A 59968-nucleotide genomic window follows, 5' to 3' on the forward strand; every position below is an offset into this window, starting at 1 on the left:
AAAAAAACACATCATTACGTTCTTTTTGTTCAATAAGGCCATAGGGAAGAAGAAATTTATAAGTCAAGCAAGAAATCGAAGAGAAGAGTTAATTGTCAAGGTTCTATGAGGTTCGAGAGTTTATCATCAACAGTTGAAGACCGAAGAAGACGTTATTTCTACTGAGCATTGTGAGAGAGTCGAAGAAAGATGCATTTTGGTTACTTTGTTAGTCTGCTTTCAATCTGGCACAAGATCTTTCTAGCACTGGTTTAACTCATCACACGTAATTATTCCAGCTGTGTAGCAGATGTCCCTCTCATCTTTATCTCTCTCCTAATCTTATCCAGCTGTAAAGCAGCGGACGCATCTTACAATGTTTATTTAGCTGTGTAGCGGATATCTCTTTATCTAGCAGTCGTGCGGATGTGTCTCCCCTTTTCTTCAGTCAGCTTTAGAGTTGACACCTTTAATTTCTCTGGCATTCTAGTTACTTGGAGATAGGTTGAGAATATATATGTCCTCATAGCTCTTTGGATACTTGTGACCAATTAGAAGTCATGGTTTTTGTGGGTACACCTCTGTTAAACCCACCCGAGATTAACTCGGTTTTATTTTTTTGTTTTGCTCGAGGACTAGTAAATAATAAGTTTGGGGGTATTTGATAGACGCATTTTTGTGTCTAATTTGTCCTCAATGTCCGTATTGTTGGAACTCTATTTTTGTACTAATATTGTGTTTTTATGTATTTTTAGGCAATAAACATTTTTGGAAAATTCGGCTCGAAAAGTTGATTTTGGCACCCGGAGGACAAGTGTTATTCGGACTCTCGCTTTTGGATAAGGGGTAACCTAATTACTAAGGGGCACCCCCAGGTCACCCCCAAGGCGTCTGCTATTCGCACCCCAGTTCATGATAGGGGGCATATCATCTTCAACATTCAAATTCGTTTTTTTTGGCGGGAAATTAAATTCTCAACTGGCAGAAGTTTGATCACAAAAATGAAGGGGTTACGGGTCGATTTAATGGCTGATTTTTGGTAGGAAGTTGTGATATGTCCTATCAAACATGTTGGGGGCTTTTGGTTCGATCGAAATTGGCTAGAATCGTCTAGGAAATTCATGAGGTTGGAACAGGGCAGTTCATGTCTGTCACGGGTTTGAGAGAATTTTTGGAGGAATTCGAACGTGTTATGATGATGCATGGAGGACTCTAACACACTTTTGGACCGTGTAGAAGACAATTAAGGTGAGTTTCCATGAAATTAACAGCTGCAGATACGTAATCGAAATAAAAAAGGAAAAAATATATATATTATGAACTGTCCGAGTAATGGAAGATTTTTGGGAGTTATTGCAAAGGATTTCGTCTACCTGTTGAGTATAAAAAGACTTCTGGGGTAGAGTAGAAGGGGTTGTCAAGTCATTGGGAGAGAGTTAGAGCCGAGAGAATCAAAAGAAGAGGCCGACAGGCGAAGAAGTTCTGCTGTTGCTCAGCCAAGAACACGAAGAACATTAGATGGTAAGAGAAAGTCGTTGAAAAGTGTCGCTTAATTGCGACAATTTCCAATTCCTTTATCGCGACTTAGGAATAGTGCTTACAGCACTTCAGTTGTGCCGTTCTTTCTGGACGTTTCCTGCGTGTCGCAACGGACGGTCTTAAATCGATTTTCCTATTATTTCATCATTTGTAATCAACTATTGAGCATTAATAAAATCTTTTGAGATGTATTACACCATGATGAGCTAAACCCAATCCCAGGGGTGATGGAGGAAGCCATTCACACAATATTTATGTGGTAATTGTTATTTATTTAATTTTTGCAATATTTTTATATGATTAATTGCATTGAAAAAAAATGATTTAAATGGTTTTTATTAATCAATTGTATTTTCTCTTGATAATGCATGCTTAGTTTTATACTCTTGATGCATTATGCTTGCGACTAACATTTGATATTTTGGAAATCTGCTTTTGGGAATTATTAAGAATCAAATCAATTGTTTAATTTGCATAATTAAAAATTAAATAACATTACATAAATATTGTTGAATGGTGGAATCTTCACCTCTATTTTTCTCCATAAAATTTATATCACTTGTTAATTGAATTTTCTACATTTCTAAATTATTTAAATTTAAAAAAAAATTTATTCCCTTCACAAGTTCGAAAAGAACCCCCTTTTACTACTATCTACAACAACATTTGAAAATACATCAGGCCTGCCTAGAGGTTAAAAGAGAACGATCCAACCAGGGATTGACGAGTCGATTATCAGATGAGACGACTAGGGACTTTCCACGATCACGGCGGTGCCTCCCGTAAAACTCGGTCTTACACCCGGAAGATTCCCTTTTCATCAGGAGACTTGAAAAATGGTTGGCATGCCTTGTCGTGAAGATGTGGCTGGCATGGTTTTCCATTGGCATAGTGGTGCGGCTGGCATGGTTGGCATGCCTTGGCGCGGTAGCATGAGAATTAGGGTTTGGCATAGATGATGTCGGTCAATGTGTAGGATTCTGCCGTGGAACATGACACATAAAAAAAAGGTACCCTGGTAATTCTTACATAGGCATGATGATCGATTCAATAAATGTGCTAATGGTCATAGTGACATCATGTCAGTTGTACGATTTTACGATTTTAACCCTAAGCTAAAAACCACCATTAACATTAAGTCCCATGCTTAGCTCGGAATATGAGCATTGTTGCGAGGTAAGCATAAGATGGTGACGGGCAAGGACAAAAATCGAAACGACAAATCGTGGAAAGATGTTCAGGAAAGTCCGACTAACCTTTTTCGATAGGTAAGGAGAGTCCACGATCCTCGTGTTTGGCGGCCTTGCGTGTATTCTATTCGTGGTGTAGACCGTGAAGTGGTGAGATGAAGATCGTCGGCTTAGTCTGGCTATGCATCACCTTGGATGGGCTAGGGAACATCATGACGCTAGCTTGGAGAGTTGTCGGTGTTGGTGCGGCAAGTCATGGCGCAGACGGCTTGGCATGGTGGGGCCAAGGCAATGACACAGTTTGGTGAGGCAAAGCATGCGTACGGCTTGGCATGTGGGGCCAAGGCATGGCGCGGTCCTGGCGAGGCAAGAATGGAGGACGACTTGGCGTGGTGGGGCCAAGGAAATGACGCAAATGGTCTTGGCATGGTGATTGGTCTTCGCGGGCCCGATTGCCTCTTTTCCTTACTTGACTCAAATAGGAAGTCCTTTCCTTATTCAAACCCCCAAGTATCACGCTTATAAAAGGAGAGACGACCTCTCCTTTTACTTCACACCTATATTATTTTTTTATTCTGGCCATGTGGTAACAGTAAAGCGGACGAGCGAATCCCAGGTATGTCTTCCAACACTTCCTATTTAACTTGATTTTCTTGTTGTTTTTTTTTTGTGTTAGTGCAAACCCTAGCTGTAGGCGTACCTTTTCATGAACTTGTAGAAATGTTGTCCTTATGTTTTGTTATGAATACTATCCGTAGGTATGCTTTGCACGAACTTGTAGTAACATTTAGGCGTGAATACCGTAGTGATGTTGGCCGCCTCAATTACCGTGCAAAGTAGGCATGCATGAGCTGGTAATTGTCCTTCCCTTCCCGCGAAAACCTAGCTTCTAGGGTTTACTCCTTTTTCCTGGTGTGACCGTGTGTATGGTTCACGTGGTGGGGCGCGCCTCCTCGGCCGTGCGCAAATTTCCCGCTGCAGGGTACGGTCTTGGCATGAGGAGGTGATGCATGGTCTGTCAGTCCCAAATTGGCTTGCGTCCAGGATGGATCTCCTGTTTCTGATAAAATAATTTCCATGCACTTTCCGTAATAATTTCTCTTCGTATTGTTCCATTGTAGTTATTTCGAAGGTGGAAGTAGCGTGAGAGAATTTTCGTTAGGATGTCATTTGAAAAAAGTTCTATCGTACCGAAAGATGTTGGCAATTCCAAGCCAAACATAGATGATGAGTTCTTTACAACATCCGCCACGATTAGGAGAAATCATCCCAAGTATGTGTCGATTCTTATGACTGGTCCGGAAAGTGAAGGAGAGGGCCGGTCGGTTCGGCCAGGAGGTGTAATAAGGTTTTGTCTTCATAGGAAAAGAGTATCGTGCTTATCCTATTGACTTTAAAATATCTGTGAATCCGTTGTGTCCCTTTGAGAAAAGGATGAGATTCGTGATGAGCCAGGAATGTGTAAAATCTAGTTTGACTAAGGCGCAGATCATTGATGCTGTCGCGGCTTCCGCAGTGCTTCAAATTAGGAAAGATATTTCAGGCTTGGTTGCTTTTATTTCCAGATGGTGTCCAGACACTCATACGACCATATGCAGGTGGGGTGAAATGACTATCTCCTTAGAGAGTGTGGCCGCATGTTTACATCCTTCCCCATGCGGCTACCAAAACGAAGGCGTGCGACGATCAATGACCACCCTTCCATCCTAGATGCAAATCCTAGCCGTCTAAGGTCGCCAAACAACGCATGGTAACCTTTGGCCCAAAACCCTAGTTTTGGCCACGCCAAACCGCACCAAGGCATGTCATGCCACATGTGCCAATGACTTGCCAATCACCTTACCGCGCCATACCATGCCGGCCTTCCCTATGCGGCTACCAAAATGAAGGCCTGCAACAATCAACAGCCACTTTTTCATCTAAGATGCAAATCTTAGCCATCCAAGGTTACCAGCTAACGCATGGCAACCTTTGGCCCTAGTTTGGTCGCGCCTAAAAAAAGCCAAAACCCTAACTTTTGGCCGCGCCTAAACTGGGACACATTAAAGCCATATTGATCATACTTTCATGCCACTGGCTACCAAATGAAAGGTTGCAATAATCAACGGCTACCTTCCTCTTAAGATGCAAAATCTCGACCGTTGAAGGTCACCACCGATCCGGCAAGTCTCCCAAGCTCGACTTTCCAGACAACAACAACATGCTACATGTTTTCCACGAAAACACTCGAGACATCAACACATGTCACAAACTGGGAGATGCTCATTGGGTATTGGTTTGGCACAGCGTGCGGTGTACATTACGCTCGTTATAAGAAAGTGTCATAAGGATGAGGCGGTTAGTAAATACAGGGAGTAATGGTGAAACGCTTTTTTTTGTGGAACATCAATTTCAAGCGTTACCGGTTACCACATCCTCCCATTTACTCACCCGTTTTCCATTTCTTAATGAGACCAGAATACGTTTCACTTCGACTTGTATGAATAGGCATTACCTATTTCCACCGAATAAAAACTTGTGGTCAGGAGCATACAATACTCAGAAAACGTTGGCTAGCTTTCCCATCTGTTAGCTTCCTACTTTCTGATACAAGTCACAAAACAACTAATCTTCCAGAATCAACTATTCTAGTCTCAACACTCTCTTCGCTTCCCTCCCCAAAACCAACCCTTGTCCTCCTCATTGTGACCGAAGCAAGTCTGGAACGGCCATTTCTTGGTGTAGGCCGGATTTGTACAGATTGATCTCTTGAATCTAAAGTACTCCCTTGCAGTACATTGTTTAGGGTTTAGACTCGTTTCTCACCCACACGCCCGAAATTACTGAAATCTGTAGAAACCGTTTTCACCCTCAAACACATGTAAATGGGAATTAACGTTTGTGTTAATTTACTTTAATTATAATAAAACAATAATAATGCGGAATATAAAAGTAAATGACATAGCAAGTTTTTGTTAACAAGGAAACCGCAAATGCAGAAAAACCCCGGGACCTAGTCCAGAATTGAATACTCTCAAGATTAAGCCGCTACACAAAATTACACTAACTTCGTATAGTTGAGACCAAGTAACTAATCCTATAGTTAGCCTAGTTCCTTCTGTATTCCCACGCCTCCAACTTATAAATAAGTCACGTACTTGGAACAATTCCTTAGGTTCGTATTTCAAACAGTAAAGGAACAACAAATCTGTTTGGTATCAACTCTATTCAACCAAGTGATATGAGTCGGACAAAGTCTCTTCCATTTATCTCAACATAAACTCCTTCGTCGGGTCCTTAGATCTATCTTATATTGAATCACCCAAAGGTAATCGTTTAAAATTAAGCCAACAACACCTTTAATCCGAAGAATACTGTTGATGCTGATTTACTCAACTAATCAATCCAATCTACCACAAGGATAAACCGATTATTAATTGGATCCTCTTTTACCAAAACAAGTATTGTGCACACCAAAGATTATAAAAACCAAGTCAGATCTTCAATATCTTCTTTGTCTTCAAATATTCTTAAATCTTCAATAAAAACCTGCACACAATCACTTGAATCTCTTGTGATCAATGACGCACAGAACGGAGTCTGTTAAAAATGGATTATCACAAGATCGTCTTTAGAATTAACAACAGTCTAAAGATCCCTGTCGAAACTCTGAACTAGTTTGAGTGAATCTTATATCAGAAGAGAAGATTCTCAAGAATAAACAAACTAGGTGCAATCAGATTTCAACCACCGTTAGTCAATCAAATCAATTGAAAACAAAAAATGAACTGCAATTATCTAGTTTACCACCAACGGTACACGCTAGAGCTTCTCAATCCCAAAGAAGACTTTAAACTGAGCGGCCGTAAGAGATTTCACCTAATTAGGTTACTCTCCTCTCCGAATAGGTGGTACACCAGTAACAACAACAAAAGAGTAAATCTGTTGTTACGAAGGATTAGTTTGCTAGAAACGAAAACTTCGAGTATTTATAGACAAGGAAGTTTGGACACCAAGGAATTTCCAAAACCGAAAATATTCTCAAGATATTCATTAAAGTACAGATTCGGTTTTCATAATTCCTGGAAATGCTCTGTCCAAAAATAATGATCGAAATCTCTCGGAAAATCTAATTAGTGAATGCACATTACTAATTCTGTAATTTCCCTAAAAAATGAAATTAATAACCTTAATTAAAAGATTCTTAACTTACTTATGTTTCGATCCTGGGATTCTCTTCCCTTAGCCGTTAAGGAATATCTTTGAACAATTAAAGAAATAAACATTCACAGCACTTGTTCAAAGTTTGTCGACATCTTAACTTTGTAAGTTCTCTTTCACACTTACAACCTTGAAACCGATTTTCCACACTTCCAAACAAGTTTAGAATTGGTTCATCTAACTTTCAAGAACTATGTAATTGATCAAACCAACATTCAGTCACAATCATGGGTTTACGGTTCTACCAAAACAAGTTTCGGTTCTACCTCCATGTGAATACTGTGCATAGTCATACTAGCTTTCCAAAAATTCGGTTGACTAGGTACTAGGATCGGTTCCCCACATATATATGGTATCTAACTTATATGTGTTGCACATGTCCATAGGATCGGTTCCCCTTTGCCTAAAAACGTGTTGCACATGTCCATAGGATCGGTTCCCCTTTCTGCTATAAACCTTGATGCACCCCATACAAGGATCGGTTCCCTTTGATGTACTGCAACCCTTACAAGGATCGGTTCCCCTTTCCTTTTAATTGGCCAGACATACAAAATCCGATCATACCACAGGTGATTACTTAAGATCGGTTTTACTAATAAAAGTTATACCAATACATAAGTCAGGCCTTTGTGAATAGTTCTACCAAGAACACAACAAATTGTGAGCGGTTATACTCTATCACACATATTGGTTGTTCATAAGATATGCAATGAATAACAAAACCAATAACACCTGGCAATTTCCTTTTTGGTCCACAAACAAGTTTATGAACTTACTTCCTTAGAACACATGTAAACATTGTTCCCTAGGATGAAATCCTCACCTCATACCCATACATAATCACAACAGCATTCAAATGATTATGGAGATGTCTTATCTACAAAGTTTAATGGTTAAGCAATAAACCTCGTATTGTATTCCTTAATACTATGTCTATCTAGAGTTCAAATATGCTTCGTAGTGATGTTTTCAATATGCACGACTTGAAAGATACGTTAGGGAATGAAATAGTTCAAGTAAAATATCACTAACCTCAAGTGGAAGGATGATTGTTGTCGTTGTAGCTCCTTGCTTCTTCACATCTTCAAGACTTCGCAATACTTGTAATGTCTCATATCGTAACACTTTCAAGCTAACCTATACGAAGTTGACTCTAGTACATAATCAAGCGACTCTTAACATGAGTTTTGATTCACTAAAATATGACAATCAAAATTGAAAAACCAAGGCTTGGTGGGTTCAACCGAGCAATGATCTAAAAGTCTCCCCCTTTGTCAATTTTAGTGACAAAACTCTTACATCATATGGATAAACAAATTACAAGAATTCATTACAATCCGCTTGATTCCCGATTCAACAGCACAGTAAAACTGCTTACATTCAATCCTTGAAAATGCCGATGTTGACATTATAATAACAAAGCTAATAATCCCCCTAAGGAAGATAGGTAGATATTCAATCCGCACGTCTTTGTTATACCAATTTATATGACATGTTACTCCCCCTTAGTCTGTGCTTTCACTCTTTCGTTAGATAAAACATTCAAGTACCAATGTTCTTTTCCCTAGCGATGCCAATCAATATAAAATCAATGGCATCATCACATGTTTACTCCATATGTTTTCCCCCTTTTTGTCACAAAAATGACAAAGAAACGAAAAAATAAAGGACAACACGAAAAGAATCTTACAAATATCATAATAGACTTGCAAACCTGTAGAGTTAGGCACGAGGGTTCCACACATCACGTTCTGATAACCAATATCAAAACCGAAACTACAAGTAGTCTTATTTTGATATGTTACCAAGGAAACAATTGTCTGAAACAATTTTTCCAATTTAGTTTAGCAAACCAAAAACAACTAAGCACATTAGTCCCTTTGCTAAACTGATTGTTCAAAAACAACAACTTAATTCGATAAGACCAAAATAAAGATAAACTCCATTTTTCACATCAGGTTCTAATTATCCATAAACTTAGACCGTTCAATTTTAAACAAGACAAGTACTAGGTTAGTTAACTAGCATTCCTTGTTTAGGCATTCGATTAGACTTGAATAACCGAAACCTCACTTTGATAAGACAAACTAAGATCAGAATTAACTTAGTTTCTTATCCGGAATCGAATTGGACTGAACAACTCATCCCGTACAAAAATTATTTCGTTAATCTATAAATAATTCATACAAACCAAAATAAATCAACTTGCATAATTATTCACCTCAACCGGAAGCAATTGAAACAACATAGACATTAAAAGCACCGCAATTGCACCGTATTTTGTAATCCTAAACAATTAATACCATACAAAATCAAGATAACAATAGTTTTTCTTAACCGAAACCAATTGAATCACGCACACATCAATTGTACCGAAATTTTGTAAGCCTAAACAATTGATATCGCACAATAAAGCAAGATAACAATAGTTTTTCTTAACCGGAACCAATTGAAACACACATCCACACACATATCATGGAATAAATATCAATTGAACCGAAATATTATTAAGCAAAAGCAACAAATATATATAATATAAACTCAGATTTTCTTAAACAGGGAAACATTTAACTAACAAGATTGTTACCTCAAATTTCGCATCCACTTCTCCAATATGATAGCATCTTCGTCCAGGGAGAATCGATAACGAAATATCACCACGTTGTCATCCTTATGCATATACAAAATAATAACAACACACCTCACCTTTATCAGATAAAGATTGAAAATAGGTTTTAGCAATTGCAAGCAAAAGTTGAAAACCGTCGAAACACATATGCTTTTATGCTAAACCAAAACCGATTCAACATATTGTGACTTTTTCACATATTGTTTCTACCAGAACCCCTCATGATCCTTTGATAAAGCCTAACTACTAGGGATAGAACTTAATCCCGCTAAATCAAAAAGTCACCCAAACCATAAGGGTTCACAATATATGAGATCGAATATCAAGGTAGTAAAACCGAGATCAAACATCCCATAAACCAATTTGCAATACACCATAAATATTCAACATGAAATCAAGTATTGGAATTACCTCTATCTTGTAGGGAATTAAATTGTGAAACTGACGCAAAAAGAATGAGGTCATTTCGAGTTCGGACGAAGAAGTTATGGGCAAAACAGTTTTTCACTTCTTCCTTATAGTTAAAACCGTGCTGCACATGTGCATAAGATCTCTCTCCCCCAATAACAAAACTTGTTGCACATGTGCATAGGATCTCTTCCCCCAATATCAAAATTTTCTGCACATGTGCATAGGATCTCTTCCCCCAGTAACAAAACTTACTTCACTTGTGCACGGGATCTCTTCCCCTTTTGCACCTATCACTAGGATTGGTACCCCCAAGTGTTACTTGTGACGGATCACAACAGTAAACTGTTTTTGACATAACTTTTGCATATGATGTCCGAATTCAGTGATTTTTGGCTCGTTTTAATGGTAAAAATAAGAGCTACATATATATGATCAATAGATAAACATCATAAACTCACAATTACTGTTTCTATCAAAACCTCAAATATAGAAAGAGAAAGTATGAGTATAGAAGAAAATAAATCTCCTGAAGATGTTAATTAGTCATATAATAACCGAGAGATCATGTGCTCAGTTTTTCATGTGCTTCCTCACCTTAAAAAAAATTGAGCACCAAGGTGAGCATGCAAATTCCAACACAACTAGGTTGTGTCGAGTTGATCCTTGTCTTGTACGTCACGAGTGACTAAGACCGAATCATCATTCTTGACCTCTTTCTTGGTTTGTTTTCTCTTATTCCATCTCTTGTTTTTCTTCTTTGACTTGTGATGAAGAGTGTCATTATCACAATCTTTACTAGTACAAGAGATTTCAGACATAATGTCTTTCTTTAGTCTTTCAAGAAGACTCTTGTAATTATTGTCACCAACAATTAGCAGCTGAGAGTCATTCTTGTGACTAACTTTTGGTCCCTTCTTGGCTATGAAGGATTTTGGGACCCATTTAGAGTTGGGTTTCGCATGAGCATCTTTCTCCTTCATAATACCACTAGAATCATTGTCCTTTTGAATATTTTGCGAAACACCCTTTCTACAATTTGGAACATCAGATCTTGTCTTTGCATTTTTTACAAAGTTTTCTCTCTTTGTATATTCGGGTCTTTTATGAGATGACCTTGTCGAGTGATATGCAAAATTTTAACTATCGTTATAATAATTCTTTTGCCTAAACTTAGGACAATACCGATCTGAGTTCTTAAGAGGAGAAAACTTATCCAATTCGTTTGATACAATGGAAAGGCGCATCTCGCATCTTACGAACTTTTCATCCCCATTGCAAGTGTCCTTTATTACCATAATAACAACAATGCTTAGTATAAATATACGAAGTATGGGTTTTAGTGTTACCTTTTTGTGGGTCCTCTTGCATTGGAGCTCGACGAGTGTTCTTCTTCTTCTTCTTAGCATAAGTGCTCTCTTTGATTACTGCTGGTTGAACACTATTCTTAGGCTTGACGAACTTTTCTTCTTTACAAGAGATAGGAGCATCTTTATCATCAGTGGAAGCCTCTGATTGAGAAGAATTTGTAGTTTTAACAAATTTTACCTCTTTGCTAATATTTGAAGCATTTATTCCCTTATAGCCCAATCCTTGTGTATCACGATGATTTCTACTTGCTTCTAACATTGAGGTTAACTTATTTGAGCTTTCATTGGATTTTTTCAGTTCCAAATTTTCTTCTTCCAACATCTTGATTTTATCAAGAGCACTGGCTAGATCAGCTTCAAGGCATTTTTCTCGTGAGAGATATACACCTTCTTTCTCTTCAAAACTCTTTTGTTGAGAGTTAATCCTTGCATTAGATTCAACAAGTTTCTCTTACAACAAATGAATTTTTTCAAGAGAAGCATCACGCTCCTCTTTTAACAGTTCTGCTTGAGAGAGACTATCATTTTCTTTTTCTTCAAGGCTCTGAATTTGTTGAGAAGTATCTTCCTCAATTTTTCGTATTCTAGACGATGCCTTTCATATTCAGTAGTCTTTAATTGTAAAGTAACCTGAAGTTCCTTTATTTGCTCATTAGACACACTTAAGAGAATTTCGTTAGACAACAATTTCTCACGAAACTTTTCCAACATAAAGTCTATGACCTCTGATTCTGAAGATGGTTTAAAAACCTCTTGCGATACGTTAACTAAGTCTTTCAATAATTTTCTCTTTCGCTTAATCTTACTTTGACTCGTTTCTTATAGGTTGGATCGCACCAAACACAGATTGTTAGATCTTTTCGTGTTTGCCCGCTCTGATACCAATTTAAAAGGCGAGGGAACCCAAATATACCTCAAAAGCTAAAAAATTTCCTACCTATAAGTCCTTTCTCCGAAAGTGATTGTCTATGGACTGAGTCGAGACAATACAACTAATCGGTTTACACTTCATGTGATCGTCTATGGATACGAGATCGAGACAATACAATAACGAAGTATGTTTACTTGATACAAAGGTTCGGACTTAACCAAACACAATAGGATTGCTTATCAAGTAAATATGAATTAACGTTTGTGTAATTTACTTTAATTATAATAAAACAATAATGCGGAATATAAAAGTAAATGACACAACAAGATTTTGTTAACGAGGAAACCGCAAATGCAGAAAAACCCCGGGACCTAGTCCAGAATTGAATACTCTCAAGATTAAGCCGCTACACAAAATTACACTAACTTCGTATAGTTGAGACCAAGTAACTAACCCTATAGTTCACCTAGTTCCTTCTGTATTCCCACGCCTCCAACTTATAAATAAGTCACGTACTTGGAACAATTCCTTTGGTTCGTATTTCAAGCATTAAAGGAATAAAAATCTGTTTGGTATCAACTTCATTCAACCAGGTGATATGAGTCGGACAAAGGCTCTTCCGTTTATCTCAACATAAACTCCTTCGTCAGGTCCTTAGATCTATATTATATTCAATCACCCAAAGGTAATCGTTTAAGATTAAGCCAACAACACCTTTAATCCGAAGAATCGTGTTGATGTCGATCTACTAAATTAATCAATCCAATCTACCACAAGGATAAACCGATTATTAATTGGATCCTCTTTTACCGAAACAAGTATTGTGCACACCAAAGATTATAAAACCCAAGTCAGATCTTCAATATCTTATTTGTCTTCAAATCTTCTTAAATCTTCAATAAAAACCTGCACACAATCACTTGAATCTCTTGTGATCAATCACGCACAGAACGGAGTATGTTAACAATGGATTATCACAAGATCGTCTTTAGAACTAACAACAGTATAAAGATCCCTGTCGAAACTCTGAACTAGTTTGAGTGAATCTTATATCAGAAAAGAAAATTCTCAAGAATAAACAAACTAGGTGCAATAATATTTCAACCACCGTTAATCAATCAAATCAATCGAAAACAAAAGATAAACCACAATTATTTAGTTTCCCACCAACGGTACACGCTAGAGCTTCTCAATCCCAAAGAAGACTTTAAACTGAGCGGTCATAAGAGATTTTGCCTAATTAGGTTACTCTCCTCTCCGAATAGGTGGTACACCAGTAACAACAACAAAAGAGTAAATCTGTTGTTACGAAGGATTAGTTTGCTAGAAACGAAAACTTCGAGTATTTATAGACAAGGAAGTTTGGACACCAAGGAATTTCCAAAACCGAAAATATTCTCAAGATATTCATTAAAGCACAGATTCAGTTTTCATAATTCCTGGAAATGCTCTGTCCAAAAATAATGATCGAAATCTCTCGGAAAATCTAATTAGTGAATGCACATTACTAATTCTGTAATTTCCCTAAAAAATGAAATTAATAACCTTAATTAAAAGATTCTTAACTTACTTATGTTTCGATCCTGGGATTCTCTTCCCTTAGCCGTTAAGGAATATCTTTGAAAAATTAAAGAAATAAACATTCACAGCACGTGTTCAAAGTTTGTCGACATCTTAACTTTGTAAGTTCTCTTTCACACTTACAACCTTGAAACCGATTTCCGCACTTCCAAACAAGTTTAGAATTGGTTTATATGACTTTCAATAACTATGTGATTGATCAAACCAACATTCAATCACAATCATGGGTTTACGGTTCTACCAAAACAAGTTTCGGTTCTACCTCCATGTGAGTACTGTGCATAGTCACACTAGCTTTCCAAAAATTCGGTTGACTAGGTACTAGGATCGGTTCCCCACATATATATGGTATCTAACTTATATGTGTTGCACATGTCCATAGGATCGGTTCCCCTTTGCCTAAAAACGTGTTGCACATGTCCATAGGACCGGTTCCCTTTTCTGCTATAAACCTTGCTGCTCCCCATACAAGGATCGGTTCCCTTTGATGTACTGCACCCCTTACAAGTATCGGTTCCCCTTTCCTTTTAATTGGGTAGACATACAAAATCCGATCATACCACAGGTGATTACTTAAGATCGGTTTTACTAATAAAAGTTATACCAATACATAAGTCAGGCCTTTGTGAATAGGTCTACCAAGAACACAACAAGTTGTGAGCGGTTATACTCTATCACACATATTGATTGTTCATGAGATATGCAATGAATAACAAAACCAATAACACCTGGCAATTTCCTTTTCGGTCCACAAACTAGTTTATGAACTTACTTCCTTAGAACACATGTAAACATTGTTCCCTAGGATGAAATCCTCACCTCATACCCATAAATAATCACAATAGCATTCAAATGATTATGGCAATGTCCACTACACCGTTTTTTGGTATTAGCAACGGCTGGATGCTGTTGCAAAGTGACTTGCAACAGCAGCCAGCCGTTACGAAACGTGGCCTTGCATTTTCTTTGCAACAGCTCCGATTTTATTGCGAAAAAATTTCGCAACAGTTTTCGGTTCAGCCAACTGTTTTCTCTTGCGATTTTGCAACTGTTTAGATGTTGCAAATAGATTTAGCAACATCATGCAGCTGTACTACATTTTCGTCGCAACAGCTCTCTAGCAGTTGCGAAATTTAGAACCAAAAGAACTTAGAACGACTAATCTTAGCCGGACCGGGTTTTGTTGGTCTGGTTCAAAATTTTGCAACAGCTGATAGCCGTTTCTAAATTTTGTAACAGAATAATAAAGTCTAGTCAACCGTCTGTTGACCTAGTCAAGAGTTCCCTGCAACATTTTCAGGCCAAAATTTGACTGAAAACAAAAATTATATGCCCCTGAAGGATCAAAAATGGAATACCAAAGGAAAATATACATATACAAGATATGAATATATAGTCTTCCTGATATCAAACATCATATCTATATGGACAATTCAATTCTTCTAGATACCTATGTTCTCATAAGCTTTCACATATCGAAATTAAACAGCATAAGTTCAATTCTCGTAGATACCTACGTTTTAGAGTATTTTCATCATTTCTAAATTAAACATTGCAAGCTAGTATTCCTTACTTGTTCTCATTGACATCATCCGGCTTCACCCTCTGAAACACACTTCAGCAATCTTATGGAAAACATTAAAGAGTTAGCATGGAACTGCACATTAGTCTTTTTACTAGAATGAGATGACCAAGAAATGGCTATAGCATGTAGGACATAGATAATCCATAAGCTCTTATAAAACGAACGGATCATACACGTTGAAATACTATATTGGCAGATTAAATAGAGTTTAGCACCGTGGTAATGGCTCAATGAAAGCGGCTACAAAATGTTTAGCACTGTGGCTAATGCTTGACCATTGGCTTGATCGAAAATCAGGTTTGTTCCGTAAGATCTGTAAACCATGGGTGGTGAAAGTATTATTTCAGAAAATTGCAGTCACTAATAACATTATTACAGTCACCAATAAGTAGATAGTGAGCATGAATCTGTCTAGAGAAAATAGGAAACTATTTAAGTTCAACTATCAAGAGACTGACCTTTTCCTTAGAATCTTGGAATAATGCACGAACATGGCGAGTAAAACATCCTTGTAAACAAACCAAAAATATAGAACTGCCAACTAAAAAAATGTGCACACTTAATAGAAAAAACGGATCGAGTGACCTGCATAATAACCAAAGTGTTTCTCTTTGATGAAGCAACAAAAATGTTGTTTTTCCCTTGTACATCAACAGCTTGAGGAGTATAAGGAATAGTTGAACCTGTGAACCTTCCATTCCACTGCATCCTCATAATGCTTTGACTAGAAGGTTTACCTTTTACCAATATTCGGAAACCTGAGCTAACCAAATTGATAACATCAGATTTCCCGTCATTCTGTATCGCGCAGGGGAATGCAACAACGCACCTTTCACACCAAGGTTCTGCATTCCTCGTAATACTTTGATCAAGTACAAGTCTTACCATACCCTCTGAAGATTAAGACAACTTACAAGGTAAACAAAAGCGAGACTGAAAACTAAGAGATGCAATATCTTAGCTGGCGAAACATACCACAAAATACTTTGTTGAGCTTTTATATCCCTCACAAATACCATCCACCTTCATACTATCAAATAAGTAACCCCTGGTATCTACAATAGTCACGAACGATGATCAGATCTAATTTTACATATAGAAAGTAACCATTCCAATTGATTCAAATAAAAAATTAAATACCTGGTATGGTTGCTTCAGCACATCGAATATGGTTGCTTTAAGGATTATATGGGCAGTGCCGTAGAGCTACCTGTTTCCATAAGCAATACTTCCAAAGAAACTTAGTGGTCTAGACCAAGTAAACCTTTGAATCAGAAAATTAGATAACACAAATTAGGTTTAGAAGAGAATTGATTTCACCTTCTCACAAAACCAAAACTATGCTTACTCAACTAAAATTTCAACAAAAACTGAAAAATACTAGTATCAATCATCCACTTCACTACCGAGTCTCGGTATTGCAGTGATCTCGGATTTAACCTAGGTCAGGAATTAAGATTCCTAGGTCAGGAAATAAGAAAAGAGAGAATAAATAGTTCACGGGGAAGTAATGTAACCTAAGGTTTTGTTTTCATGAAAGGAATAGAAAACATACCGATTATTTCTAGAGAAATATCAAATCGATTTTCTCTGCAGCTTCTCAAATTCGGAGATGAATAACAATGGAGGTTTATTTGACTTTGTGGAGCTTTTACAAAGAGAACCAGATAACTGAAAAACCCATCTTCAACTGCAACATCAGCTACAACATCTATAGGACCACCACAGCTTCCATAACCCATTCAAGCAATCACCAACAACAACACAGACAACACCAGTTTTAGCAGCATCCACTCTGAACCCATCTTCACTTATGAAATCATCTCGAACCCATTAGATCCACCAGTAACACCACCACTTATCCCTGTAAAACACTCAAACATACCCATATCTCAGTACCACCAGTTAGTTCCTCTGCACCCATCTTAGAAAGTCGAAAAAAGCAACCCCTAAGCTCATTGCACATAAGGTTTGTAGTAGTAGGATGGCGCTCTAGAACATGCTGCACACCCAAATTTATGCAAAGAAATATTATTTAGACTTAGTACCCGTAAGCATCTCCAGAAAGGGTCATTGGTGTCACCTATGATGATTGGTAGCAGCTGAGATTTGATAGGATCGTCTATCAAATCAATAAAAACTTTAAGAGAGAAACATCCTTGCTCTGTAGTAGCAAGCTTATTTCGTATAGATGCCCCATGTACTGTCAGAGGTAACAAAATTTTAAGTAAGACACAACCCTGAATCCCAAACATGAATTTCATGAAAAGTAAAATAATGAAACATTAACAAACAAAACTTCAATGTGAATTACCCAGGTTTCCTCTACACATTCAAACTGAATTCTTACCAGCACAATTAACTCATTGCCATTTCAGTGCAGCTGACCAACACTATCAAGCCCTTACTCTCAGCTGTTGATGCAAAGACAATTCATTATCAATTCCAAACTCAATTCCTGTTCCATCTCCAATATGAACCAATCCCTTGAATTCAATCACAATCACAAACTTAAATACAACTACAGCTCCATTAAAAATTCATGTAAACTCAGAACTGATTATATATAACTTTACTCAGTTAACCCCATTAACCTGAACCAACCCCCCAATCCCCTTGAAAATTCAATTTATGAAAAAAACGTAATTCATTAATCTTTAAATTTTCAAGAGGAAAAAAAAAATCCCTAACATTATCTCGCTAAAAACGATAAACCCCAAATCTAACCTTGCAAACTAACACATCCTTGAATTTATCAAACCAGAAATCTGAACAATGAACAAAACAAAATAACTTATCATTTGATTTTTAAGAGAGGACAAAATACCTAGAAATTGTAGCAGTGGATTAGGGTTTTCGATCTGGAAGATGAATCGGTGTTTTAGAGAGTGAGATGCAATCGATGAAATTTAGTTTCAATACGAAAAGAATACCCAAATCTCGAACCATGTCAAAACGCAAGGGATTTTTCTTTTTTACAAACCCTAACTTTGAAATTGCAACTGGTTTCCAGAGAAAGATTGGAGAGAAATGGCATGTGTTGACATTTTTCGCAAACTTCGCTCATGATGGTGGTATTTTTATGATTATAGAACTGAGACTGATTTATTTTTTTCTGAAGCAGAGAGGCAAAAGGAGTGAAGGGAGGGAGAAGAGAAAGAGGATGGAGAACAGAGATGGAGGCGGAGAATAACGAGTTCACTCTCTCTTAGGGGATAAAGGATAGGGTTGAATCAAGAACCGTTCATTTTCTAGAGCAAATCTTAACCATCAAAAATAGTGTTCCCATCCACTCAAACTCATCGCACATGTGCAATTTAGGTGTTAGTTTGCACACAAGCGGAAAACACATGTGGTTTGATCAGCCGTTGCGATTTGCAACAGCTTTAAATATTTCGCAATTGCTTGCCCCAGTTGCCAATTTCGCAGCTGCAAAAAGCCGTTGCTATTTTTCGAGCCGTTGCATATTTTGTTTCGCAACGCCTCTGGAGCAGTTGCAAATTTTTGTTTCTAATCGGGAAAAATGGTGTAGTGGTCTTATCTACAAAGTTTAATGGTTAAGTAATAAACCTCGTATTGTATTCCTTAATACTATGTCTATCTAGAGGTCAAATATGCTTCGCAGTTATGTTTTCAATATGCAGGACTTCAAAGATACATTAGGGAATGAAACAGTTCAAGTCAAATATCACTAACCTCAAGTGGAAGGATGATTGTTGTCGTTGTAGCTCCTTGCTTCTTCACATCTTCAAGACTTCGCAATACTTGTAATGTCTCATATCCTAATACATTCAAGCTAACCTATACAAAGTTGACTCTAGTACGTAATCAAGCGACTCTTAACATGAGTTTTGATTTACTAAAATATGACAACCAAACTTTACATACCAACGCTTGGTGGGTTCAACCGAGCAATTGTCTAACAAGGTTTAATCATACGCTTAAAATGCTTGTTCAGCTCCTAACCCGTTACCGAATTGCGGTGACAACTATGTTCACTACCGTCTTATTCTTCTGGTATTATTATGAAGCATTTTTGAATCTTACAACGATGTCCTGGTTTGTATTACTCATTGCACTTGTAGCATATACCCTTAGAGCATCTTTGGTTCAGTTAAATTTGAGTAAGATCTAGATGAGTGGTACATAAGTAGTTCTTGGTGAAAAAATTGAAGGTGTGATGAAACTAGGATATTGTAATAAAGTGGAAGCAGGTTTAGGTGTAGTGGGTTTGATAAAAAAAACGGGTGTTCGATTTAAGAATAAATGAGGAGGTTGTTGGATTTATATAGATATAGGTTTTGATGGTGTTTGTTCATATGTTAGGGCATTATCTTGTAGTCTTACTAAGAAAAATACTAGAGAAAGAGTAGTGGGTTTACGCACATATACAGAACTACACAGTTCATCATTCAAGCCAGTAATGAAACTTAGAATGAAATACTCCTCAGTTAGATGATAAAATCTACTGAGCATCAAAGCTTTTAGTTGTTCAAAATGTTCAAAATATTTCTCCGTCGTAGTGATTTGAGATAGTGTTTTGAAACATCCCACATAATTATCATTAGCAAGATTTTCAAAACAATTGCATATAGATTCAATAAAATCTGACCAAGAAATAGATAATTACCAGTGTAATATTCCAAATACCATAAGCCTGCTTTAACATCCAGGTGCGCAGAAGAAAAATCTATCTTTTGTTGTTCATCAAGATTATGGATCTGAAAGTATGCATCACATTTCTGAATCTAGCTACGACTATTTTCGCTGTCAAATCTAGAAAAATCTAGTTTTGTAGGTTTAACATGGGTGTTTTAAGAACCACCGGAATAAGAGGTTGAGTATGAAGATAATGTTTGAGTTAAATAAGGAGGTGTATAAATAGAAGGTGGTTGTGGGTTTGGTGTAGATTTAGATAATATCTCGATAAGCTTATCAACTTGGATCTATTTTCTTCTTATATAGAAACAAGTTTCGTCAAGAGAAAACCACGTGCATTCTCATCGACAGTATGAGGAACAACATCACATGAGTAATTTCTAGAGAGATTTTTGATTAACTGATATTGTAGCATTAACATCTTTAATGGAAGGACCTCTTTTCATGACAAAATATGCACAAGAACTAATGGATGATACCAAATGTCATGGACAACAGTACTTGATGTAGTGAAGAAGATTATAAGAACTTTATATTCCAAGAGTACATCCAGATTCATTTTTTCAGTGATAGACCCTAATCTCAATGCCACCCTACAGTAGGAGCATCCACGCTCTTTATATTAACAACTATTTATCAAATAAACTTAAAAAATAATTGTATTAATTCAAAATTAACTAATTTAACTACTTTTTAGTGCTCACCCACTTACTCTGCTCATGTCTACCTTTGGGTACATGAAAAAAATAATCATGGCCATATATTAACGAGATACAAACGAATACAACTTGAAATCAAACCGATAATTACATGGTCTTACTTAAACTACTGATTAATGTGACTCACTAATATTACTAATAATTCTACAGCTGTTGATTCTTAAGAAAAGTAAAAGGAAGAAGAAGAATAAGAAGAAGAAGGTGATGGTTTCTAATGATGATGGAAATTGTGATTTACTGCTCGTGGTGATTGGTGTAAGAAGGGCGGAGTGGAGAAGAGAAATTCAATTTTTTAGGGTTAAGATAAAAAACTTAGTCATATATAGGATAAATGGATGACTAGAATCTAATTAAATCTAAGGCTCATATTAAGTCGGTTTCGGTGCTTTGTCGGTCCAGTCGATTTCATTTGCAACCCTAACAATTCCTCATTTGTGTTGGTATTAATTGTAACTTCAATGAAATTAGCCGGAACTGGTTACGATTATTTTTTGAATCCAAAAAGTTTTAAGGATTTTTTTGAGCTTTGCTAAACAGAAAAGTCACATACAAAGGTATGGTTGAGTGCATCTTGTGCAACCATGAGGGAGATATGATCCCAGAAGAATAAAAAAATATTTGAGAATTTAAGGCCTTGTAAAAGAAAGTTTCATGTTAGAATTATTCACTTGGTTTATGAAATTTCATGTTTTATTTAGTTGTCGTCGAGCTTCTTTTGGGTCCCGGATGTTGTTGGGTAGGGAACCATTGCTAGAGATCAATTATATCAGATTTTGAGAGTGATTTCTGATGAGGCGGATACTACAATAACTATATAACTAAAGTTTTGCTTGTTATTAATGTTATTGAGTGACGATTTTGATATAAGCAGGATAATCATTTGTTTCGATCAAAAAAGTGTGATTAGTGACTTTAACAGAGTGAATGCGGAATGGTGTTTTTATGTTAGATAAGAAATTGTTATTCGAAGAATTGAAGATATTGTGTTCCCATTGCTACAAATAAATTAATATTTATGCAAATACGAAACACAGTATATGTTTATATGCCGATGGCGGGGAACTCAAAAAAAAATTTCTAGAAAGGGGATTTTATTGACAAATAATATTACATTGTAGAGTTAAAGAAGTGAGAGAAATTTCTCAATTATTCTTCCGTGGTTCTAGACCTTCTACAAAATTTAGCTGCTTTATCAGCCATATAAGTGGAATTCCTATTCAAGAATTCAAATTTGACAAAATTAAAACTAGACGGGGAACTCCATCTTGGAAGACATGTTCTTTTTAGTATTATACAAATGCATGATATTTCATATTCTAGATTCATCGTGTAGTTTGTCGTTTTTTTAGTTGTAACGCATGATAATTTTTTGGAATGTGATAACCAGAAATCAATCTCAAAAATTAGAAATTTTTTTTTTTTTTGCTTTTTAACTTCTAACAGTCAATTTCAAATTATCCTAATAGCCTAACTTCTGACTTTATCGCTTCTAGAAATTAACAATAAACTTCCGAAAGTGCATCCGTTATGATTTTTTTTGGCTTCTAGAAATTGAAAAACAAACTCCCAAAGTGCATCACAGTGGGTCCAACCGCGGTCGGGCCAGATTTTGCCATCTCTACTTGACGAGACCTAGTCGTTTTTCTCACAACACACGTAACCCCTCCATCCTTTTCCTCTTCTTCTCGCTGCAATTTCATCATTACTTCCAAACGTAGTTAATATCTTTCTCACATTGACATCGAGACCTTTTTTCAGGGTTTCCTTTTAGATCTGCACCCCAATTCAGTAAGCTTTGTTGTTCCAAAAATTCAATACAAATTTTTTCTATTCGATTTGGTCTTCAATCTAGTTAATTAGGGCAATCAAAAGAGATTATCACTAATGGATGTAAAGCTATGGAATGACAAGAGAGAACGAGAGATGTATGATAATTTTGCTGATCTATATGCAATTATTAAAGCAACAGAAAAGCTTGAAAAAGCTTATGTACGTGATTTAATCACATCATCGGTGTATGAACCTGAGTGTTTAAAGTTGATTGCTCAATTCAAAACCCTAACTTCATCTCTTGTTGGAGCACTTCCTAGTATTGAGCGTTTTGCTGAAATCTATAAAATGGATTGTCCTGCTGCTCTTAATCGTTTAGTTTCTTCTGGGATTCCTGCCACATATGAGCATCGAGCTTCTGCTGCTGCATCTACTACTGGTTCAGCTGCAATTGTAGCGGAATGTGTGCAACATTTCATTACAGCTATGGATACTTTAAAACTCAACATGGTTGCTGTTGATCAGGTATTTCCTTTTAAGACCGCTTTTTAACCTTTTATTAGTTCAACTTTCTGGAAATAGGTGCAACAATTTACATCATATTTGTTCCACCACAAAAGCATCCACAGTTTTCCACTGTAAATTGATTCATAATGGACCAGTTATACCAAACTTTAGAGGTATTGCCAGTTTCAGAAGAAAACTGATTTGATTATGTAACCCTTTTTTGGCATCATAAGAACATCTAGAATTCATAGTCATGCCAAACTAGCTCTTTCCAATACAATGAAAAACTCGAAGTTTCAGCAATACCAAGTACCAAACAGCACTCCAAGTAATATCTCACAACAGTAAATTGACTTCGGGCAACCTTTACATCCTGTCGTCATGTTTTCAGAACATGTGGAAATTTCGTTAGGCCTAGATGTGGCTGTTGTATTCCTGTGATGGTCTATATATGTATTTATTTCCATTCAACGAGGAAGAGAAAATGAAGTAATGTAAAAGGCATTTAAACTTGTTACTATCGAGTGTGGATGCTCTAAGGGGAATAGACTACATTCACCTAACACTCCCTTTTAGTTAGTGCATCCTAAATGTTCCAACTACCAACCAACAACTGCTTTTCACTTTTCATAGTACTACTGCAGAGTTTTGAAAGAGATTTTGATTCCATAAACCGTGTTCATTTTTTGTTTGTTTTTGGAACTTATACCATAACATGCGGTAGCATAATTAGACCTGTTAGAGTATAGGAGACATAATCCACTATGTAAGTCATAAGTATCTTGGGTCTAACTTGGTTAGCTGCATTCTTCAAACAGCTACATCCAATACTATATGACCTATCAGGGTCTCTAAACAAGCTCGGTATACTGCCACCTGATTTTGAGGGGAAAGTGAAAATGAAGGAGTGGATTTCAAGATTGGCAAACATGGGTGCTTCTGACGAACTGACTGAACAGCAATCTAGACAACTTCATTTTGACCTTGAATCATCCTACAACTTATTCATGGCTGCTCTACCCAATTCTGGCGCCTGATTCATTACTGTAAGATCCTGATTTTGTTCCCTTTTTCTTTTTTTCCATCATCATAAATATTCTTCCCTTTGATTTGATCATCTAAAAATATAAGCTTGTACGTTGGAGAAAAACCAGAGTTATTCAATACTTTTAATTTTTCTTTGAAAACCACTTGTATTTTACTAGAAAAAAAACTTGGTTATTTTTTGTAAAGATACAGATATATGAATTCCTCAATACCTAGCATCTTCTGACATATGAAGAACTTTGAGTTTTGCAATAAAGGAATAGTAGAAAAACGTGCTGTTTATTAAGCTTTCTGCTGACATTCGTATCTCCTTGATTCTGTAGTAAATGTTCTATTTGGAACCTGGCCTTATCCATGATCCTTGTAATATCATTTGTTTTGCAAAATTGAGTAGTCTGGGAGCAGGTTCCTATTTTTTCTGTCTGCAGTTTATGTGAAAACCCTGTAATTAGTAAATTCGACTACAAAGTTATTCGTCAAAAAGTTTTGGAGCTAAATATCCAGATTAGATAGCATTTGATTTTCTGTGTTTGAATTGTGATCAGTGAGAAACTCTTTATGGTCTGAGCAAATAATCCGGGCAGGAAAAGGAAAAGGTTTATGAAAAAGAAGAAGAAATGGAAAGAGGGAAAAGGAATCTCATTTTGACCTTATGTTCTTTTAGAGGTGAAGATTGGTGATAAATGTCATTTTGAGCTTAAGTTCCATTAGAAGTAGACAGTTCAATCAAAGCATTTTAATGCGGTGTGAATAGGATCTATCCATGTTGATGTAGACTGTGATCTTGATCAAACCCTGTTGGTGTACATGTGAGATGGAACATAATATTTGTTCAAAGCATGGGTCTAATAGATATTAGAATTGGTATGAGAAGAACGAAGATGAGGATCACAACAAGAAGAATAGATAGCACTTTCTTGAGCTCTTTTGATACTCTCGTGCTCCCTTGAAGTTGTTCAGTCCCTCTTCTAACAAATGAACTAGTACGTGTAACAACACTATGTTGTTGAGTTTTTGCCATTGAGTTTCTACCTATGAAGCCCTGTCTAGGAACACTTGATGTAGCTCAGTCAGATTCTTCTCAATTTCCTTTATAGCATCATGTCCCTTGAATTTATGAAATATATATCCGACCTCTCCCTTGGTCTTAAGTTGCTTTTCTGTAAGAAGTTGTAGCATTCTCCACTTGAAACCAAGTTGGCGATCAACTTCATCTAGTTCCTCTCCTGTTATTGTAAACATACCTTCTCCACCGTCTCTTTATATACGGGATTTATCTTCCCTCCAAAAGTCTGGTCCTGAACCATGAAGGTTGGTCATAATTTAGCTTAGCTTATTTGCAGAATAAGCTGTCCCATGGTAACATAAATGATCCCATACAAGTTGGGTTTGGCCCATGAAAGAGGCAAAATGTCCTCTTAGCTTTTACGCCGAATACTTTCTTTTCTTCTTTATAACCAACTCCTTAAAGAGTCCTTGCCTTAAAGGACATTCAATTTCACACCCTTTAGTAGAAGAAATTTCTGGACTAAGCCACCAAGGCAATGCAGATGCAACCATGGAATTGCAAAATAACAAGCAGTCGGACTTGTGTACATGGGATTGATTATTATTATTCCTTTTTGGATATCCAAACTTGAGTCGCCCTAAGTTGTAAGCTACAAACCTCTATCAACAACCTCATGATTCCTACACATTTAGGCTGCAAAGAATTGGTTCCTTTGATGCCTTTTATAGGCCACTCGTGAAAGTTGTGTGTAGGTTCATGAATCGTGTGTCTTCACTTTGTCTATAGACATTGGTTAAAAGTAAAAAAAAAAAAAAAAACGAAGACGAATCAAATCAAAAGAGAAGAAGAAGGATTTGCACATTAAAATGGGATTATCCAAAAGCAAAGGTGTCTTTATAGGCCTGTTATGTCTTGTAACTGAATAATACTAATTAAATGTCTAGGGATCCTTTCAGTCCGGCTTCCATGACCTACAAAGAGCACACAATCCATATATTTAGTTCTAGAGATCGACTGACATTTAGAAATCAATGCATGCTTCCGCCGTTGAACAGGCGTGGACCTCATTATATCAATCCATAAATTTGTGTGATCCAAGTATCCTTTTGAGAGGCGTATATGTCTTGGTATTCCAATTCAAAGACCTTTGATGTGGTATTTGTGGGGTTTGCTTGTTTGCATTTTGGGTGTCAAGCCACTCCTTTTTGTTTATTTTTTCCTTCTTACACGTATATCAGCTAAAGTACAGGACAAAGGCATGTCTTTCTTCGAGCATTTATTCATTTATATTTGTTGACCGAAACCGAAAACTATATAAAACTATTTCTTCTCCTTTTGTTTAGGGATGGGGATTCTAAGTTTGTGTGGCTGCACTAATTGTGCTTTCTGTATGGGCACGTGGGGAGCGTAATTATTAATGCACATGCACCAAGAGTACATCAGTTGTTTTCTAAAAGCTCCGGAAACTTTTGATAAACTTACTGGCCGGTCAAGATGAATGAATTATCTCCTTAATTTTGGTTTGTTTGACTTCTGAACTAAATAATAGCAAGAAATGAGGTTAAAATCTGGAGGAACATTCTGTGAATATTGGCAGGCACACCACTATCTTTAGTCAGACAAAAGGAAGAGGCTAATAAATGCCTCTAAGAACAAGTTAAGGACCCATTAATGGAATCATAGCAAACCCAACTTAATACTAATAATTCAATCTCGCTTGTACCTCAATCCTCAGCCAAATAAGGAGAAAAACAGAACAAGAAGAAGTTCCAAAAACCTTAAGTTGGATATCGCTTGCCGGTTGTTATTTTGTTGGCTTATCCAACAAATGTACTCTCTTTTCATCTTTAATGTCGTGTCCCACGTTACCACTGTACATTCTGTCTTTTTATCAGCTAAATGTCTTATTTACCCTTCCTCCTTTCCCTCTTTATTTCTTTGAAGAAAATATTTGAAAAAGAACTGCGTTATATGAAAAAAAGACAGAAATGGAGCGGATATATGAAAATGACGTTTAAACAGGTAGTACAATTTAAAATTTAAGTAACGACTAGTGATGGAATAAATTTTCAAACCTTAACGGATGTTTTTTTAATCAATAAAGTTTTGAAGCAGCACTAGTCTTCTTACCTAACTTCAGCCTTCACCACCTTAAGTCAAAAGAGCCAAACCGAAAGTCAAATAAGAAACGAATTAAGGGTCCTTAATAACGGGAAACGAAAAGTGAAAAAAGTTTCGATTTTTACCTCAATGCCTCGTGTGTCTGTCTTGGTGCCAAGATTTACTTAAAATGATAAAACTTGACTCTTTGTTTTTTCTGTTTTCTGGAAAATGGAAAACCAAATAAGATTGAATTTAATGTAACAAAAAAGAAATGACTTTTATTTGGACATTACGTGACTCCAAACTTTAGTTCCAGAATGAATTGCGTGACTTCAATCACGTTTACTTGTTTCTTCCGTTCTTTTCTACTTGCTTCCCAGTCAGTGGCCACCATCACTTCCATAGATCTAGACTTTGGAGCACATAGACGCTTTGATTTTGCTCATGAAAACCTTGATTTTTGAAGTTTAAGTCTTTCTAAATAAGGTTCGTACACTTTTTTATCTGTTGTAGGAATGTCGTTTATTGTTCAATTTGTTCAACAACCACTACAGTTATCAACGTGCGCTGAGTATGATTGTTTTAGAGAGTTATTTTGTAAAAGGGTCGTAAGTTTATGGCCTAATAGGGGTCTAGGTCGTAAAACATGTCGTCGATGTATTCCGGTTGTAGACTAAAGTTGACCATCCAACTTAATTACTAAAATGCCCTTATGAAAATACTCATATGACATTATATCCTAAGCTAAGTTAAATTGTTAACGTTTTTCTTCTTTTTAATACCAAAGGTGATTTATATTATTAAGAGAAAAGATTATTTTTGCTTATTCCTATGGATACATTCTGCTACCCAAGCAGGGAAATTAGAAGACATTTCTAGAATTTGATTATCTAAGATACCATGTTTTGCTAATGCATGAGCCACATGGTTTACATCTCTTTACATAAAAGTACATTTCCAACTACTAAAAGACGATAAAATCTTTAAAACATCCATGACTACATTTTTGGTTGTCCATTTTATTGCTTCAAAATTGCCATTAACAGTATTTATGACATTTTGACAGTCTCCCTGGAGGTGCAAAGCGGCTATACCTTTATCTTTGGCCCATAAAACAGCATCTAGGAGAGCTTTAGCTTCAGCCTGTTCAGGATCTAGTGCTCTATTCTTGCTACATCTAATCCCATCTGTTGTCGCTGCAATTTCTTTTAATATTAGTGCACTTCCCATAATATGTGTTGCTTCCTCGTATGATGCATTAAAGTTAAGCTTTGTAAAAGGTTGGATAGGTGTTTCCCAGTGTAGATTAATAGGAGCATGATTATTAGTAACAGATACAGAATTTGCATTTCTTATCCTGTGCCACTCAGCATAGTCATATTTTATTAGATTGACCATATTTTGAGAGTTAGGTTGGATATTCTCAAACAATTTTTTGCATCTACACTTCCATACCCGCCACATTACAATTCCAAACCATTCTACAATACTTACTATGTATCTTCCTTTGTTATTAACCTGAAACGTGCTACACGACCAATCATTAAACTGAACATTTCCCATATCACTGGTAACATTATTTATCACGACATTCCTAACACTATGGGAAAAGGAACAATCAATAAAAATATGTTGCATACTTTCACCATGATTATTACAAAGAGGGCAAAAAATTATTATTATGAAACCTGACTAAATTTTCACCAACAAGGAGACAATTATGTAAACATTTCCAAAGAAAAAACAGAATATTACCAGGAAGGTTGGTTTTCCATATTGAGTTCCAAGAGATTGGTACAGTATAAACAAAACCTGTCTTTTGATTCATATCATTTAAAATAGCTTTATAAGCAGATTTGACAGTGAAAGAACCACTAGAATTAGGTTGCCACCTGAGGCAATCTTGCCAATCAAAAGGGATTCTAATGTCTTGAATTTTAATAATAGTATTAGCATCAAACAAGGCATTAAGAATCTGCAAATTGCAATGTTTAGTTTCAGAATCAATCAATTGGGATACATGAATCACATTAGAGGAAAAAAATGCGAACTTACAGTGGAAGTTATTGATGGAATCTATTTATCCTTCCAGATATTGATAGAGTTTCCATCACCAACTTTCCAGCATGCATATTTCTTAACTATTTCAAGACCCCTACAAATGTCATTCCAAATCCAGGAACCGTTGGCAGTTAAACTATCATTCAAAGGATCAAAATTATGAAAGTATTTCCCATCTAAAATTTGCACTCATAAAGCATCTCTAGAGTGTAACATTTTCCATGCCAATTTAGCTAATAAAGCCAGATTCATTATGTCATTTTGTTTGATGTTTAAACCTCCTAAGAATCTAGGTTGAGCAATAGTTTTCCACTTTTTGAAATAACCACCTCTTTTTCCTTTTTGTTTGTTCCGCCGAAACCTCATTTGGATAGCATCCATTTTATCAGTCAGAGTTTTGGGAATAGGAAAAACAGACATATGATGTGAATCTAAACTTCCTAACACAGATTGAGTCAAAATAGTTTTACCTGAAAGCTTAAGAAATTTAGGTTTCCAAGCAGCAAGCCTATCACCATATCTTTCAAGAAGGGGAGAAAATGACTGCACTTTTTTTTTGCAGAATAAGAGGAACTCCAAGATAATTGTCATTCAGGGCAAGTTTCTTGATATTCAGAATATTAGATACCTCATTCCTAATATTATTAGGAACACCACTACTAAAAGCAATACCAAATTTGTGTAATTGATAGACTGACCTGAAAAACAACTTAATTGTTCAACGATACTAACCAGATTTCTTGCTTCTTTAGCATTGGCTTTATCAAAAATGAGACAATCATCTGCAAAGAAAATGTGAGAAACTGCAGGACAACGTTCATTGAGTTTTATACCATGAATAAGATTATCATTTTCAGCAGAGAGTAAAGCTCTAGAAAAAACTTCCATACATCAAATGAAAAGGTAAGGGGACAAGAGGTCCCCTTGTCTTAGACCTCTTTGAGGAGTAAACAACTCACCTGGAGATCCATTCAAAAGGATGGACGTAGAAAACCGTACTCATACATTGAACTATCATAGTACAAAATTCATTACAAAAACCCAGCTTCTTAAGGGTGTTAAGGAGTAAAGGCCATTCAACCCTGTCAAATGGTTTTGACATATCCAACTTGATGGACATCCACACTTTCTTAGCTTTGATCTTTTTCATATAATCCACAAATTCATGAGCAATCACTATATTATCAGTAATGCATCCACCAGTATCAAAAGCAGTTTGATAAGGAGTAATAGTTTTCTCTAAGATGACTTTGATTCTAGAGTCCAAGAGCTTAGAAATAACTTTATAAGAAGTATTACATAAGCTTATTGGTCTAAAGTCAACCAGATTCTTAGGATAACTATTCTTAGGAATCAAGGAGATAAAGTTATGATTCATTTGTTTTAAAATATGCTTTGCATGGAAAAAAGATTGTACCATTTTAACTAAATCATTTCCAACTTTGTCCCACATGGTTTGGTAAAAAACTGGTGGGAAACCATCTGGACCAGGGGTGGTCCAAGGTTTCATAGCGAAAACAGTTTGCTTTATCATAACTAGGAAACACAACTAAACTAACATTATCCTCATGGACATTTCATCTGAACATCTAAAGTCAACTAACGGTCTTTGGTTAGTCTTCGACCCTAATGCATCAACGACATGTTCTACGACCCAGACCCTAATTTGAGTATAAAGTTGTGACCCTTTTACAAAATACCTCTTTTTTATGTTGCACTTGTGTGCTCAAGATCCCTTGAGTTCAAATCTTTGAATTATACATATATCAATTGTTTGTGTACCTGTGAATTATGTGATAATTGCACCAGGGACAGATCGAGGATCCTCTATTGGGTAGGACTACTGTATATAATAATGTCCGCTCACGGCGAATTTTTTAAAGAGCCGTAATCTATTTGAAGTGTACAGATTATATGTAGAAAATATTGCATAAGGGAGTTTAAGAGAATAATCGAAGATTCTCATTTAAATATAAATTAAAAAAAAGTAGATTTTGTTATACTGCTAATTAGTCCAAATACAGAACCGTATATACCAGTGACTTATACATGCATGGAGTGCACATGAACTCGTAAATCATGGGACGAATCATACATTCAGTAAATGTATATGTATTTATTAGTCATAAGAGGAATTATTCATACAAATATATTGCGCTATATATACATGTTAATTATGCATAAATTGTATATATGTTCACTCATAAATCATATATAGGTAGACTTTTTATATGTCAATGCCTGAGTTTTTGGCGAATCGTACTTCTATTTTATGAAGTATTTGTAAATCCATGAATATATATGATATCCTATTTTTATTTTTATTTTTTGTATACTACAAACAACAAAAACAAAACTTAGTTGAGCTGCTTTGAGAAAAATTCACAATCCTACAAATTGAGAATGTCCAAAGAGAGATTTTGCCTTTATATAAGAGAAAATTCAAGGCTAAAGAGGTAGGGAATACCCTGAAACCCTTATTCATGTTTTTTTGTTTACATTATTATTATTACTAATACTATACTCCTTATTTTTTATTTTCAAATTATTTTTTCAAGAAGTATCCCGACTTAGACTTCCAATCAGGAAACTACTTCCCCTCTTTTTTATTGGACTCAAAATTTTGTATTAATTTTACATCAACATGTTGGATTTTTAAGGGAATGAATTTTTCCCTTGTTGACCATGACCTTACAACTAAAGTATCTAGAAAAGAGGAGAATTATCCCTAACATTAAACTAGCAATAATTGATTCTTGCAAAATATGTTTTACGGTTAGTTAGTCCACAAATTAAAAAAATATCATTATAATAAAAAAGGTACGATGTATTAACATTGTAACAATGATATTATTTTACAATTTCAACACTAATTTGTTTGTGGAGATCAAATGAAAACATATTTAGATGCTAGTTTTTTCTGGTATATTGTTTTTTCATCGACATTGCACTTCAATAAAAAATGATTGCAATTCGCAATAGGGTTATATATCTCACAAGGGAATGTGATACAAGGATAAAGGGCACTATGCATAATCATACTCGTGATGTGCAGGTTATAAAAAATTTTGAGATCAGTGGTATTCAGGATAAAAGTACCGATAAAGGGGTGTTTTTCTCAATATAAGTCAAGTTTTGATTTGTTGTGAAGGGTCTCCCGAAGAAAATTATGGATGTGATGGTTTTGATTTTATTGGTAGATGTGGTACTGTTAATTTTTTCGTGTTACCTATGGTGGTTTGGGCGTGGCCACTAATTACTTGGATGGGTAATGGATTTTATTATTGCAGGCAAATGAGCTATCAAACAAAATTTTCATGATGTTTATTTTAATCTTGCTTCAAAATCAATCGTAAATACTATTAATTCTGACAGAATTCCTTGATATGTTAAGTCTCGTTTATTAAGGATGAAGAGGAGATCAATATTATTTCCTATAAGCATTGTTCGAGGGAGATTAATTTCTCAGCTGACAAGCCTGCCAAAAAGGGAAGTAATCTCAAGAGATGAGAAATCGTGAATTGAGATGAATGAATCAAACAGATCCGTTCATCCAGGGGAAGGCCGAGGCTCGGCTATGGTTGAGATAACCATCGTCTCAAGTTGAGCCGATTGGCCTTATCTGAGCCGATAGCTGCTAAATCATCCAGTGGATCTAATTTTATTCCTTAAAAATTCAACTATCATCAACTTTAAAATCACACATTCTACACCCTATATCTCTTATAATTTCACTTTCACCTTAAACTTTCAATCCCTAAATCAGAAGATTTTTTTCTCCAAAAAATGACCAGTTAATCACAAATATAAAATACTTCCACATAAAATATTTCATCAACAAAAGTTCAAGGTACAAAGTATAGTCTGGATGAAGATAAAGATATTTGCATAACTTATGCATCATTTACCCTTTACTCTGTCAGTGGTGCCTAACAACAACACAGTACTCTTTGGGGGAATATTCATGCACTTTTTAGTCGGTAAGCTGGGAATATTAAAAAACGTGTTGTTGTTGGGTTTTTATCTTGTTCTAATACAATCGGAAAAGACATGAACCTATGTGTAGCTTTGGTGATGCAAACGAATTGGAAAATAATAAGCAACGATAGTGAAGTCAATGTGGTAAGTTGCATTTTAAGTGGTTTAATTGTTTTGTAAAACATGTTATGTTTGTTGTATTAAATAATTTACAAAAAATTCAAACTGCAACAACAAAAATCTAATGAGAAATCGCAAAGAAAATGCTCTTCGAGTTTCAAGCACGAAGCATGTTTCTACATCCTCATACAGCTGAACTGATATAACCCTGACCTGGTGAATGGATATCAAGTATCAAAAGAACCACCTAGTGAATGTAATACTCTGATTTCATCAGTGGTTCGCCGAGTGGAATATAGGTAATGGTTTGTCCTTTGCTAACACCGAGTCATTTTCAGTATAATTGGCTCCAGAGTTGGCAGAAAACTCTGCAGTTAAGCGTACTCGTGCGGGAGTAATCCAGGGATGGGTGACCTCCTGAGAAGATGTTGTTGGATGGCCACAAGGAAGCCCCATTGAAAACCCCACACTGCCGGATATAACCTCAATGGCTAAGTGGGGACAATATCGGTGGAGGTTTGGGTCATTACAAATGATATCATAGCCGAGGGTGGGAACGTATGATGTACGGGGCTGGTCCAGGTGCTTGTCTCATGAAGGGGAAGGGAACATTGGAGATCTGGGCTTGTAAATATATTCCGGAGCCGAGGAGGGCTCCAATTCAAGGCGGTGCTATTGTAATACCCCGATTTCGGCAGTGGTTCACTGAACGGAATATAGGTAATGGTTTGTCCATTCATAACATCGACGCCTGATGGGTACACTAGATTAAGTTGTGGGAAAAAATTCTCAGATAGGTGACCTCTCGGGAAGCTGCTACTAGATGACCGAAGAGACGTTAAAAACTATACACCGTCGGATAATCGTGGTGGCTAAGTGGGGACGGTATCAATAGAGGATCGGGTCATTACAATGGCTGCAAATGTTTCTCACCAACATGGGTCGCCTTATTCCTCACCAGAAGCAAACTGAAACCCTCATCCCAACACTGACGGATCCCACATGGTAATTCTCATCCTAATGTTAGTGGAAATGGAGAAAGTTATGATGGGCCATGTGTTAAAAGAGCAAAAAAAAAACAGAAAGGCGGCTCAAGATGTCGCACAATCATCAACTTCATAATTCATCCTTCAAGAATTTTTTGAAAACAATAAAAAAATGATATTATTAAAATAGTATAGCCTAAGAAACTAGTAGCAGAAATGAGGAAAGGTTGTCAGGCAGTTGAACAATTTTTTTTTGATGCGCACATGAGAGGAATACTAGGATTGGACACGCCAAGGATGAATGATGTACAATTACGAGTCTGGAAAAATGAATTTGAAGAAATTCAAGCACAGAAGGCACGACAACTCCCAACAACAGTTGACATTGATTTTGATGAAGAGGACTTAGATAAGAATGAAACTAATGCCATTGCATTTTTATCATTTTAGTTTTATATTCAATCTAATCCTTAGTTCTAAATTCAATGTAATCTCTAGTTTCAGTTTCAATGTTTCATTTAAATTACATAATTCAAATTATCAAAATTACATAACCAAATTACATTAATATAACTAAAATAGTTTAAATTTAAATGATAATTATAAAGTAAAAACAAACTAAATTTTGCGATGTTCTTTTTCTCCCGATTTTAGCCCAATTATGCGTATCGAGATCCTCCCTTGGTCTGGAATATAAACCTCTTTTTTGAATTTTATCTTCTACCATTCCATACTTTCTTGCAGGCACACCACCAAAAGGTTGAACTTCTTTCCTCAAATATTTATCTGCATAAATTGTCCAACTGGATCCCGCCGAGTCTCCTCAATTACCATATATGCAAAATGATGCAGGTGAAACATATCCATGATCATTTCTATTTTAAAAAAAAAAATGATATGGTCCACAAATTATATGAAACTTCCTCTTTAAAATTCTAAATGCTCGTTCTACATCCTTCATACACCCCATATGATTCTTGTTAAAAATACCTTATGTTACGGTTCCACTCGTTTTCGGGTATCTGAGAGTAAGCTTAAACTAAAGTTGACCATAATGGATAAATTCCACCCGCAGAAGAAAAAAAACCTATGTTATAGTTGTTGCCGTTGACAGTGACTTTGTAGCTGGAGCATTTCCATACCTCGGTTCTTCAAACAAATACGATTAATGAAAAATATTGATATCGTTATTTGAACCCCGGAATTCAAAAAACAAAATCATGTTGTATCCAACAATCATAATAAGCCGTCACTTCCAGAACAACAATTGGTTTTTAATACTTATACTGACCTTGCTAAGCATAAGGACTTCCATGTCACAGTGCATGCCATCAAGGCTTCCTAACATTCTGGGAAAGCCTTTCTTCGCATTTTCAACTAGTAGTCGGTCGACATCATCATGCATTGGTTGTCGTAAAAAATATGGACCAAAAGGGTTGGTTACGGTTTTCCAAAACATACTAAGATTTTCGTATGCTGTTGTTATTGTCATAGGAATGTACTCATCACAGGAATCCGCTGGGATAACATAACCTAGAATCCTTAGGTATATACTAAACTTTTATTTTGGACTATGTCCTCGTACATTTCGTGCATCAAATTGATAGCTGAATTTAGGGTTTACCTGACAAATCTCTTCAAGCCTAATAACCAAGTGTTGCAGCATATGTAAGTGACGTTAAAAATCTTCATCAGACATTCTTTTGATAAAATAATCACGCATCATATGTTGATGTCCTTCTTCTCGAAATATCCACGTATATCTTATTATCAATACTTATTTTGGTTCTGAAGCTTGCAGTACTTGTCTTGTGTATAATTATATCACGACGTTGGTCACCTTTTTCTTATCGTCTGAATATCCATCCATTTGATCCAACTGATGCGTCCACGCATATTATTGTTGGAGAAAGATTCGCACAACTATATACATAAGAAAAAAATATGATTGAAACGACTGAAAATAAGTAATATATTGAATAAATTGGATGAATTTTTGGGAATATAAATAGAAGTTGTGTGTGTTAATTGGTGGATGTGAGGAGATTTATTTGGTAGGATGTGAAAAGGAGAGGGTACCAAGTTCACCACCAAATTTTTTCGTTCGGCAACCTATATGGACAAAACCTAATACAATAGCAAGTAGACCAACTTAACGATCCTTGACAATATGTATACAGAGTTCTCTATCTCTTCTCAATCAGAAAGTCTAAACCAAGAAGTTCGTGAACCTAATTGTTAAAAAAAGTACTTGGACGATCCCAAAAAATCAATATCCAAGATCAATCTAGTCGTATCCATATAATCCAATCAGAATTCTGCCAAGTATGAAACTTGTTATCTATCTTTCAAGATACGAATTCTACAAGAACGAGTCTCATAATCGTTCATAATTAATATGGACGTATCTACTAAGATTGAATACGACTACTTGTGTAAATCCAATTATAAAGACAAACAATATAATGCGGAAAGGAAAAAACACAAGACACCAGAAGTTTTGTTATCGAGGAAACCGCAATAGCAGAAAAACCCCGAGACCTCGTCCAGATCTGAAAACCAAATTGTATTCAGCCACTACATAAGCCTACTATCATACTTCAGACTGGAATGTAGTTGAAACCGAATCCACCCTCCAAACAATTCAGTTAAGTTGTGTTCCTTACGTCTCTTGAACCTCGCAAGGATCTACGCAATTGATTCCCTTATCTAACGTCCTTTACATCTTAAGAGTTGCTTCAACCTAAGTGAAGACTTTTGATACCAATCTGCCTCTAACAGATAATCCTATATGATTTCCCTTTAGATCAAATATCAAGACTTGGAAATTTGTTTGCAATAGACAAAGCTACCGAACCTTACAAATCCGGAACACTTACACTCACTTAGATGAGAATCCTCGATTCTTTACCACCTCTTAAGAAAAGTCTTCAACTTATCAATTAAGAATGGTTTTCAAATATCTACCTTGAGGAATCACAAATTCTGAGACGAAGAAAACTTTGCGATTACCATATATCTTTCCCGAATGGGATTACGAGAACCTCGATAATAAAAAAGCAAGATCAAAATACAAGAATTATCAAGGTAAAAGATAGCTGAACCTGGCTTCAGAAATTCCCAAAGTGAAGCCTTTTAGTCGTAGACCTGTTTATGTTTTTCAGAGGAAAATAGAAGACGACCTTAGCTATCAACTAGGACACAAAGTTTTAGGGATAAAAAAAATTCAGTTAAAAGAGCACCTTTATTTATAGATGTTCAAGACTGAGGGTTGCTTGGAATTCAAGCTAAGATAACCCGAGATTCAAGCAAACACTTTCTCTGTCTATATGAAACTTTGATTAAGGTTTTAAGTAAGCATGCGAGAATAAGTCTTGAAATCACATAAAAGAATATCCACAGTGGTCCAGTTACGGAACCATGTATAATGACTGTTTTGGAAAATATGCCTTATGAATTATAGAGCAATTTGATTTTCATTTAAACACTTAAGAATTTAATTATTATACACATACACAAGTGTTTTAGTGATCAATGATGTATTAGAGGTGTTTATGAGCGTCATAGCAACGCTAAACATATTAAAAAAAATAAGCCTTTAAGCATATGCTAAACTTTTATCGGAACCGTTGCTGAAACAATTCGTGAACCGGTTCGTGAACTGGGACCGTGTGGGAAGTTCACCAGTCAGGGTGCAATGGTTCGTGAACCGGTTGGCCGACCCTACTCAGCTCGTAACATCAGAGTGACATTGTTCGTGAACCGCGTTCGCCAACTATTAGCCTTTTTCCACCAACATAAAAACTTTTGATCACCACGGTTGGTGAACAGTCCCCTTCTGAACTGGTTCGCCAACCTTCATATATTCCAGAAACTCATATATCTATGGTTTGCGAGATGGTTTTCCAACCTACTATGACTCGAAATAACAGAAGTTCGGAATTTCTCTCTTTTGATGTTTGAAACATTCCTAAATGATAAAATCATTGCCTGGGATATTTTTAAGTGATCCACAAATTAATTCTTGTACAATAAATTTTTTCGAGCTAATATTGTTAAGGACCTTTGAATATTCAATGCTTGAATTACATTTCGAGATGTTTAATAAGACAAGCTTGACTTGAAATTTCTTGTTTGCAATAAATCTACTAAAAGTCATACGACATAGTCTCATAAGATAATGGTAAGATAACGAGTAAAATAGATTTAGTCTTCACATACCTTGTTGATGAAGTTCTCCAAATGTATTCGTCGATCTTCAGTCTTTGATGGTGATGTATGATACTCAACTATCAGATTCTAACATAGTCCGAAACTTTACTTCCTAGAGTTGAAATCAAGATATAGTTTTGTTCAACCTAGCATTGACAACAAGCTTGAGATTTCAAAACCACCGAGCATTGCGTTAACAGGACGAATATATAGCCATTGGACAACGGCTAAAAATGTGTTTGTTATCACCAAAGATTGTGACGATCAACTCTAGTTATTCCGAAGCTCGATTTATGTCGCACTGAGGCTTGACTCAACCTGGGACGAGCGTCCCAACTCAGGCCGATCGACTCAAACATCGCCTATATTCTCTTTTCCTACTGTGAGAAAATGAATTTTCCATCAACATGGACAATCAAATAGGTTATTTTTCCAAGTCTCATTGAACTTGCTCTAATGCGTTTTATTTATAGCATCCCTAAACTATTTCCTAAATCCTTCATTTTAAGAATTGTTAAGCAATTACATAGTTTGAACGCCAACCTCTCCTATGTGAAGGAGCATGAGAACCATCAAACCACTTGATGATTCTTCTTGCTTCAATACTAATGTATTGTTCATTTCATTTGATGATATGCTTAACCTTCATCTAGTTTGATGATAATTAATGAAAATTGAGTTTATCCAAAAAGCAAAAAAAGAAAAAGAAAATGGTACTTATCTCGAATAAAAAACACTCCCAAGATTTCTTTAATTAAAGGTATGACTAAATGTTTACAGACAGCTCCATGAGGCCATAACCATCGGTGTATAGAGCAAATGTTGTAGTCTTGATTACACATGCTTTCACAAATGAAAAACTTGGTGCCGGATGTTAAAATCCGGAAAAATCAAATGCCTTCAGACTCGTTATGTTGTTATTCTCTTTTGTGTCATGCTACAAATGATTTTTGTTTGTACAACGAATGACACCAAAATTCCCCACAACAGTACACATTTTTTTTAATCAACAACTATAACAAAAAAAGAGACACACAACTGACAAGAAACAAAGCATCCCTTTCAAGAAAAAGGAAAGAAAGTAAAAAAAACATCAAACTCATCCTTTCACTCTTATGTTCATCTCCAATAGGATCAACAAACTAGCTCAACCAACTGCCAATTTTGATAGTTCGTTGATCAATTCAACATGTCTAGCTACGTGATATGTTTGTTTGTGTTACTCTTCCCCCCGTAATTTACTACGGAAAGATAAATGTTGCAATTTGGATTTAAGTTTGAAGTTTTTGCAGAGTGTTGCAATCTTTTCTTCTTCTTCCTTTTTAATCTTCATAGTATCATCTAGCATATGTGGTTCCTCTGAACAGTTGGGATCTTGACATTGCAAATACCCGAGCTTTTCCGGTTGTGATTCAATCACCATTTTGATGCGTGACCAACCTTCCCGTGGACACTTTGAATACATCCAAGGGCATTGCATAAGACTGTGGTTATCCATGAAACATAATGGACAAACCTCTTTTGCTTCGACACATAATATTTGCTTCGCTTTTCCTTTAGAAAACATGGTGGATGTTGAGAAAGAAATCTGTTGGTTTGGTTGAGAGGTGTTGTATTTATAACAAGAAAATAGGCATTGGTAATTCAAACGGGAGGTTTTAGTAAAGTCGCACGGTTTTACTACAGAACGTCAACTCCTATGGTAATTCAAACGGGCGCTTGAAGGAAAGTCGCACGCGGTTGTATTACCAACTCCAACAGCTAAATTCCCAACGGATCGATCTTCTTTCTCGACCTATAAATTCCATTCCTCCCATCTCCAAAATCACATCTTCTTCTCCTTCTTTTCCCTCCTAAAACTCGTAATCTCTCCCACTCTGCAGAAATGTTTGTTAGAAATCACGGTCCCAAGTTTACTGAAGAAGAGGATATAACAATATGCAAAGCATATTTTTTTCATAGGGTAATCACTGGTGTTGTTATTTTTCATGACGGTTCTTTTTGGGAGAACGTTTTTCAATGTTCGTCTCACTGACAGGAAACCCAGGAAACCGAGATGCTCGTCGATTGCGTGCTCGTGTTAAATCTATTAGGCTTGCAGTCCAGCCATTTCTTGTTTTGGTAATGGAAATTGATCGAGAAAACTTCAGCGATATAACTGAAGATGAAGTGATCCAAACAGCTCTTGATAATTGGGAGGAAGCTCACGAAAAACCTTTTCGTTACGAAGCGTGTTTTAGAATTCTAAAAGATGGTCTATCTCAAGCACATCGTTCCTGCACTCGAATGCCGCTCCCGGTCTTTACAATGGAAGAAGATGTTGCTCTTGTTCGATGTTGGTTACATTGTATGACGAGACCAATGAACAATGACAATTTCCGGGAAAGAGTATTGGAACATTTTGTAGCATCGTGGAACAAAGCCATAAGAAACAGTAAGAGCCTAGAACTAAGAATTGCATTCATCACTAAGAAAGTCAAACATTATACGGAAGTTTTGTGGATGGTTCACCGTAGCTATTCTGGATTATCAAACGAAGAACTGGAGAGTATCTTACCTTTTTCCTCACTGCTCAACTGCATCATAAATATATGAAATTATTATTTATCTGTTTTACAGAAAACCATCCCTCAGACCAATTTTACTGAAGAAAGCGGAAGAGAGTTTAAGCCCTTTGAATGTTATGAACTCTACAGGGAGAATGTCGCTGGGTTTGATGTTTTTGTTGTGGATTTGATATTATTTGCAAGTTCAAATTGTAATAAATTTCGCTTAATCTGAAGTGGAAATCTCTATTTTAAAATCTAAATAGTTTCCTTCATTGATGCCAATTCTTTTACAAGATATAAACTTAGGCAATAATAAAACGTACTAACAACTTCAATAAAAATCAAGTATTTTTGGTCTTCTGTTTATCTTCATTTGACCTATCTTCCATTCTACGCGCTCTTTGACAGTTTCACCTTTTTTTTTTGAATTTTTTGTTGTTAACTTTCAAAACTGAAGCTCTTCTTTGCTTTTTAGCGGAATATTTTCTTGGAGCAACTTCAAAAACTTGCACTTCCCTCTTACAAATTTCAATTTTTTTAAAACTCCCACATATCTTAGAAACAACAACTTCAAGTTTTGCATTGCAAAAAAGTGTGATCGCCTTTTCAGCTATTGAGAAATAGACTTTAGAAGAGAAAATTCAAGAGAAGTGAATTTTGGTGTGAGTGAATTGTTTTAAATTGATGGTAATTTATAGAGGTAAAAAGTGAATTTTGAATTTTTAAAATCTATCCATTCACGTTTTTGCTACAAACGCCAGCGACCCGCGTTGAAGCTTTGAGCTCCAGCGCTTGTCCTTCCAACGTCGACGCTTTACCTTGAGACTCCAGCGTTTGTTATTCGATCGCGCGTTTAGTTATCTAACGCCAAGTACTTTACCATAATGGAAAAACCAATTTGACCATCCAACTGGCTCAACAAAGATACGGGTTTGTTCATCCCCATAAGAATTGCCCTTACAAATGATTTTTGTTTGTACAACGAATGACAGAAAAATTCCCCACAATAGTACACAAAACATTTTTAATCATCAATTCTAACCAAAAAAAAAAAAGAAAAGACACAACTGACAAGAAACAAAGCATCCTTTCAAGGAAAAGAAAGAAAGTAAAAAAAAACATCAAGCTAATCCTTTTCACTCTTATGTTCATCTCCAATGGGATCAACAAACTAGTTCAACAAACTGCCGATTTTGATAGTGCGTTGATCAATTCAACATGCCTAGCTACGTGATACGTTTGTTTGTGTTACTCTTCCCCCGTCATTTACTACGCTATTATGAATCTGACAATTTGTAAAACCTCATTGAAAATGTCCGTACGAGAAGACTTTAATCCGCGAACTGATGAGAAAACGTTTTTCATTTGGTTACTGCTGCACAAAACTGTCTGACCAAAATGGTAACTCATGCAAAGATCGTAAGTACTACTTACCAAACTATCTTGTAATTAAGATTTGTCCAAAATTAGATTAGTACTATGATAATGACCAATAAGGTCATAAACGTAATTTTAAAAAAAATCAAAAAAATATCGGGCACAAATGTAAATATCATCAAATATATAAAATATTAATTAATAAATTAATAAAAATCTAATATTTTCAACATTGTCCCGTTCCGTTCAGATTAACATTATCAAATCATCATCATGAGTTTAGTTTCAGAACCCAAACCCAAGTGTTACACACCTGTGACTTGTTCATTGTCAGGTCAGGTTTTGTTTTTTTAACCTTCTTCTACATGGTTAATTTTCTGTTTTCAGATCTATATTTCAAAAATGAAGACGAAGAATTGAAAAAAAGAAAAAAACAGTAATTATTTCTAGGGCTGGGGCCTATACTTTGAATTTCTGACAAAGAAAAATAAAGGAGACAAGTTTTGAATTTCTTTTAATGGAACCTCAAAAGCTTCAATGGCGGAAGAAATGTTTTTTCATTTCATTATCAATCCATCTCAGAGGTTAGGGATTAGGGTTCAGGTGGTTGTTTTTTCTTGTTCAGGTCGAATTCGGTTTCTGAGTAACTGAATTCTACGAAGAAGAACGAGATTCAAGAAAAAAAAAAGGGTTCTCGGGTTATGTGGTTTTAGAGAGATTGGTTTTGATAATTGGATCTGAAGATAGTTAGGGTTTTTGTTGGAAGATACAAAATGATGTTATCACCAGAATTAACTGCGAGTACTGCTCGTAGTTCATTAGAAGAAATGTTGGACTCATTGAGGAAAAGAGATGAAAAACCAAAAGATACACCACCTGCATTACCTGTTCGTCCAACATCAAAAGCGAGATTACCATCTGCAAGAAGATCATTACCAATTAATTTCAAAATTGGTAACAGAGAAGCAGTTCCAGAGTATTTACCATTACCTAATGGTAATGGTTCATCTACTTCTTCTGTACAGAAGAAAAATGGTGGTAATATTGATAATAATAAATCTGATCATGGAAATGGTTATGTTAAAAAGGAAGAAATAAGAGAATCTGTTGGATTTAAACATATTACTTTTGGTAGTAGCAAGAAATTGTCTAGAAAAGATACAGCAGAATCCGATGATTCTCCATATGCTAGGAAAAAAGAAACAGAAGAATTGAATTTCGATGATAATGAGAGGATGTTGAAAGAAAATGGAGATTCTGAACCTGCTTCTGCACCTTCTTCATTAGCAGTACCAACTGTAGACTTTGACTGTGGTGATAACATTGGTTATGTTCTTAAGAAGGTAAGATTTTCTTTTTCCACTGTTCATTGAAGATCACTGAATTTGATACACACTGCACACAAATATAACTGAGTTTTTCTTGGTTTCAGAAACTTCGGGTATGGTGTTTGCTCTCTGATGGACGATGGGAGCTAGGCAGTGTTCAATCAAATTCTGGGGATGATGCTATTGTTTTGTTTCCAGATGACAGTGTGAGTTTCTGACTTTTCTATGCTCTGGGTACAAACATTCGATATGTATGTTGAGTTTCTTAGATTATATAACACTTACTTTGTATAATACTTTTTTCAGATTGTAACAGTTTCTCTGGGGAATTTGTTACCTGCGAACCCAGATATCATTGAGGGTGTCAATGATCTTATACAGCTTAGTTACTTGAATGAGCCATCAGTTCTCCATAATCTTCAGTATAGATATTCTAATAATATGATTTACGTAAGTATATCTCACTGCGTATTACTTCGAAATGCCTCTCACAGTTGATACTCTCCAATTGCTGATTTTAGTTGCTCCTTCAATTTAGACTAAAGCAGGGCCTGTTTTGGTTGCTGTCAATCCCTTTAAAGCTGTTCCGATATTTGGAAACGAATTTGTCTCAGCTTATAGGCAGAAAGCTTTAGAAGACCCCCATGTCTATGCTATTGCGGACACTGCATTCACAGGGATGATGAGAGGTGAAACAAGCATACTTATTTTGTGAGATTTTGATTCTCTGGTGGACTAATTATTACCTGTAAGGAGTAAGCAGTCTTTATTTCTGAACCAATTGAATATGAATTTTTCTATTTGATTTTGCAGATGAAGTAAATCAATCCATCATTATTAGGTAAGTGACCAAATGCAACCCCAGAATATATAATCATCTCAGCTATAGAACATTGACGATGTCATGAAATCAACTTTCGATCTTTACTACTATAGTGGGGAGAGTGGAGCTGGGAAAACTGAAACAGCAAAGATAGCTATGCAGTACTTGTCTACACTTGGAGGTGCTGATGGAATAGAACATGAAATCCTTCAGACGAATTGTATACTGGAAGCATTTGGGAATGCAAAAACCTCCAGGAATGATAACTCTAGTCGATTTGTAAGTCTTTGTTATATATCTTCAAGATACAGGTGGTCTAATTGCTCAAGTTTGGAGTTTGAAGGGCCTTAATTTTGTGAATCAGACACAAGTGGCACTATCGAAATGTTAATAAACCCTTTTGTTGCTAGCATCTTGTTCCCGCGTTTAAAATTTTACTGTGCTTTTAGAAAGGGAATTTCATGCTCCTCTATGTTACAGGGGAAGCTGATTGAGATTCATTTTAGCACTACTGGGAAAATCTGTGGCGCGAAGATTCAAACCTGTAAGCACTCTTAGTGTAGTTCAGTTGTATTTTTCCTCATCTAGGTGCCTGTTCTAGTTTTATGACTAACTTTACTCGCTATTATGTTGTATGCCTTTAAATCTCAACTCAACTATGGACGTTGGAAATAGTTCTGCTTGAGAAGGTAATGTGCTATCTGCTTTGAACTATTGTTCGTATCTATTTATTGGTTTATAAAAGGTCTAAAGAATGCAATATCTTTTGTGACAGTCAAGAGTTGTTCAGCTAGCTAAGGGAGAAAGAACATACCATATTTTTTATCAACTTTGTGCTGGTGCTCCATCAGACCTTAAAGGTTTCCTCGTGTTCTTGATAAACTTTTGTAACTTTTCGACTTATTTGTTATTCATCGCTGGGGCATCACACTTGGAGCAAATATTTTCATTGCATGGCAGAAAAATTGAATCTAAAAATGGCCAGCGAGTATAACTATCTAAGGCAGAGCGATTGCTTGACAATTGATGATGTTGACGATGCTGGACGGTTCCATATTCTGATGGTAACTTAAACAACAAAGATTGTACTTTTCCTTGAAGTGCAAGGATATCACTTACCATTTCTTTTGTGTTTTCCTACTGTTCCTCTGATTTTGAAATTGTATCTTTTCTACGAACAGGAAGCTTTGGACATAGTTCAAATTTGCAAAGAGGATCAGGAAAACATATTCACTGTGCTTGCTGCACTGTTATGGCTAGGGAACATTTCATTTCAAGTGATTGACAATGAAAATCATGTTGAAGTTGTGGAAGATGAAGGTATTTTCTATGTATACGTTATGCGTGTCGATTTCCTCATTCTTTGGATAGAATTTAGGGTGGAATGTACATTGGGAAACCAGGATATGCATGGTTTGATAATTGTCAATATGTCTCTGAAGCACACTAGCAACTTCATTCAAATTATACTAAAGAGTTGTTTGTATTAGAAGTGCGGAGGCACCGGAGACCCAAGAATAGTAGCTAAGAACGTTGTTTGCAGAAGAGAACAAATTCCCAAGATCAAGACTAATTGGTCAACCTAGGTTGTGTGATCCCAAGAATGATTTTTATGCAAATAAACCTCCACTTCGGCAAAAAGTCATAACTTTTGCTTGCTAGTGATAGTGGATTCCTATTGGCCTTTATATAATTGAACAAGTAATAAATGTAGAAGTTCCTTGGTAAACTGTTATGGGAGCAATAATGAAGAGGGCTGGCATATAGGGTTTCCCGAACGCTTAGGGTCCTTAGGCTCAATGTGCCCATCAGTGCAGAGAAGCAATAGTTACATTTCTCTAATTTGTATTTTATATTGATTTTGACTTACACTGTCATTTTATTTGTCTTTTCTTTGATATTTTTTTTCTGTCGCAGAAGGAACTTCCTTGAGTAGTGGGTCACTGGGTTATAACTATTTCATTTTATCGACTATGACTATCATTATAAAACAACATAAATTTCTTATTTACTATTTTCTCAAATTTCAAAGTTCAAAACTGAATATTCCTCTTGATTATGCTGTTAGGTGTTTTACTATTCATACACAATAAATTGATTTGTGAAGTTACCTGTTTAAATTCTTGTGCTGGTAACTTGCTACAGAAAAAGAGGGAACCAGGTCATTGCTTTCTTAAAGCTTTTTAACTAAGTTGAGTAAATATTGCAGCTGTTACCAGTGTTGCCAGCTTGATGGGTTGTGATGCTCAGGATCTGCGGTTAGCGTTATCTACTCGCCAAATTCAAGCCGGAAAAGACACGATTGTGCAGAAGCTAACGTCACCACAGGTCTGAAAAGTGCTCATTCCCTCGGTTTTCTGTTATATGAAATTTAAGCAGGAAAGATTATTTTTCTACTTCGCCAGATCTATAGACCCTTGTCTGTGAATAGGAATGAACTTGACTTTCTTGTGAACCCCAGGCAATCGACACGAGGGATGCATTGGCCAAGTCCATCTATGCATGCTTGTTTGATTGGCTTGTACAGCAAATTAACAAGTCCCTTGGAGTAGGCAAAAGTTGCACAGGGAGATCCATTAGTATCTTAGATATATATGGATTTGAATCGTTTAAGGTATGCCTTTGATGCAGATGTGCAACTAAATGTGTTTCTAATTGTTTTTTGTTTGATTGGTTTAAATATGTCCTTCCGTTGAGAAATTGCCCTACACTATTTTGGGACATTTAAAATGTTAACTAATTAATTGTTCACATTTTTCAGAAGAACAGCTTTGAACAATTTTGCATAAACTATGCAAATGAGAGGTTGCAACAACATTTCAATAGACATTTATTCAAACTCGAACAGGAGGTGAGCTCCCAAATCTAGTAATCAGAAAATGTAGCTGTCTTCTTAACTTGATTTCAAAGCCAGAACTGGAGGTTATTTGTGTACGACTTAATAGCGAGTAATTGTTACAATCTTGTTAACAGAGTAGTAATGTTCTAGTGTATGCATATCAATTTCAGGAGTATACACAAGATGGGATTGATTGGACAAAAGTTGATTTTGAAGACAACCAAGATTGTTTAAATCTCTTTGAGAAGGTTCGTCATGATACTATTTTCTCTATGTTAGGCTACCATATTTGGTTATAATGCTCTGGACTCTGTTTTCTGCAGAAACCATTAGGGCTACTGTCTCTATTGGACGAGGAATCAAATTTTCCCAGAGCGACAGATTTGACATTTGCCAATAAGCTTAAGCAGCACTTAAACACTAATCCATGTTTCAAAGGGGAGCGGGGTGGCGCTTTCAGTGTTTGCCATTATGCTGGAGAGGTGAGTTTTGGTTATTTAATTGGATCGTAGCAAGCTGTGAACGTTGTTATGTAAATAAGCCAATAATAACTAGAAGCAAAAAACAACAATAAGTAGCATTGTATGGGAATCTGGACTTGACCCATTGCAGATCGCACGAAAAAGTAGAGCTCACATAGAATGTACTACTAGGCTGCCCTATATGAGCGTTCTTCACCATTATGAAGTAGTTTGAATCTTGACATAATTTCAGTTGCAAGTTTGCCAATTGCATTAAACATATGTTTTTTTTCTTTATTCTGGGACTAAATTGAGGACTTCAATCAGGTTTTATATCAGACAAATGGCTTCTTGGAGAAGAATAGGGATCCCCTGCACTCTGGTTCCATTCAGCTTCTGTCATCATGTAGTTGCCAGTTACTTCAGTTGTTTGCCTCCAGCATGCAAAATCCATCTCCAATGAAGCCAGTGACTCCCTTGAGGCGGCTAAGTGCCTCTGATTCCCAGAAACAAAGTGTTGGGACAAAATTCAAGGTGGGTTATCGGTTTGTATTTCTATCTGTGTTCAGATTTTATCTAGGTAATGTTTAGCTGCATGATTCACGAACCTGCTTGCATCATTACCCTGCTACCACTTACCTGCCCACCAGCACTACATATACCACCAATCTTCTTTTGATGTTCTTGTTACCACCCACCACTACAGCTCAAGAAATAGATGGAATATTAAAAATGTCAAGAGACAGAAGCCAGACTACAATCTTTATCCAACTTTGTGTGTGGGGGAGACTCAAGTAGATAAACTCTGAGATATTCACGGGTCTATAGTTCATGTTGTTTTATTCTTTGCTTGTTTTCCCGGGTTCAGCAAGCAATGATGTCATGTAAGAGATTTTGAATAGTTCTTTGCTATGCTATAGGGGCAACTTTTCAAACTGATGCAGCGGTTGGAAGATACAACACCTCACTTTATTCGTTGCATTAAGCCTAACAGTAGACAACTTCCTGGAATGTACGAAAAGGATCTTGTGTTACAGCAGCTTAGGTGCTGTGGAGTCTTGGAGGTTGTCAGAATATCAAGATCCGGGTATCCAACTCGTATGACACACCAGCAGTTCGCAAGAAGGTTATTGACGTAACCCAGTTTAGTTTCCTTTTATATATTCTGCTAAAATCAATAATCAGCAGTGAACCTCACAAAGTATCATGATTTTTTTTTCAGGTACGGCTTTCTTCTTGTGGAGAATGTTGTGTCACAGGATCCATTAAGTATATCTGTCTCCATTCTTCAGCAGTTTAACGTCCATCCAGAAATGTATCAAGTTGGTTATACAAAGCTATTCTTCAGAACTGGACAGGTATTTCTTTTCCATTGCAATATGAACACTTATAATCTTCATGAGCAGTAATTTTAGGGTAGTGTACTAAATATAGTCTATACATTTGATATTGGACTCTGTGATGGCCTGTTTATGGGAGAGGAACGTACGTGAAGATTTGAAATGTTAACTTCTAGGATGTTGCAATCTCAGTCAAAGGCAAATAACGCGTCTCCTTAAAATTGACCACAAAACAATATGAAAAACTGTGACCATTTTTTGCTTATCTTTTTCTGTTCTTGTCGTATGCATTTACTTCTTTGGCTAAGAATCTTTTTCATGCCTTTGTTGCAAGTTATGAGCATCTCAACTGCTTAATAAGAACAGTGAAACTCTTGAAATAGTATGCGGTTTTTAAATAAAAAACATGGATGTAATCCATCTTTCTTGGTAGTAAAAATAAAACAAGTGTCGCCCAGATAACAGTTAGTTTTGTTGCATCAATTGGTTGTTCTTAGCTTGACTTGCTAGTTGTTGCTATGTTGGGTTGTTTACAGATTGCTGTAATGGAAGAAGCAAGGAAAAGAGTGCTGCAAGGTGCACTTATGCTTCAAAAGTCCTTCCGTCGGTACCAAGCTCTCCGTCAATTTCAAGAAACAAAGAGAGGATTAACAACGCTGCAATCATGTATGCACATGTCTGCTCTGGTTTATTGTTTCAATTTAGGAGGACCAGTTCCTTATGATCAAGTTGGTCCGAGTCATTTGCACATTAAGAAGTTGGATTTTTTATTGACACAGATGTTCGCGGTGAAAACATAAGAAAGCAGTATAGTCTTATGGTAAAGCAGAAGCAAGCGGCTCTTGTTATTCAGAAGCTTTGGAAGCGGCAGATTGGTAGAAAAATGTTCCTTCAAAGGCAGAGGGCAGTTATCTGCTTGCAGTCTGGTGAGTTTCTTTTTTCCTACTAATTAAGAAAATTTTCACTGTGTACATAGCCTACAACTAAATTTTTTCGTGGTTTCGTTTTAAATTTCTCTGCAGCAACCCGTGGTTGGCTGGTCAGAATGCATTTAGACCAGATGAAGAATCTTGAAACATCAAATGCTGACAGTTCTGAAGCCGAAGAACAGCTAGACGGGGAATTCTCAGATCAACAGCTGGACGAGGATGTATCAGAGCAAGAGGTACTTATTTCTCGTATCTGTATGGAAGAGTCTTAATTGGGATTGAGATAAGTTGCAGTAGGTTCATTCATACATTGCGTTCTTACTGCTGATTTAGGAAAAGGAACAGCTATTATGGTGTATGGTTCCTGCATTTATAACTGAATTTTTAAGAAAAAGAAACTAATATGCATTTTTTGGGGCAGGATTTGGAGCATAGTCATGCCCAGGTCGATTCTTCAGTATTGGCAGAGCTTGAAAGTCATGCGCTGAAGGCCGAAGCGGCCTTGGCTCGAAAAGAAGAAGAAATTGCTCAGGTCGATGCTTCAGTTTTGGCAGAGCTTGAAAGTCGTGCGCTGAAGGCAGAAGCGGCATTGGCTCGAAAAGAAGAAGAAAATGCCATTTTGCAGCAGCATCTAACTAAACTTGAATCACGGTGGTCTGAATATGAGATAAAGATGAAATCCATGGAGGAAACCTGGCAAAGACAAATGACATCTCTTCAGGTAATTACTATCTTGCTTGCTTACTTTTCTGAGAAGCATCTAATTTTTTCCAGCACCCATGAAGCAAGAAGCTGCAGAAAGTATTTCCACTCTCTTCCAATTGACATTCATTTTTTTTTTAGAAATGTCAAAAAGAGCTGGTAATCTTTTTAGCCTAACTAATATAAAACAGTGGTCTTATAAGATTCTTTTCTGGGAAGCTATATAAAGTTAGAAACTAAACTGACCGAAACTGGCTTGCAATTTTTCCAGTTAATGATAAGCTTTCAACTAGTAGTTCCAGTGTTTTGGTTGAGCTGAAACTTTAGCATTTTCCCTTGAGATTCCTAGCTAATCCTCATTCTTTGCTTTTGAATTTACGTAAAAGGTCTATCCCCACTCTTTCCCTGCATCAAACTGTAGTGGACCTAAGATTTTGTGGGTGGTGATGATATCTGCAGGTAAATTTAGCTGCAGCTAAGCGACGATTGGAAGCCGAAGACAGAACACCTCAAAATGGAAGATTTGATATTTCCCTTTCCCCTTCCCCATCTCCCTATTATGATTCTGATGATACACCAGGGACCCGAACACCCGAAGGAAGCACTCCAGTGAAATTTCTTAATCACAATCCTGATGCAGAGCCAACACAAGAGTTTAATAATGTTATTAATACAGCAGTCAGTCCTCTGGAAAAAGAGTTTGAGCTGAGGAAGCAAGTTTTTGAAGATGATGCACAGTTCATTGTTGAGGTCAAAACGGGTCAAGTAGTTTCCTCTGTAAATCCTGTGGAAGAACTTCGCAAACTTAAACACAGGTTCCAGACATGGAAAAAAGAATATAAAGTTAGGTTACGGGAAACAAAGGCAACTCTTCATAAGTTGGGAAGTTCAGAAGTAGATAGAAAAAGTAAGAAATGGTGGGGGAAGAGAAGCATGCGACTGACTTAAAAATACCGGGGTTCTACAATTTTGGTTTAAGTCTCTTTATTGGCCAGTATATCTGGTCTGACCCCATCTGTACATTCACCAGAAAAGCCAGAGCAGAAACCTTCCTGGATAGAGAGAGAAATGGGTCAAATTATGGGGTGAAGTTCCAGAGCGTCTCTCCTTTTTGGTGCTTTATCAAGGTACCTGACACCACTGAGACTGAATTTCTGTCTCGTTATTGGTTAGTTGGTGAGGGACTGAGCTTGTCGCTTATGTAGAAACATTTTTGTTTAGCTAAATTAGTGCGGCAGAGGACTTGTTTCCTCACTGTTGTTTATAGCCAGAGGAATCTCAAGAGAGAAACATGTTAATTTCTTTTCTTTTCCATTCCAAATATTGGGATTTATATATGTATATAGGTTTGTTGTCATTGAATGTAATTCCCAAGTATAGTGTTCAATCGAGGATACACTACCTCTCTTGCAAGTTAATGGTGTAAAATGTATATTGTAATCGCTTTATCCATCAGTTGTTGGATCCATTTTAGATAATTTCGCTTAACGCAACTCTGCCTTTTTTCGCGTCTTTTTTTTTCTAAAATAAACTAGTTGGTCACCTGTGCTACGCACGGGTCTGGTTTTCGGTTGTCAAATATTTGATCATTTTTTAACTTCATTTCAATGCAAATAAATAAGAGGATATTATTGAAAAACTAATAGAATGTAGTATAATTGCTTCAAAAAAAAGAAAAAAGAGATAAAAATTTTCCTAAAATAAAGGTTTACACGTTTTTACGCAAAATTTTTAAAAAAAAAACTAAAAATTTACCGTAAAAATGCTTCATATGATATTTAAGTTATAATTCCCACAATCCAATATGAATTTCTAGTCTACTGGACTATTTAAAATTAAACTCATTTTACGTTTTAAGTTCGTATATGATTTCAGAGTAGGGAGAAATCAAGAAATTCTTGGAACAATATGAAAACCTTTATGTAATATGGGACTCGTAGAAAACCTTGGACATCTTCAAAGCATATGGTATTTATTCAAGTTTCATAAATTGAGTGTTATCGCACCAATCTTCCATTGCATTGATATTCTTTAAATTTCTAAAGCTCATGCATTTATTTTATATACTCTCATCTCTGTTGGTCCGCTCAATTATTTATTTATTTTTTATTTCATCAGCCAAAGCGTTATCGAAATTATGATACATTACATCTCTAAAAAAAAATTGTCCAGTTACTTGATTTTTTTAAATATTCATTAATCTCAATTATGTCATGTGACTGTGTTGGGTATTTTTTTAAGGTAAAATAATTGGGAGCAATGAGCTTTTTTGTTTGTTTAATGGGTTTTCTCTTGATTTTTGTTTTCTCTCCCCTGCCTAAAAATGGTTTCTACGTGGAAATCATCAAACTAAGAATAAATTAGAACTTGAATAATATAGAGACAATAAAATCACAAATACAAAATAGAAGGGATTTTTGAGCTTTGGACGATCGGATAACATTTTGAGAGACAAATGTTGCATCCGACCATCCCAATTTCATCCCAATCAACGATATCCGACGATCCTAAGGTTTGTAAGCTGTCTCATTATCAATTTACATTTATCGGATTTCATCCCTGGGACCATTCTTTATGCTAAAAATGTAAATATCAAAAAACTCAAATGCTAATAAAGTCCTTATAATAAAATATACAACCACACGATTTTTTTCTTTAACATCGGGACTTATAAACATGATTTACCAGTTTTACAGACACCTACTACAACTACACGAGCATTCGATTTAAACATTTTATTCTCCATATACAAATAAAGCACGCAAAAAATCTTTGAAATCAACAATCCCAATTAGTAAGATCCACAAAATAGAATTAAAGTAAATCATCTTTCATGGTCATTGAAGAACTGTGCAGAAAAACTCATATTACCATTGTAAATCATATGGATAATAACTTGTATGAATCATAAGAGGAAAAATAATGATGCATGTGAGATAACAATTAGCGAGGATAATAAGAAGACAATAAGCTACATCGGAATTATTAACTGTTAAGGCACAAAAAATTAGGACTTTTAAGATGAAAACTGTTACAAAAATATAATGTTGTAAGATGAAAATTTTCTCAATAAAAAAGTTATTATGGTTTAGTGTACATCTTCGGGACTCAAATAATTCATTGGTACAAATCATCCGGATTTAAATAATTCTTTTGCACAAATCATCTAACATCTTATACAACTAAAGTGATTGGTATAATATGAAACTTTAAGAACTACATCACTGAAAATACTAAATAAAATAAAATAAATCATCAGAAACTCTTAGTTTCAAAGTCTACCTGTTCAGCTAAAGCTACCAAAATACAACATTGGGTTGACCAAATAATTATAGCATGTTCTCGGCTTTGAAATGTAAAATTCGAACAATTTTCTAGTTTTACTTTTCCCTGAGTTTAGCTTGTGATTGTAATGGGAATCTTAGGGCAGTTCCTTTGGTACCAAATATTATTTTTTAGCAAGCCACGTGGATGGACAAACGTGAAAATCAAAGCAAAATGAAGGCTTTCTAGGTTCCAACTGTTTTCTTTTTTCAATATAAAATATTTTATAGGATAAAGTTAAGATATAAAATATTATATTTATTTGAGATAAAACAGGATAAAGTGAGTAAAGAAGTTGTAAAATAATTTTTGGAAAACCTAATTATACTGGGCGATGGTGGAAGAGCCACGGGCGGTCGTAGAAGACCCTCCCACCGATTTTGTTCATATACGCAAATTTAGTTGGTCCGCGTGGTTTTAAATGAAACGCGCTTCTTGTCGAATACAAAGTGAGAACCAAACGAGAACAAAATATAGAAATAACTATGAAGTTCCGCCAGGTGCTAAAGAAGATCAGTTAAATCTAGAGCTACATGATCGTGGTTTTTCCCTATATTGTTCTATCTTGTTAGAATGTGGGGCTGATATACATTTGTTTACAGAGTGAATTCTAGTCGATCCCTGTAACTCTTTGATGAGTTGTCTACCACACTTCACGTGTTTGTTGATACCATCATGTATGAAAAAACCTTAACTTTGAGGTCTAATCGGTTGCTTATGTTTCAGCCATAAATTTTTATGCAGGATTTGAGTAGGGTTCACTAAAAGACAACATGAGGAGAAACAACGAACAAATTTGTCACTACTATGTTTACCCATGCTAGCAAGTTGAATAGCAATGGAGAAGACACATGGAGAAAAATGATCAGGCGAGACGAAATATGGTGCGCGCTTTTTACATAATTCAGATCTTGTCCATGTTTCCGAACTCCATAAAACCCATTAAAGTATTAGCACTTTCAATTTGGTCTGTTTACAGCCGTCATGTTCTCTAGAGAAAGTAGTTTGGAGAAGTCCGCGGGGTGACATAAAACAGCCAAAGAAAAAAAAATGTAGCACAATAAATCCCTGACTCATATTATTTTTTACTCTCCTTTTTGATGGCAATAACAGTAATAAAATGTAAGAGTTATCTGTAAAGGTACCTCATGTAGTGTTGAGCATATGCGAAAATATGTATTCGTTCTACAATGTTCCGCCTGAAAGGTATACCTAATGTAACCAAAAAAAAAAAATTCATACTAAATGGTGAGCGTGTATCATATCTCAGTCGGGCGAAAGAGCTTCAAGAAAATAAATATATCAACCTCTTAATAATTCATAGAAAAATTAAGACCCAACTGCCAATACACTAAACATGTATCCACTACATAAGCTCTGGGTAAGTAAAATAAAGAAAAGAGAGAATCTTGAAGTAGAATCCACTACATCAGCTCTGGGCAAGTAAAATAAAGAAAAGAGAGAATCTTGAAGTAGAAATTAAAATAGTACCTTTTGTTGGAGAGTCGGCCTAAGAAAATGACTGTTTGGGGCTACTCCACAGGGTATTTCCATACAACCTCTTAGGTGATGTCCTGCTCAAAAATTCAGGCCGGCTATGATTTGGAGACACATTATTAACCTTTTTCAGCTACAGACTTGTGTTTGCTAGTTGCTTCCTACATCAAGCGCAAATTTTGGATCAAATCACAGGTAAAACTCAACCAGGCGAATACATGGAGAATTAATATATCTTTTTGAGTCAAGGAGCAAATTGAGTGCGATTTTTTCAAAACAATATAATATAGGATGAATTTGAAACGTAGAAACTTAACAAATTAATACCTTCACTATGGGTTCGTACACAAATCCAAGATCTTCATCTTTGGGTTCACCATTGCTATTTCATAAAAAAAGATGTATGAATTTGGAAAATAAGAACACTAATTCCATTCTCTAAAATTCATGCAAACAACATGAAAGAAACCCTGTCAAGAGAGCTTCAAGAGAAGGTAAATTTAATTATTGAAAACCAATGAACCAGAACCATTTCTAAGATAATTGGCAATGAGAGGTTTAGCCACAAACTGAATCAGGAATTTTATCGCAAAACAAATTTATAAACTATGGACTTGTTAATCAGCTCGATATCAAATATAATCGGGAAAATATAGAATCGTAAGTATCCTTGTGGTACTGATATCCAAATCTTCTTCAACGAAAAAAAGCCCAATCCAATAATCATCATAAAATCACAAAAATAAAAACATTTGCACTGAAAATCCATATCTAAAAAAAACATCAAAATCAGTATGAATTCGTTCAATAAAAAAATTGAGTTACATAACTCCAACACGTCGACGATATAAACACCTGGAAAACAGTAAGAGACACAAATCTCGCATACTCATCAATAAACCCTACACAGAAGAATTTTTTTTACAATTTTTATTTTTACAAATCATTGAAACTTTATCATAGAATAAAATCCTAGCAATTTCCCACTTGAATGAAGAATTCGAAATAAGAAAATAAAACTCACCCGAGCAGTTTTCAAATGAGAGAACCAATCGCCAATATATCCGCAAAACAAAAACGACATCCACATATCAGATTAATATTCAACATAAACATCCATAAACATAACAAAAAAGCATTCAAGCGGCGGCGAGAATGAGGCTTGGTTTTTCCCAAGCATTTTTATACATGGAGATAGTGCTCTATTTGGAATTAATGTTTTATATTTACTAAGAAAAAAATGTAAAGATATAATTTCTTTTTTTAAGAGAAAAAAATATTTTTCCTTCTATATATATCCTTGTTCATTGGAGTTGTTAGAATCAAATTTATGTTTACCACACAAAACAAAACTCGAAAATGATAATGTGATATTATCTTTTGAATCAATTTTGGAAAATATCTATTATGTTGTCATATTATTTATTAGAATTATACTGAATAAATAAATTACTCTTTGAAATTAATTGAATTGAACATACTCTTTGAAATCCAATTGATCGCTGTATACAAAAACAAAAATTCAAATTTACCCGACAAAATCAAAAGATTATCTCAAAACAACATCCAAGAACTGTTGTTGATGGGATGTTATTGTCAATGAAGGGTACTGAAAACTCCTATTTCCACTTCTGCCGTAACCATAAGGAGTTGTATAATTGAATTGGACTAGGATATACGTGTCTAATCACATATGCATGTGGGGCAGCAAATATTAAACATATAAATACTAACTGAATTCAGAGAACGTGTAATCCTTTCATTCATGTGGTTTTTGGTAACTCGCTGTTGCGACTGATGCCGATATGTAAACTAATACTCTTATGGAGTCTCAGATCAACTATTAAACACAAAGAGGTTTACCCAAGTTAAAGAAGCAGGCAAATACTTAAGTTCTGAACCACGAATGTCTGACACATCTTATTATAGCTTTCTATTAAACAATACAATTGTAACCCAGCAGGAAGTCAAAGAGTTGGTGGTGTTAAATAAGTAGAAAACACTCGAAAAGTAATAGCATCACGTCCACAATGTAGCATATTGTGATATTTGAGAGGAATGAAAAATAAAAAATACGCCTATAATTAAGTAATTAAGTAATTTTGGTGATCAGGTACGGTAAGCAGAATCATACAGCAGCATCGTGCAAATAAATAACCTGCAAGCAGAAAGTAGAAGAATCATGATTTTTAATAGTATCTAGGTTGACTTTGAGAACGAAAAAATAAAATCTAGGAAAACCATAGGGAAGTAACAAATATTAATATGAAAAAGGAATCCCTTACCTTATCAGTTCACAAGAAGAAACAAACAACTGCACCAAGAGCTTCAAAGAAAAAAAAAAGAAGCTGTACAACGACTAAATCGTTTCCTAATATTGATAGATCACATAACAGTAAAAACAACAACAACGAACAATAAAAATGCGTAGCACTGTAAAACAAAACTCATCACCTCATTTTTACACAGCATCATTGATTTAATTTTCGGCACTAAAGCCTAAAGAAAATGGAAGCACAACCAACATCTACAAACCAAAACCAAACAACATCATAAAGATCGGATATTAACTACTAATAGTATTAACAATAATAAAAATACGAATCAAAAAAGCAAGAAGAAAAAACCCTAGCCGGGAAAAAACTCACCGCCGAAACAACATGACCCCAGTGTTGCTGGAGCACTTTATATAGACGGCATGAGCACGAAATTTCCAGAAAAACAAAACCGCGAAATAGGTAAAAAATATTTTATTTAAAGAATGAAATCGTGATACCCATCAAAATCTTTAAAATTTGGATATTTTTGTTATCTCCATATTATCATACTTACATTTTAGAATAAAAAATCTAGGGCATATCAAGATATAACAATATTTAAAATCCACATTTTTATTATTATCAAATATAATAAACTCCATAAATGGGAGTATCTACCTTATTTATCAATTTTCTTTATCTTATATATATTTTATTTTAATTATGGTATAAACAATATTAAGAAAAGTAACATGAAAATAATTTTACTAATTCGGAAATATTGCTCGGGTTTTGTTTTGTATGAGCCCGTTTTTTGTTTGCTGGATTTTTTGTATGCTAATCGATATTTGCTTCCATTTTTCTGTTTCAAATTCTAAATATTGCGTAATTCTTTTTTTTTTGTCAAACAGGATCAATAATAATGCCATTCGCAAGAGAGACATATCGTCCAATCGAAAGGTTAGTAACCACTATCAATTTAATCATTTTTTTTTAAGTTTCTCATCATCGGAAGTGTAATAATCGGGATTAACTTTTTCGTTAGCTTCAATTAGATTTTAACTGATAGAACAAAGTTGTAATTAGGAAAAAAGAAACTCGAAGAATTGTAACACGACATTGGACATTGGACATATTTTTTTTAAATTTCTGATGCGTTTGATTGCCTGATTACTTTTGTGATTGATGCATGATTAATTTAGTTCTTGGGCGAAACCGTGATGACTTAATTATTTTTGGTAATATTTTATTCTTCGAAATATATTTTTATTGGCAACAGAAAAATTTGTTTCCAAAAAAAAGATTACGTGGGGCTTTTACATTTTTTCTATTTGTACACGTGTGAAAAACTTTCTTTTAAAAAATTTGGTGGGGCCAGAATCAACCAGAAGCTCCGATTAACCACAACGCTCGAAAAAACTCTGTTTTTATATAATTTAAGATAAATTGGGTGCACTAGGTACTTATTTATCCTTGTTTAATTGGGGCCCCCTAAAAACAATTTGGGGCCCTGCACTACAGGACAAAAAGGGTCATGAAATAGCAAATATCGGTTATCCCTTATCCCATTTTTTTGAAATAGCTAAACTACCCCTAAATGATTAGTTAAATTAAGTTAATTAGTTTGTTTAAGTTAAAATCAGATTTAAGAGTTAAATTTTTTTTTTGGGGGTGGGGGGTGGGTGGGAACTTAGGGTTTTTAGAAATGAGTGATTCAAGTGGAGGAAATGATATTGGTGAAGGTTCAAATAACAAACATGATTGTGATGATGGTAAGATTAATTGACGAAGAGATGTTAGTAGAGGAAACCTTGAATAATAGTGCAAATGAAGATCCTATTGCTCAAAATGAAGGAACTAACCCTCAAAATGAAGAACCCGAAGCTCAAAACAATCAGGTAAACTTCTTATACCCTTCGATTTGTCTGTTTGTTGCTCCAAATGGTCAAATCATCCACACCATGGAACAACTCAGTGTAAGGGTCCTCACAGTCAGTGTGTGTGTGTGTGTGTGGGGG

At 35.7% G+C, this 59968-nt stretch overlaps 3 protein-coding genes and 2 long non-coding RNA genes across 8 annotated transcripts; 2 read left to right on the forward strand and 3 right to left on the reverse strand.

The window, feature by feature from the left end:
• Positions 1–15698: 15698 nt before the first annotated feature.
• On the reverse strand, positions 15699–18506 carry LOC113353779. 3 transcript variants are annotated; one of them, XR_003361521.1, is made up of 7 exons: positions 18180–18506; positions 17703–17766; positions 17436–17555; positions 16908–17216; positions 16493–16616; positions 16328–16407; positions 15699–16245 (listed from the first exon to the last, which is right to left on the reverse strand). It is a non-coding gene; the product is annotated as an uncharacterized LOC113353779 (long non-coding RNA). The 3 variants fall into 3 exon arrangements; XR_003361520.1 differs by having other exon boundaries at positions 16493–16562; positions 17401–17555; XR_003361519.1 differs by having other exon boundaries at positions 17401–17555.
• A 3867-nt stretch (positions 18507–22373) lies between these two features.
• LOC113348671 (vacuolar protein sorting-associated protein 28 homolog 1-like) lies at positions 22374–25204 on the forward strand. 2 transcript variants are annotated; one of them, XM_026592517.1, is made up of 3 exons: positions 22374–23025; positions 23826–24053; positions 24600–25204. In XM_026592517.1, exons 1-2 carry the CDS (start codon positions 22615–22617, stop codon positions 24042–24044), a joined length of 630 nt encoding a protein of 209 aa, XP_026448302.1. In that variant the 5' UTR covers positions 22374–22614; the 3' UTR covers positions 24045–24053; positions 24600–25204. The 2 variants fall into 2 exon arrangements, with proteins under 2 accessions (XP_026448302.1, XP_026448301.1); XM_026592516.1 differs by lacking the exon at positions 24600–25204 and having other exon boundaries at positions 22375–23025; positions 23826–24473.
• A 2901-nt stretch (positions 25205–28105) lies between these two features.
• Positions 28106–30761, reverse strand: LOC113351721. Its single transcript, XM_026595659.1, has 7 exons — positions 30187–30761; positions 29960–30098; positions 29506–29770; positions 29285–29403; positions 28855–29141; positions 28644–28766; positions 28106–28523 (listed from the first exon to the last, which is right to left on the reverse strand). Exons 1-7 carry the CDS (start codon positions 30759–30761, stop codon positions 28106–28108), a joined length of 1926 nt encoding a protein of 641 aa, XP_026451444.1.
• An 11933-nt stretch (positions 30762–42694) lies between these two features.
• Positions 42695–52285, forward strand: LOC113348672 (myosin-1-like). The gene is made up of 24 exons (XM_026592518.1): positions 42695–43792; positions 43882–43983; positions 44084–44227; positions 44316–44466; positions 44591–44618; positions 44714–44879; positions 45081–45144; positions 45276–45289; positions 45376–45460; positions 45561–45664; positions 45782–45920; positions 46810–46928; positions 47062–47214; positions 47362–47451; positions 47610–47687; positions 47763–47921; positions 48228–48434; positions 48821–49026; positions 49123–49258; positions 49777–49906; positions 50020–50166; positions 50263–50405; positions 50591–50890; positions 51331–52285. The coding sequence occupies exons 1-24, from the start codon at positions 43223–43225 to the stop codon at positions 51817–51819; spliced, it is 3924 nt and encodes a 1307-aa protein (XP_026448303.1). The 5' UTR covers positions 42695–43222; the 3' UTR covers positions 51820–52285.
• A 2778-nt stretch (positions 52286–55063) lies between these two features.
• LOC113353780 lies at positions 55064–56854 on the reverse strand. Its single transcript, XR_003361522.1, has 5 exons — positions 56717–56854; positions 56020–56074; positions 55687–55853; positions 55341–55407; positions 55064–55186 (listed from the first exon to the last, which is right to left on the reverse strand). It is a non-coding gene; the product is annotated as an uncharacterized LOC113353780 (long non-coding RNA).
• Positions 56855–59968: the final 3114 nt, after the last annotated feature.

Source organism: Papaver somniferum, chromosome 2 (genome assembly GCF_003573695.1).
Source record: "Papaver somniferum cultivar HN1 chromosome 2, ASM357369v1, whole genome shotgun sequence".
NCBI lineage: Eukaryota > Viridiplantae > Streptophyta > Magnoliopsida > Ranunculales > Papaveraceae > Papaver > Papaver somniferum.

What these genes read in the sequence shown, in the direction of transcription:
- LOC113348671 (XM_026592517.1), top strand. Translation starts at nt 22,615, where the DNA reads ATGGATGTAAAGCTATGGAATGACAAGAGAGAACGAGAGATGTATGAT. An exon ending in ACATGGTTGCTGTTGATCAG is followed by an intron (nt 23,026 to 23,825) that starts GTATTTCCTTTT and finishes TTCTTCAAACAG; the next exon opens with CTACATCCAATACTATATGA.
- LOC113351721 (XM_026595659.1), bottom strand. Translation starts at nt 30,761, where the DNA reads ATGATAAAGCAAACTGTTTTCGCTATGAAACCTTGGACCACCCCTGGT. An exon ending in CTAAAGAAGCAAGAAATCTG is followed by an intron (nt 29,771 to 29,959) that starts GTTAGTATCGTT and finishes AAAAAAGTGCAG; the next exon opens with TCATTTTCTCCCCTTCTTGA. An exon ending in AGAAATATGCATGCTGGAAA is followed by an intron (nt 29,142 to 29,284) that starts GTTGGTGATGGA and finishes TGCAATTTGCAG; the next exon opens with ATTCTTAATGCCTTGTTTGA.
- LOC113348672 (XM_026592518.1), top strand. Translation starts at nt 43,223, where the DNA reads ATGATGTTATCACCAGAATTAACTGCGAGTACTGCTCGTAGTTCATTA. An exon ending in GTTTAAATCTCTTTGAGAAG is followed by an intron (nt 47,688 to 47,762) that starts GTTCGTCATGAT and finishes TGTTTTCTGCAG; the next exon opens with AAACCATTAGGGCTACTGTC. An exon ending in AGGATGTATCAGAGCAAGAG is followed by an intron (nt 50,406 to 50,590) that starts GTACTTATTTCT and finishes TTTTTGGGGCAG; the next exon opens with GATTTGGAGCATAGTCATGC.